The following is a 72,089-nucleotide window of genomic DNA, read 5'->3' as shown; positions in this document are numbered from 1 at the left end:
CTATTAATAGTTAAATTTTTGGGGACTCAAAAGAAATACATGGGTTTTCAACTTCATGGGGAGAGAGTCTGTCACCCCTGACCCTTGTGTTGTTCAAGGGTCAACTGTGTTAGCTTTCTAGGGTTGCTGTAACAAATTACCATGAACTGGGTAACTTAAGACAACAGAAATCTATGCTGTCATGGTTCTGAAAGCCAGAAGTCTGAAATCAAGGTGTCATCAAGGTTGTTCCTTTTCAGAGGCTCTAAGGGAGAATCTTTTTCCTGCTTCACTTCTAGCTCTATAGGGTGCTGGCAATCCTTGACATTCCTTAGCTGGTAGATGCACTCCAGCCGCTGCCCCCATCTTCACACTGCCTTCTTCTCTTACATCTCACTGTGTTCTCCTCTTCTATCTTTTATAAGGACATGTGTCATCGAAGTTAGGGCCCTCCCTAATACAGGTTGATCTATCTCATCTCAAAATCCTTAACATAATTACATCTGCAAAGAGGTTCTAAATAGATATACCTCTTAGGGAGTCTATTATTCAACACATTATAGTAGGTGTACATTTTATCATTAGTAGATGACAGTATGTAGATATTATGTATACATTCTTTGGATGTTTGAGATATATATATTTCAATAAAGATAAATTTGCTCAATTAAAATGTGAAAGAAAATAGAGAAAGAAGATTCTAATGTCAATTTTAAGATTAGATTGTTTCCTTAACTTCACTACCTAAAATAGAATTATCTCCATAAAAAGAAGTATTTTTCCTAATATTATGTAGTAAAATAATTTTGTTTATAGATTTCTATTTATATGCAAAGATATACATATTACATATTTCATTTTCAGCATAGCCTAATTAAGAAATACATTGAAGCTGAGTTTTCTATTCTTATGTTCTTAACAGAAACAACATTAAATCTGATTTTATACTTGAGTTTGTATCTAATGTTGATGGTTAGTTTTCTGGATTCAAATAATAAGGAATGAAGAATTTTAAGTTGATTTATAAGTAGTCTCTTTTGATATTATGGGACAGTTTACAAAAAAGGGGGGAAAAGGATGAGTAATCCTCTGAAACAAATAGGCTCATCTGGTCTCATCCAAGAAGTGCATGTTTCCATTTTTGGCCATCATGTTGACAACTAATTTTTAAAATATTAATTACTTATGTTGGAGAGGATGTAAATATATGGATATCCTTTTACATTTCTGATAGGAATGTAATTTGTCATAATCTTTCTAGAATGAAATTTGGCAGTACATATGAAGAATCTTTAAAGTATTTGTATTCTTCACCCTAGTAATTATATTTATAGAAATTTCAACTGAGTAATCAGATACTCATCTAGATTTACATGCAAATATGTTTAACCAGAATTATTAGCAAGAGTGTAAAATTGAAAATTACCTAATTTTCCAAAAATAGGGTAAATTAACTATCATTTTCAGGTTCCAATTATCTGTTGCTATGTAACAAACTACCCCATAACTTAGTGGCTTAAAATAAAAATTGATTATGACATCTCATGATTGTGTAAGAGTACAGTAAGGATGGACTATATTTCTGCTCCACAATGCCTGGGACCTTAAGTAGGTTAGCTCAAAAGCTAAGGCTGGTCTATACAGCTGGGGAATGGCCAGGCATCTGTCCTTCTCTCTACATGGTTTATTCATGTGGCTCGTTTGGGCTTCCTCAAAGCACGGTAGGCTCTGTGTGTAGTTGGAAATTCCACATAGCTACTCAGGAGTTCCAAAAGAAGAAATTGAAGCTGCCAGTTTCTTACAGCCTATCTGGCATCTGACAGTGTCTGTCACTTCCTCCATATTCTCTTGGTCGAAGTAGTCAGAGAATCCACTCAAATTCATGAGAGGGGACACAGTTCTAACTTTTGATGAAAAGAATACTGTATTAGTCCGTTTTCATGCTGCTAATAAAGACATACCTGGGACTGAGAAATTTACCAAAGAAAGATGTTTAATTGGATTCACAGTTCCACATGGCTGGGGAGGCCTCACCATCATGGTGGAAGGCAAGGAGGAGCAAGTCACATCTTACATAGATGGCAGCAGGCAAAGAGAGCTTGTGCAGAGAAACTCCCATTTTTAAAACCATCAGATCTCTAAAAATTCCTGTTTTTAAAATCAAAAACTCTTGTTTTTAATATCATCATTCGCTGTCATGAGAACAGCATGGGAAAGAACCACCCTCATGATTCAGTCATTTTCCACTGGGTCTCTCCTACAACACATGGGAATTATGGGAGCTACAAGATGAGATTTGGGTGGGGACATAGAGCCAAACCATATCAAGTACCAAAGAATCTGTAGCAATCTGCCACACATTATAATGTAATAGTGGCCTTTAAAAAGTATTATACTTTTTAATTATTGAATAGCAAAGAGAGTGATTATTTTGAGTAACATTATTTTGGTTGTGATTATAAGCAAAATAATCTGATTTTTAAGAAAATTCTAAAAGAAAAATATATTACATAATGGTAAATTGTTTAATAAGTAAAATAAAAATAAAAAGCTTCTATGGCAATTCTTTTGATGATCAGCAGGTATTTATGATGTTTTGAAAAGTTTATGCAAGCAGTTATTATTTTTATAGCTTTACTCTTGTGGGGATCAGAATAAATTGAACTTCACTAACTTCAAAGTAAAAGAGAAGTCAGTGACAGAAATTAGTTGAGGACAGAAGGGAATGCTGACACATTTCTAGGAAAATCTATAGCCTAAGGGGATGGGAAGGAATCCAGAGTGAGAAAAGAAAAATATATACAAAAATAATGAGTAAAGAAGACATAGGATAAAAATTTTAAAGCACATTCTAAGAAGGAAAAACTATGGTCATTTACAAGGAAATTAGTGAGACTTGTGGAATATTGGATTCTTCTAATCCCACTATTAGGAGCTTAAGTAAAATTTTAAGGTCATTGCTATTTCAGAAATGTCTATGGAAACAGAACTTTAAAGATAGAATGATCAAACAAAGTGATTAGAGTAATGATCAGGTAACCTATGAATATCAATTTACTGAAATATTATCTAATAATATATTTGAACATTTAAAGACTAAGCAAAACTGTTTATATGATAAAGCTAGTTGAAAGAGTAGAATATAAGTATAAGCTCACTAGAATTATCATTATATAGGCCAGGCATGGTGGCTCATACCTGTAATCCTAGCACTTTGGGAGGCTGAGGTGAGCGGATTGCTTGAGCTCAGGAGTTTGAGATCAGCCTGGGCAACATGGTGAAATTTAATCTCTACTAAAATACAAAAAAAAATTAACTGGGTGTGGTAGTGCATGCTTATAGTCCCAGCTACTTGGGAGGCTGAGGCATGAGAATCACTTGAACCCAGGAGGCAGAGGTTGTAGTGAGCCAGCCACTGTATTCCAGCCTGGGTAACAGAGCAAGACTCTATCAAAACAAACAAAACCAAAAACATTGTATAAAATATACAAATAATAAAAATTGTTAGACAATTTAGACATGAAAATACAATTGTTTTGGTAGTTTTGCTTAGTATTGCAAATTTTATATTATTACATAAGGAAGACTTAACCAGTTACTAAACATAGGACAGCAAACCCTGGAATTTAAATTTTAAAGGCTTTTTATGTTTTATTTTTATAGTCAAATGATTCATATTTTTCAAGATTATTTTAAAATATAAGGAGAAAAGAAAATACAAAATTATATATATCCAAAATGGTAAGATACCAATTTTATAAAATCATTCTCATCCTTGAGCAATCAGGGTTTTGCCAACTACAGTATTATAGTGGTAAAATAAAACTGACATCTTTTTAAGGACATACAGTTCAGTTCAGTACCCTTTAGTCACAAAGTACAACAACTGTTGCCCTTCCCTCACATAGAATGAGAAAGCATAATTATTCAAGACTACTTCCTTAATACATGGTAATAAAACTAGGTCTCTAAAAATTCACTTTAAATATGGTAATTTGTGAGTAGAAAAAAAACACTTTGAGAGCATTTGTTTTCTTTTATCTGGGAAGATCGACTAAGGGAGAATGCAAGTATTAGTTGTGTAATTTCAAGCCAGTAAAGCATTTAAGACACAGAATCTGAATATCATACATTTTGTAAGTATCTTCTTCAGTAGATCATGTTATCCAGTAGACAATGTAAAATCATGCTTCTCTTTTTTTGTTGTTGTTGTTTCTTTTTGTTTTTAAAGTGAAAGCAAGTTTATTAAGAAAGTAAAGGAATAAAAGAATGGCTACTCCATAGGCAGAGTAGCCAAAGGGCTACTTGTGGTCCATTTTTATGGTTATTTCTTGATCATATGCTAAACAAAGGTGGACTATTCATGCCTCCCCTTTTTAGACCATATGGGGTAACTTCCATGATGTTGCCATGACATGAAATTGTCATGGTGCTGGTGGGAGTGTAGCAGTGAGGATGAGCAGAGGTCACTCTCATCACCACCTTGGTTTTGATGGGTTACAGCTTTACTGCAACCTGTTTTATCAGCAGAGTCTTTATAACTTGTATCTTGTCCTGACACTATAGAATGTCTAACCATCTGGGAATGCAGCCCAGTAAGTCTCAGCCTTATTTTACCCAGTTCCTACTCAAGATAGAATTGCTCTGGATCAAACATCTCTAATATTTCTCCTTTCCCTTTTATAAGAGAACCCTTAATCCTAAGGGTTGCAGAGGGATGAAGATTCATCTATAAATTCTTCATGCTGAATAAGGGTGATAATATTCCTGCCTGTGAGGGTGTCTTATATTCAGGGTAGAGCTGAGCTCAATCAGAAAGCATCAGCATGGTGAGGGCCATTCATAACTCTTGAGTTCCAACAAAAGGTGTTATCTGGAAGATTAATAAATGTTAAAGAAAATGTAGAGTAAGCTTATTCTGCATTCCTACACAAAGAGTACAACAGCAAAGTATTCCATAAGAGTAAAACAAAATAAGTGAAATTATCTCAAGTGAGCTAAATAAGAGACTTTCCACGAATTGGACAACTGTTGGAACCATGCTGATATGGAGTTGCTAGCTGATTCCAATGTGTTCAGAATTAGAATACTGATTCAGATTTTTTACATTACCTATCCCTCTTGTTTCTTCTGAGCTGCAGTTGGAGATTACTGATTGTTTCACAGAAATAAGCAGTCAGTCTAAATTGCAGAAAAAAATTAAAAAACAAAAACCAGTGAAACTCAAGTTTAAAAACAAGTGTATCAAAGTTCTTGAAACATAATTTTTATCTCTCTAGTTTCCCATTTTTGCTAAAGACAAATCATGGAAAGACTGACTTGCTTTATTACACTTAGCCTGATTATATATATAGAGTACAGCAAGAATAATTATTTTTCACATAAGCTCTTTTAAAATCATCTTTGATGGAACTCTGTTCCATAGAAGGAATCTCAGATAAGACTTTTTTTCAAGGTCAAGCCCAGCCATGGGTTTGTATCCCCAAACACCATGAGTTAGGTGACTTCCTTTCCTCCTGAAGTCCCAAGATTACTTAGGGCTCCTGGACCTGTCAGAAAGTGACATTCTTCACTTACCACAGATCAGGAAACTTGTACAGAGACTGTGTAGACAAGGTATGAGGTGGGTTTTCCCAAGGGGCTTTCATTGGTTCTACAAGTCAAGTTTGATTCCTTAAAGGAAAACATGCTATTCCAGTCAAAGCCTTGGCAAGATAACTAGTTTCTCCAATTGTGTCCTATTACAAAAGAAAACAGATTCTTTTTGCACTTAATGCAAGTAACTATAAGTTAGGCACTTAATGCTGTAAGTTAAAAATGCTCACAAGTAGTTTCCAAATTTTGGAGAAATCAGAGAGAAACAAATACACTCCAAATTTTGTTTATAGGGATATACTTTATTCAATTTCCATAAGCTATAAATAGTTCAAAAGAAAAGTTTCCTTGACTCTGAAAAACAAAAAAGGATCAGCAACATTTTAACCAAAATCAAAGAGATTACTTCAGTTTTTCTATTAGTTTAGTCCATGCAGTTAACTCCTGTTCAATTTGATATTAATGAACATTTCAGCCCTCCATGTGAGCCCTGAAAGTTTTCCCTCCATTCTAATGTTACAATTTCCAAAGTTATCAGGAACCTGCATTTAAGAACACCTGTCGAAGTCCTATAGCTGATTACAATTTTGATCCTTATGACGAAGATCAAAACAAGACAATTGTCTAGATGACAAAAAATCTTAGGACAGCCGGGTGCGGTGGCTCAAGCCAGTAATCCCAGCACTTTGGGAGGCCGAGGCGGGTGGATCACGAGGTCAAGAGATCGAGACCACCCTGGTCAACATGGTGAAACCCTGTCTCTACTAAAAATACAAAAAATATTAGCTGGGCATGGTGGTGCGTGCCTGTAATCCCAGCTACTCAGGAGGCTGAGGCAGGAGAATTGCCTGAGCCCAGGAGGTGGAGGTTGTGGTGAGCTGAGATCGTGCTATTGCACTCCAGCCTGGGTAACAAGAGCAAAACTCCGTCTCAAAAAAAAAAAAAAAAAAAAAAAAAAAAATCTTAGGACAACACTATTAAAGCCATAATTGACTAGGAAATTTTGGTTACCTCCATGGCACACAATGATTTTATGTAATAATTTTAGTTATTAATAACCTACATTAAGCCATACCAAAATTATGAATTTCTCATAATTTGAAATACATACCAATAACATATTTATACAAATACAGCCCAAAGAAAAACAATTTAATATTTGACAATGCTTTCTTTATGACTTTTATACCAAATTAGCTGCTGCATTAGTGCATTATTAATGTCAAACCCAATTTCCTATAAAACCTTATAGATAAAGCTATTCTATTTTAATGTAAGATTCTCATAAACTGTTTATACCCCTTTACAATTTTTTGTTAAAGAGGAGATCAGTACTCTAAGAGAAACCTTTTGTACTTTTATTTCAATGTTCAATATAATAACCTTTTAGTTTAAGCCAATAAATTCACGCACATAATTTCTTTTACAAAATAAATTTCTCACATACCTTCCACAACTGGCTCAAATCTTCAGCTTTATCATATCTAAATTAAAACAATCCTTCAACTCTTTAAGCTAAAAAATTATTATCTTTTACCAAAAGTATATTATTCTTTCCTTACATGTATTGCATGTAAAACCATTTCTTCAGTAGTCTCAATTACATGTAATAATGTTAAGTCTTAGCAACTTTTACTTTTTGGTGAAAACCTTGGTAAGTAAGGGATTTTAATTATGTACTAGGTGTGGAGCCTAGGATATCAGACAGAAGTGCAGATAAGGGCTCTTTCCAGCCTAGCTAGGGGGCATGGCTCTCCACATGTCCCTAGGACTTATTTAAAATCGAATGCTCCAAAGTAGGTAAGTTCAACAATTTTTAAAAGTCAAAGAAGCAGCTTATGACCTTAAAGCATTTAGCAAACCTAATATCTGACCTGCATAATTTAGACTAAATGTTTATATTTTTGAAGATATTTTAATTTTATAAATAATCTTTAAAACTGTATTTACCAAAGAGTACTAAAGTCACATGAATTAAAAGATATTATGCTTTTTACTTTTCTGACAAATTATTTTATTTAAGCACTTATTTTTAAATAAAGCTTTTTTATCACACATACAAGACATGTAAATACACAGACAGACAGATGATTCAGTAGTTGTAAGATTTTTCATTTGCCAGTTTTAGTTTTTTAATTGGATTACTGGCTTCAGGGTGGAGCCCTTAGAGGAACAGGGCCAGGAGAGCATGCAGTTTTTACAGCCTAATAAGCAGGCGCAACTAGAAGGCAAAAACAGATCTCTAGAAATTAAGGGTCCCATTTTTATACTAGATGCTGGATCCCCTAAAAAAGAGGAAATCAGCTCATCCCCATGGGAGTCTTATCTCTCAGTGGGGAATGGGGACATCTCCATACTTCCTAGGTGGCCAAGAGCATGCTTCTCTGATCCAAATGTGCACAGAGCCATATATCCTCCAAAACTTCCATTAGCTATACTCAAAAGTATGTCTTCTACTTAGTTATTAGATGGGAGCTATTAGTTATTACACACCAAAGCTCTCTCATAACGCAAAGAAATTTCCGATATCCCCAAAAGTTAAAACCATCAGACAATGCAATGCAAAACAGAATAGAACCTTAGATTTTTCAGAGGGATCTATCTACTTCCAGTTCTTGGGGTTTCATGAGGGAAACAGATGTTTTCCCAAAATGGGATCTGTGGTGCCTCCTTCAAGGAGTCCCAAGCTGCTAGAGCTTGAATATCCACTTTTAATTAACCGTTGTGGTTTTTTTCTTTTCTTTCTTTCTTTTTTTTTTTTTTTTTTTTTTTTTTTGCTGGAATGCAGTGGCATGATCTTGGCTCACTGCAACCTCTGCCTCCTGGGGATTCAAGCAATTCTCCTGCCTCAGCCTCCCACATAGCTGGGATTACAGGCATGTGCCACCACACCCAGCTTATTTTTAATTTTTAGTTGAGATGGGGTTTATCCATGTTGGTCAGGCCGGTCTTGAATTCCTGACCTCAGGTGATCTGCCCACCTCAGCCCCCCAAAGTGCTGAGATTATAGGCATGAGCCACTGTGCTTAGCCCCATTGTGTTCTTCTTCTTCTTTTTTTTTTTTTCCTCTTGTTAACCAGGCTGGAGTGCAATGGCGCGATCTCAGCACAACGCAACCTCCGCCTCCTGGGTTCAGGCAATTCTCCTGCCTCAGCCTTCTGAGTAGCTGGGATTACAGGCACGCACCGCCATGCCCAGCTAATTTTTTGTATTTTTCGTAGAGACGGGGTTTCACCATGTTGACCAGGATGGTCTCGATCTCTTGACCGTGTGATCCACCCACCTCGGCCTCCCAAAGTGCTGGGATTACAGGCGTGAACCACCGCTCTGGGCCCCCATTGTGTTCTTTTTTTTTTTTTTTTGAGATGGAGTTTTGCTCTTGTTACCCAGGCTGGAGTGCAATGGCGCGATCTCGGCTTACCGCAACCTCCGCCTCCTGGGTTCAAGCAATTCTCCTGCCTCAGCCTCCTGAGTAGCTGGGATTACAGGCACACGCCACCATGCCCAGCTAATTTTTTGTATTTTTTAGTAGAGACGGGGTTTCACCATGTTGACCAGGATGGTCTCGATCTCTTGACCTAGTGATCCACCTGCCTCAGCCTCCCAAAGTGCTGCTATTACAGGCTTGAGCCACCGTGCGCAGCCTATGTTCTTAAAAAGTTATTTTAAATTTCTTATTACCCAACTTAGCCAGGACAAATGGCCAATATTTCTGTGCTCAGAGAAAGGAAAATGCAGAACAGTTCATGAAAGGGAAGAGAATCAACAAATGTAAAGGTCAAACAGATATGAAATCAGAAAGGAATCATTTCCTAAGCCAGGGATTGAACCCTGAACCCTGGCCACCATTGTGAAAAGAGAAAGCATGGTCACATGGTTACAAGGTCAAGCTTCCAAGGACATATAAGACAAGAGGGTGACCTCATCCAGTTTCTTTCTAGGGAGCTGCAACCAAGTTTGTATTAATAACTGACCAGTGTGCTGGGCCATCTTGAACAGTGGACTTACGGAGTCCTAGGCTCACATTCTATCCTAAGATGTCCCCATTTCTGATAGAAAACTACAGAAAGACAAATACATAGCACAAAGTAGAACAGATTTGCTACAGCTTAAGACTAGCCTCACAAATCGTTTTTTCTATAAATAGTAATTTTACCATTTATTCAACCAGTTTTCACACACAGAGAGAGAATGAGACAGAAAGATCAGAAATTTGACTGGTAAGAAATTCTTACCCTTTTGCTGGCATGCCAGGCTCCTGGGTTCCCTTTCCCTGAGCAGCCCTAGTGACCGGACTGGCTGCACCACAGCCCTGGATGCCAAGCCACAACACAAAGGAAAATTACCTTTTTCTGTTCTGGCCAGAGCAAAATGCATGTGACAAGACATAGACGTTAGCCACTCCACTTAGCACCCAATATCAAACTCAAAAGGCTCAAACTTGCCCCTCATTGGGCCCCATCATCATTAATCTAACCTCCAATAAGGATTTTCAACATGTGGTCTCTGGGTAAGATGGTTGCCTCAAAGTCAGCCGATTGATGCGTTCAGGTTATTTTCCTTTGGGTCAGGAGTCTCCTTGGTATTGTCCCTTCTGTGGTTTGCTAGAAAGATGTTATCAGACCTCACCACTTACCCAAAGTTAGCCTTTGGGTCAGGGGTTTCCTCAGTGTTCTCCTTTCAGTGATCACCAGAAAGATGTTACCAGAAAGGGGTCCCTATTCAGACCCCAAGAGAGGGTTCTTGGATCTCATGCAAGAGAGAATTTGAGGCAAGTCCATAAAGTGAAAATAAGTTTATTAAGAAAGTAAAGGAATAAAAGAATGGCTGCTCCATAGACAGAGCAGCCTTGTCTTTTCTTTGAATCTTGAAGGGTAGTTATGTCTCTAATAGTTATAGGGACAATGTTTGCTGGGCATAGACAAAAGAACTTCTACCAATAGTTCAATTTCTAGGAATCTAAGAGATACAGCCCTTGATGGTTAGTTTTATTTGTTCACACGACTTAGTTAAAGAATACTCAGGTAGTTGGTAATACGAGTGTGTTTGTGTGGGGCTTTCTAGAAGAGATTAGCATTTGAAACAGTACACTTGAAAAGATTACCTTCACCAATGTGATTAGGCATCATGCAATCCATTGAGGAGCCTCATAGAACAACAAGGTAGAGGAAAGACGAATTCCCTCTGTTCTTCAGCCAGGACAATCATCTTTCTGACTGGAACTCCTGGCTTTCTGACCACACTCAAGGACTTACAACTCCCACCCAACCCCTTGGGTTTCTTAGGCCTTTGGCGTTGCACCGAGTTACAACACGGCTCCCCTGGTTCCCAGGCCTTTGTGCTGAGACTTAATTAATTAATCCACCAGCTGTTCTGGTTCTCCAGCTTGTAGAACTCCTATTAGATGTAAGAGTTAGAGAAACTTGTTAGTCTATATTTCTAATTTCTTTTTTATTTCATTCAAAAATTTTTTTTTGCTTCTCATATTTCATTGTGGGTAAATTTCTCAATGTGACATTCCAGTTTTCTGTTTTTCATTTGATTGTGCCTGTAAGTAATTTACCCTATTTATTATGTTTTCAAAAATTCAGTGATCATATTTTTATCTTAAATATTTTAATTATTTTTTCCCCGTATTTGCCTATTATTATTTTTTTCTGTCTGGTTTTGTATCATGTAAGTTATGTGAATTTGTAAGTTTGTTAGTTTATGGTAGGCTCAACAATTTAACATATAGATTATGAAATGTGATTAATAAATCAGAATGATTCTGTTTCTCATTCACAACCTACTACAGTGTATTTGATCTAGGTCAGTGGGTACCTGTCTTTCCCACACAAATTTGGGAACTCAGTGACATTCTGTTTTGTGGCTGCCATCTCTTAGAGCCAAAGGTAAGGCTGAAATATAGATGTAGAAGGGAGAAGAAAGCAAGGAGGAGGCATAGAAGGGACAACCCTGTCTGCGACTAGCTTAAAATCCCTGGCTTGAAATTGGCCCACATCAGTTCTGCTCCATTCCATCAACCCAAACTTTCTTTCTCATGTTACCTCATCTGCAAGAGAAGCAGAGACATGTAATCTAACTAGGGATCCAGCCATAAGGGGAGAATGGATTTTTTTTTTTTTTTAATTGCTGGCAGTGTCTACCACAAGCGTGGCTATTCTTCTTCTTAAGTGGGTGTTATTCTTATATGTACATTTTGAGCATTTCTCATTATATATTATAAAAGTCTTTGTGAAGCTTTTCTACAAAATTAATTCCATCTGGAGTGAATTTGTATTATAATTTTTCTGGCTATTTTTCTCATTTTTTTTTTTCAGTGCTTTACGTATTAGATATCATGCTCATTTTTGAGGACAGGGTTTGTTTCATTTGTGTTTCTTTAGTTTTTTCCTTTGGCTTATCCTCCCTGTAAATTTATTTTTCAGGTGACTCTAACTCAGCCATTAAGTCTCTTATTCCAAATTCATTTTTATATTTCTAGAAGTCATGTGAGACCTTCTTCCTCACGGTAATATTGGCAATATTGCAGAGTAAGTTTCTAATTCAGTAGGTGGCTTGCTTTGCTTTCTTTTTCTGTATGCTGTGTCTCAATCTTTTCAGATCCCTTGGCCTACAGATTTGCATGAAGTTATGTGCTCTGTATGTAGATAATCTAAGTTGTTATTTCACAGTCGCCTTTTAAGAACCTATACAAATGCATCTGAAGCCAAAGGGCAATGCTCTGAATGCATTACACTCTCCTTTAAATGATATTAATCTGCATAAAGCAACTACTAATAAATATTAATTAATACTAATTATACATGCATGTCATAATAGTAGAGGAAGATTTAAGTGAAAATATGTACATTGATTATTAAAACATTTTACTCACTTATAGTGCATATTATAAACAATGTTGATTGAATCTTATGTATATTTGCCCCCTCGCTCAATTCAGATGATTGTTAAAAAATCTGCTGCTCTGGAAATTTAAGAAAAACTGTGCAAAGAATTCTAATAAGAAATGGCCCAAAAGCATGAACTGACATTTTTACATGCTGACATTCTGGTTTATTCCTTTTATTTTTTTCAACAAGTTCTCTAAACACCTTGCTTTGAAATGGGCAGTTCAATTTATAAAAATTTAATACTCAAATTCAAATTTATTTTTTTCCAAAAGTGTGAATTCTAAGTTTTAGAAATGATTTAATATCATTTAAAACATGAAACATAAAAGAGATGAGAAGAATTCTTTGCATGAATGAGTGAACTATTTGTTCATTCAATTTTTGTCATGATAGTCACAAAGTTGATGTAGAAAGAGAAGAAGGCAAAATTCCTACTTTTTCGAGAGCATCACAGTCTGGTGGGGAGAAAGCCATGTGAAGATTGACTTAGAACATGATTAGTTAAGTCTTGTAGTAGATCTATGATATGAACAATGTTCTGTAAGCCCAGTAGAGGAGGAAATGAACTATTTTAAAAAAAACTGTTGTGCTGAGAAAGTAATATTTAAACTAGGTCTTGAACACTGTGGAGAAATCTGTAAGCACACTTGAGATAAGTGCCACATTTGAAAAGGCACAGAGTCATCAAACAGAATGATCTCTTCTAGAAATGGCTATGTGAGAAGAAGATGGAGGGGCAGGAATTTGGGTTGAGCCCTCATGGTTATTTAGAATGAAATTGTGAAGATCAGTGTAAAAACCGTGCTCTTCATGATTAGATTTCATTCTGTCATAGAAAGAAAACAATGGAGATAATTAAGGAATATCACATAATTGAAAATGATCAGTGGTAGTATAGAGGATTGAATGAGAGAACTAGAAAGGAAATTTGTATCCTATCCATGTTCAACCTCTTTATTTTAAAGATGTAATCAGAGAAACAAAGAAGTTCAATAACTGCCAAAGCTCATACAGCTCACTGGTAGCAGGATTGGGATTAAACATCACGGCTCAGAATTAGTCAAATTTTATCGCCATTTACTAGGTTCATCTCTGATATGAGATTTCCTATTGGATTAAAAGAAAATAAAATTCAATATAGAGTTGATGATGGAAACGCAGTGCTGAACAAGTCAGATGGTTTCTATTCTGTACATAGAAAGAGTAAAGTCCTTCTTTTAGAGAAATTAACACTGGTAATCTCTGGGATTAGAATCCAAGTCTGAAATGGTCAATAATGTTCTCTTTTCATTTCATAACACTTCCTCTTGCTCTGACTAAAACCAAATGAGAATTCAGCACATACTGTGAATTTGACCATCAGAAAAAAGCTTTAGTCTAAGTTATAGCTTTGGGGAAGAGGTTTCTAATTAGTAGATTTTATAATTGGTTAATGTGAAAGCCACTTAATGAAATATCTTTATTTAAATGTGAATTAAATTATCACTATAATAATGTATTATGATACCAAATGATAAATTGCTAATAATAACATAAGAATATATTAACTACACATGAAGAGTGTAATATATTTTAAAAATTAATATTTCTCATCACATACTTTTTTATAGTAACAGCTTTATTGACATATAGTTCACATATCATAACATTCACTCTTTTCAAATATACAGTTTAATGGGTTTTAGTATATTTACAAAGTTGTGTGACCATCATCATTATCTAATTTTCACACATTTTTATCACTCCAAATTGGAACCCCATATCCATTAGCAGTCATTCACCATTCCCTTCTCTCCCTATCCCTGACAATGGCTCATCTACTTTCTGTTTCTATGGAATTGCCTCTCTTGGACATTTTATATTATGAATTTATACTACATGTGATTGGCTCCTTTTGTTTAGTATGACATTCTTGAGATCTATGTAGCACTGGCGTGTATTAGTTCATTCCTTTTTATTGCCAAAATAATATACCACTGTATGGGATACTACCTAACAATCAGTGGATCGACATATAGGTTATTTATTTCAGTTTTTGGCTATTAAGAATAATGCTGCTATTAACATTTATATGCAGGTTTTCTGTGGACATGTTCTTTCAATTCTCTTCAGTTTATACCTAGGAGTGTAACTGCTGGGTTATGTAGTAATTCTGTGTTTAACATTTTAAGAAACTGCCAAACTATTTTCCAAAGTGGCTATTCAATTTTACAACCTACAAGAAATGTATGAGTGCTCCAATTTTCTGCATCCTAGCTAATGCTAATATCATCTGTCTTTTTTATTTTAGCCATCCAAGTGGGTATGATATAGTAATCACATCATGGTTTTGATTTGCATTTCAGTAGTGACTAATGGTGTTAAGCATCTTTGCACGTGCTTATTAGCCATTTACATGTCTTCCTTGGAAAAATGCCTATTCAAATACTTTGCCCATTTTTAAATTGGGTTGTCTTTTTGTTGATGAGCTGTTAAGAGTTTTTTAAAATATATATTCTGAATCCAAGTCTGTTATCAGAGACATGAGTTGCAAAAATGTTCCCTGGATCTGTAGGTTGTCTTTTCACTTTCTGAATTGCACAAACTTTAAAAGTTCTGAAGTATAACTTATCTATTATTTTCTTTTGTTGTCTGTGATTTTGGTGCTATATGTAAGAAACCATTCCCTAACTCAAGGTTACAAATATTTACTCTTATTGTTTCTTTCAATAGTTGTATAGTTTTACTTCTTACATGAAAGTCTATGTTGCATTTTGAGTTGATTTTTTGTTTATAGTAGGAATTAAAAGTTAAAATTTATTCTTTTGCATGTGAATATTCTGTTGTTCCAGCACCATTTACTGAGAAACTATTCTTACCTCCGTTGAATTGTATTGGTACCCTTATGGAAAATCAGTTGACAAAAAAAATACAGTTTATTTCTGGACACTGAATTCTGTTACACTGTCCTATATGTCAAGTGTCATTCCAGTGCCAAATACTCCTGATTGCTGTGGGTTTGTAGTAAGTTTTTAAAATGGAGAGTGTTAATTATCAATATTTGTTTTCAAATACTTTGCCCATTTTTAAATTGGGTTGTCTTTTTGTTGATGAGCTGTTAAGAGTTTTTTAAAATATATATTCTGAATCCAAGTCTGTTATCAGAGACATGAGTTGCAAAAATGTTCCCTGAATCTGTAGGTTGTCTTTTCACTTTCTGAATGGTGAATACCCCTCCCCACACCAAGCTTGACCATCCCAGGTTGATTTCAGACTGTCATGCTGGCAGCAAGGATTTCAAGTCAGTGGATCGTACCTTGCTGGGCTCTGTGGCAGTGGGATCCGTTGAGCTAGACCTCTTGGCTCCCTGGCTTCAGCCCCCTTTCTAGGGGAGTGAATGGTTCTGTCTCACTGGTGTTCCAGGTTCCACCTGGTATGAAAAAAAAATTCCTGCAGCTAGCTTGGTGTCTGCCAAAATGGCCACCCTGTTTTGTGCTTGAAACCCTGGTGGTATAGGGACTTAAGGGAATCTCCTGGTCTATAGTTTGTGAAGACTGTGAGAAAAGCATAGTATCTGGGCTGGAATGCACCATTCCTTATGGCAAAGTCCCTTGCGGCTTCCCTTGGCTAGGGGAAGGAGTTTCCCAACACCTTGAGCCTCCTGGGTGAGGTGACACCGCCCCCCCCCCGCTTCTGCTCACCCTCCATGGGCTGCACTTACTCTCTAGCTTGACCCAATGAGATGAGCCGGGTACCTGGGTGGAAATGTGGAAGCCACCTGCTTTCTGTATTGATCTCACTAGAAGCTGCAGACCTGAGCTGTTCCTATTGGGTCATCTTGCCAGCCATCCAACATTGGATGTCTTTTAATTTATTTAGATGTTTAATTTTTTTTAAACCATGCTTTGCAGTTTCAGTGTACAAGTCTTATTATTATTTTTTTTTTTTGGTTAAATTTATTCCTGTCATCTTGCCAGCCATCCAACATTGGATGTCTTTTAATTTATTTAGATGTTTAATTTTTTTTTAACCATGCTTTGCAATTTCAGTGTACAAGTCTTATTATTTTTTTGGTTAAATTTATTCCTAAGTATTTTATTGTTTTTGTTCTATTGTACATGGAATTGTTTCATTACTATATTTTAAAATTGTTTATTGCTTGTGCCTAGAAATATAACTTATTACGTGTTGATCTTGCAAACTTGCTAAATTTGTTTAGTAGTTTCTAAAAGTTTTCTTTTTCATAGATTCTTCAGTGTTATCTATTTATTTGATTAGGCTATCTGTGAATAGAGAATCTTTTACTTCCTTCTTTCCAATCTTTATGCCTTTTATTTATTTATTTCTGTCTAATTTTTCTGGCTATCACCTCTAGCACAGTTTTGAATGGAAGTGATGAGAATGGACATCCTCATCCTATATTTAAATTATAATAAAGAAATACAGCATATGTATTTACTTGCTCTGTAGTTTATCAAAGTCATTTACAATTAATCTTAAGGCACTTAATCTTCTATTTTATGATGATGATAATCATGAACTGTTTTCTTAGTTTCTAGTTGTCTAAGATTCATACTGTTCTGGTTCCTAACAGTGGTTTTCAAACGTTCATTTATCTGAATGCTGTAATAGGTGAAATACCTGTACTCTGAAGCAGATGCACATAGTCTGAATCTCACCCCCTTGACTCATTCATTCAATGCTTTTTTTTTTTTTTTGCTTCAGAGGTATCTTTTTTTAATTGCATTTTAGGTTTTGGGGTACATGTGAAGAACATGCAAGATTGTTGCATAGGTACACAGGTGGCAGTGTGATTTGCTGCCTTCTTCCCCATCACCTCTATCTGGCATTTCTCCCCATGCTATCCCTCCCCAATTCCCCACCCCCCGCTGTCCCACCCCTATTTCTCCCCAACAGACCCCAGTGCGTAGTGCTCCCCTCCCTGTGTCCATGTGTTCTCATTGTTCAACACCCGCCTATGAGTGAGAACATGCGGTGTTTGATTTTCTGCTCTTGCGTCAGTTTGCTGAGAATGATGGTTTCCAGATTTATCCATATCCCTACAACAGACACAAACTCATCGTTTTTTATGGCTGCATAGTATTTCATGGTGTATATGTGCCATGTTTTCCCTGTCCAGTCTATCATCGATGGGCATTTGGGTTTGTTCCAGGTCTTTGCTATTGTAAACAGTGCTACAATGAACATTCGTGTGCATGTGTCCTTATAGTAGAACAATTTGTAATCCTTTGGATGTATACCCAGTAATGGGATTGCTGGATCAAATGGAATTTCTGTTTCTAGGTCCTGAGGAATTGCCACACTGTCTTCCACAGTGGTTGAACTAATTTACACTCCTACCAACAGTGTAAAAGTGTTCCTATTTCTCCACATCCTCTCCAGCATCTGTTGTCTCCGGATTTTTTAATGATTGCCATTCTAACTGGCATGAGATGGTATCTTAATGTAGTTTGATTTGCATTTATCTGATTACCAGTGATGATGAGCATTTTTTCATATGTTTATTGGCTTCATGTATGTCTTCTTTTGTAAAGTATCTGTTCATATCCTTTGCCCACTTTTGAATGGACTTGTTTGTTTTTTTCTTGTAAACCTGTTTAGTTATTTGTAACAGTCCCTGTATTCCAGGCTCTGTAGATACTGAAGATACAGAGGTAAACAAGACAAATATACTGACTGCTCTCATAGTAATCACTGTTTATTATATGTATTCTTATACTGTGCTTGGGAAGCACAACATACCATGTTAGTGTAAGTAGTTATCCAATTGTGTGTGTATGTATATCTGTGTGTGTGTAGGTGTGTGTGTGTAATTGTGGTCTGTAAATGTATGTATATTTTTATGGTGCTACATTTATAAGTGACTTATGTCCACAAGTTACAATGGCAAAAATCATTTTCTTTGAATATAAAGCTAATGCATACAGACTACTCCCGTGGTTTTTAGTTACTAACACAATTGTTCTGAACTTTGGAAACCATCAGAATCACCTTGAGAGCTTGGTAAAATACAGATTGCCAGACTCCACCATTGAAGGTTCTAATTCAGCACCTGTAAGCTGGAGATGAGAATTTTGCCTTTCTAACACGTTTTGGTTGATGCTGATGTTGCTGGATTGAAACCATACCTTGAGAAACAGGGTCATTATAAAACATTTTTTTGTGTCACTGTGTTTGAAGTGTATTTGGGGACACTTCTGGCATAGGAATTATGTATGTTTTCTAATTCCTCCATATCCTTTTTTCTGGATGTTCATTTACCTGGAGTGGTAGAGGGCTCAGTTTGCTAACTGAGCTAATAAATTCTGCTACTACAAACCAGAACCTTTTCTGTTTAGGCTGAAAATTGCTCTCCTCTAGAGATTACTTGGCCCAGTAGATTAGAAAATCCTTCACACAATGTCATGATCTAATGAGATTACTCTTTAACCTTCAATTTCCAGTAACATTCCAAATGCTAGTGAACTATTATAAACACAGTATAATCATAAACATTGTACTAATGATCTTTCAGTGATAAATGTATTTGAGGTAGGAACCATTAGATAGAACAAGAATTTTAGATACATATTTCTGATTAGTTCTAAGAATTTGTGGTTTATCCTTCACATGCATTTCTGCATTTGTGTTTTTATGCATCATTTTTTAATAAAAAAAATTAAAATACAAGAGCATTGTGTTTTCCAAAGAGTTTACAATTACAACCAGTAGTTAGATAATAATATCTCTAATGTTTGAGAATGGTAGAGGCCAGCCAAAGGGAAAAGGCACTAACTGCCATGTTAGCCAAGTAGGAGCCTCACCTGAGTTACCCACATCATCGTTTCTGTTCTTGTCTCTGCTTTGAGATGAGGTCTGGCTCTGGAAAAGTGTTAAGTTGTTTTGTGAATGTATTGTAACAATGTAAATAGGCATGTCTTAGCATTTATTAGAACTTCTGTATCTTTTCCTCCTGATATCCACATTATTCTCCTTTGTGTTTAATAAAGGCCCATGGCTAAGAGAAAAGTTATTCATACAGTCTACTTGGTCATATACTTCCCTGCTGCCTGGCTAGTCTGGAAAAGAGTCTAATTTGCTGATGATTACAATTAGAGGGGAATGATCCATTACATTAACTTTAATGAACTGCAGCAGATCACTTGGTTACGAATGGTACCATGCAAAGGTTGCAGTTCAGGGTGATATGGAATCCCTGACAGCATCTTTATGACATTTGTGTGGTGTCCATAACAAAGGAAGGCTTACTAGTTTGTAGTCATAGAAATGGCTGAACTACACTGCATCTTTCCATTTGGACAGGCTTTCGTGTTACTATCTAAAATGCTTAATAATTTATAAACAGAGCTTATGTAACTGGCAGTTATGATGCACAGCATTAACTTAGAAGTGGTCTTTTAGTTGAAGGGATGATAAAGGGTTTCTACATTTATTATATTTCCTCTTGCTTGATTTTAAGGGTACATTTAAACTTCAGCCAGTAAATTCAGGAGCTCTAAAAACCAATTAATGATTTAGTTAAAAAGTCTGAAGCAGCATGTAATAGACTGACTTGTCTCTTTGAGCACAAGCAGGACATTTCTATGTGGAAATTATCATTTTAAGATTTACTAATATTTTAAACAATAGATGAAATATAAGCCCTTCAAGAAGATGAAATGTTAGGAGGACAAAGTAAGAATATTTATTTTATCTTGTATTAAAAAGGGTACTTCTCTGTGATAGTAAGAATTTGGTCCAGTTACATTTTTTTAATTGACCAATAAGTAAACAGAATATTAAGCTTTATATAGCATTTAGTAAAATGTAAAAGAATATACTTAAAAGACTTGTTATTTTTCAAGAAGTCTTTTATCTCGTAAGAATAAAATAAAAACACAACCTCAAAAGCATGTCTTTTTTACTCAAAACTAACCTATGATTTAAGAAAGACTTTGGGATTAACTGTAGACATTTTCGAACTGGGGACTGAGAAAACGATCTTCTTTTGCCTAAGTAGAACATTCTGTATAATTTCAAAACGCGAATGGGTAAGGCACATCCCAAGGAACAAGCAAGGAGTTAAAAAGAAAATCAGAGTCTAGAAAGGGAGTTCATTTGGATGTCACTTAAGTGGAGGCACAAATCCCTAACGACCTCCCCATTCAAAAGGATAAACATATCACAGGTGAAGAATGCTCACCTAATGATTTCAAGCTCACAGCCATCTTCCCCGAACCATTATCATAAATTGCTAGCTTGGCAAGGGAGACATAAGCAAAGAATTCATTGTTTGAATCAAGTCTTTTGACAGAGTTTCTTTCCTGGTTTATATTTGTATGTGTGCTCCTGCCCTTATTTGTATCTTTGTCAACACAGTTTCATTTTCTCTCAATATGGAATTTTACCACCACATGCCCAATTATTTTGCTTCATTCCTCTCTGCCTTCAAAGGAAGAACAGAGAACTTGGAAGTGCATAGTACGAAAGTTTGACTAGTTTGAACAGAACTGTGAGAGGTGTTCAAACCAAAGTGACTTCATCTTGAATAGGGACTGGGTAAAATGAGGCTGGGACCTGCTGGTCTGCCTTCCCAGGGGGTTAGACATGCTTAGTCCCAGGATAAGATAGGAGGCTGGCAGGACTGGTATCACAAGATATAGGTCATAAAGACCGTGCTGATAAAACAGGATGTAGTAAAGAAGCTGGCCTAAACCTACCAAAGCCAAGGTGGTGATGAATGTGACCTCTAGTTGTCCTCACTGCTCATTATATGCTAATTATAATTCATTAGCATGCTAAAAGACACTCCCACTATGCATATGACAGTTTATAAATGCCCTGGCAACATCAGGAAGTTACCCTATATAGTTTAAAAGGGGGATGGACTCTCAGTTCCAGGAATTGCCTGCCTCTTTCCTGGAAAACTCATAAATAATCTATGTTTTGTTTAGCATATAATCGGAAATAACTGTAAGTATACTCAGTCGAGCAGACCATGTGGCCTCTCTGCCTCTGGAGTAGCCATTTTTTTGTTTCTTTACTTCTCTAATAAACTAGATTTCATTTTATGGACTTGCCCCAAATTCTTTCCTGCACAAGGTCCAAGAACCCTTTTTTGGGGTCTGGAATGGAACCCCTTTCTGGTAACAGGACTAGTTTGACTAGCTTGTACCCTTTAAGATGGCTACAACACTTTAGCTAGGGCTGCTTGTAGGCCAACATGTACATCCTCAAAATTAAGTGTCTAATTTTTCCCAAAATGGTCTAACCGTGGCTGCAATTAACTGCAGGTGCAGTGTTGGCACCTGCAGCTAATAGAAGGACTAAGCCACCCAAAACAAACTGCCTTGGGAGAGTCTTAGGCTATTCCCTTAAAGCTCCACAATTATTCGAAGCTCCCTGCTTTTAAATTAAATACACCACTTAACATGAACTTAACTTAGCCTATTTTTTTTTTTTTTTGTATTTGATGTTACAGTGTATCATTTCTACACACTAGAATAGAGTGAACCTGGACAGGTACATTTTTTTTGTAAACTTGAACGATATCTTTGTTAAACAGTTCCAGAAAAGAGCAGAAGCCACTATTTCTAAAAAGAAGGGGTAAAGAAATAAGGAAAAGGTTTTGTCTTTTGGCAAATAGCCATGATTTAGGGACCAGCTATCTCAGTCAGGTACCTCTTCCTTGTTGCTATATAGTTACATAAAGTTTCACAAGTGAAAACAAGGAATCATATAGGTATCTAGCTAACAACTACAGTATTTTTCAGAGCCCAACAATGTTTTCTAATTTGCAATTGTACTTCTAGTACTTAGCACAATGATTTGCACATATTACATACTTACCAAGCATGCTTAAAAGAAAAAAAAAAAAAAAAGAAACAGAGGATGTTGAAGTTACATGGTCACTTGTGAAAGACTGTGGGTTATTTATATAGTTATAACCAAGTAGATTTTACTTTTTTCTCATTTATCTGACACTTCCCACTCCTACTCTCGGCTTCATGTGCATGAAAAATATGCTAATATGCTATTTCGATTTCTCTCTGTCATGCATTTCTCCTAGGAGTGATAGAGTAGCTGGGTTGGGTTGGAGTTGTTACTGACATGGTGCCCTTTCTGATGAATCTAGCTGGTCCGTGGTATCATATGGCACTATTTTGAAATGGTGTAGCATGGAGTCAAAGGGAGAGACCCAGGGATCCCTTGAGTGCTGGGCTATGGGGGAGGTGTCTGTGCAGAATGGGAGATCAAGACATGACCTGATTATTAGCTGGCACTGGCTTTTCTGCTCATGGATCTGTTTCATTACTGCTGAAGCTTGTATCAACAGACTTTGAAAGCATGAAGACATGGATATTTCCCAATTGTTTGACTTTTGACCTTCCTGGATGACATACATTTCACTAAGAGCCGCAGGTTAACAGGTCACAGCACAGCATGGTTAGGGCTATACAGGTTAAGACCTAGCTGGGGTCTCACAGCTTCTTAGTGGATCACAAAGTAATGAGTAAGGAAACTTGATACAGACCCTGAGGTTAGAGGTCAACAGTCAGATTTCTCACAACTTTATTAGGTAATCATCTATTAAAGGCTTTATTAATTAGAGACCCATTTTTCCTACAACTCATAGTAAACAGAGAAAGAACTGTCTTTGACTTTGGAACTGTTGCCATTGGTGGCTTCAACAGAACTGTCAAAATGGTCAACAGGAGTAACACACACTTTTTTTTTTTTTTGTATATTTCCCGAACCTCTGTAATTGTGATTACTTTTAAGTCTTCTTGAGAAAATGAATGTCTTCAAAAATATAATGTCAAGTTAGGATAATAACATGGACATAGCTGATGCCGTATTTTTGATAAGAATCATCTTTGCTCATTTATTTCAAGGAAAAAATCAGTATCTTTTTATGGTGAGTGTCTTAGCTCTCGTTGAAAAATTACATTACATACATAACAGAAAACTTTATAGCATTCATAGACATTCTCAACAAATTCAGTGCCTTCACAGATGCATTATTATGCATTTCATGCATACATTCCAAAATCTGACCAGCTTAACCTAATAAAAACCCAGATGTTAAAATGCCTTATTCCTACAAATTTTATGAGCTCTGGGCTCCAATTCTGGCTTGCTATTATTGGATGAATAATTTTATTAAAAGGATTTTTGTGCTTATTAATAGAAGAACCTCTAGGGAATGTCGCTTCTTGATCTATGAGATGCATGTGCATAGGCTGATCGTTACTGAAAGGCTAACTGGAGTTGTTGAAAACATTTATGTTCCATTGTAGTTTATTTACACATACTTTTCTCAGTTTGAAGATACGTTGGGAAACTATAGATGATCATTATTAGTATCTAAACAATAAATAAAATTGCTTTATTTCTCCAGTGGTAGCTTGGTAGCTCATAAGTAGTTTGGGATTCTTTGCTTATATAAAAACTTTAGACTGGGTACGGTGGCTCATACTTGTAATCTCAGCACTTCCAGCACTTTGCGAAGTCAAAGTGGGAGGATCACTTGAGCCCAAGAGATTAAGACCAGCCTGGCCAATGTGGTGAGATCCTGTTTCTAAAATAAAAATAAAAAAAAAATAGCCAGCCTAGTAGTGCACCCCCATAGTGTCAGCTACTCAGAAGGCTGAGGTGAGATGGTTACTTGAGCCCGGAATGTGGAGCTGTGATTGAACTACTGCACTCCAGCCTGGGTGAGGTGACAGTGGGATCCTGTTCCAAAAAAAAAAAAAAAAAAAAAATTAAAAAGTTTAATATAGCTGTGACATCTTTAGTGATATCAGTTTTCTTTTAGTAATATTCTCCTCATGTCATACTTTGAAAAAAAATCATGATATTTAAAAACAAAGGTTATACTTTTCAACTGATTATTGTGTGCTCACATTTCAAACTCTAGCTCTGGCAGATGTAGTGGACACTGTGATATGCTGCACATTCCCCCTTCAGGAACAAGACACTCATTCCTTCAGCTGCCAGGAATGTTGACTGCTCAGGGCTCATAGCTGAGTCCCTTCCCAGCAGGCACTCTGCCAAAGGGAGCTGCCTTCCTCAAGGTTACACCCTCTCTCTACAGGCAGTACACATTTTGTGAGTAGGTAATGCAGGGATAAAATGGTCTGACTCCCTTGCCTTAGTATGGGACAAATCTGAAGGCTTATCCAGTTCTAGAATTCCTCAGAAGATTGGCTAAGATCTTGGCTACAAATCCTTTTCTATTCAACTTCTCCCTCTGTCAAAATTCTGCTTCAATTCCTATATAGTCCAAACAGCAGACTTGAAGCCAGGAGAACTTTGACTCCTTGAAGTTGATAACCTAACAATTCTCCCAGTAGAGATCCCCATTTGTATATTAATCTCATCTGAAGACATCCTGTACTCATGAACTATCCCCTCTTTGGGCCTCAAAACAGGTGCAATCCCGGGACGCTTAAATCAGACTACCTTAACTGCTACATGACCAGGTCTTTACTATGGACAGTGCTCAGAAATTTGTGGGTCTAACCACAGTTTTACTGTTCTAGAATTAATTTCCTCAAAATGCTTCAAAACCTGATCCACGTCCACACTATAATATCACTGCAAAGCTACCTGGCATTAATCTTTTAGGTTAAAGACTGAGGGAATCTATACTTACCTGTAGTGAATGCCCTAACTAGGTACTTACGCATGATCCATTGTCATCTTGTCAATAATCATAACTTTATTCTCCATTATTCAATTAAAATCCTCAAATTTCATTTATTATACACCCCTTACACCAAAATTCATCAAAACACGAACACATAAAGCCCCTTGAGAACTAAAATGAATGAAAATCTGTTCACCTCTTTTACTACCCTGACAATTCTAGGTCTGCCCGTAGTAGTATTAATCACTTTGTTTCCCACCAAACTATTTGTGACCCCCAGTCACCTAGTTAGTAACCGATTGATTTCTATTCAACAATGACTAATTCAAACACTTTTCTGTTCAGCTTCTGTCTCTATCAAAATTCTGCTTTCTTCAGTTCCTTGGCAATTCTGAGAGTACTCTCTAATAAAATACTGGCATTTCAATGTTTAACTCAAGGAACTCTGAGTTCAAGGAACTTTTCTGAGTTCCTTAGGAACTCTCTCTCTCTCTCTCTCTCTCTCTGTGTGTGTGTGTGTGTGTGTGTGTGTATTTTAAAGTCTGTACATTTAGGATCTGCAGATGGGCTACTTTAGTAGAACTTCTGTTAGTACACTCCTAAATCTTTTAGTGCAAAGCCAAGCACCTAATACTAATTCTACTAGGCTATTGCTAGGCCATGAGATTATCACCCAGAACAGACTCGGAAACAGCATGTGTTGAGAGTTGAGGAGTTAATGGGGAAGACCATCTTAGTGAGCACACACACTAAACCATCTGCAAGACTTCATGTCTCAGAATGCAAGTGACTGGGTGACTGCACTCTCTAAACAAAAAAGGAAATGTTTCAAAAGTCAGGCACCAAGAATGATTTGTTTTGCACTTAGTAAATCCCTTACAAAGCAGCCAGATATATGGATTGATCTTGTGGAAGGTTTGCCCCTCTGTCATGCATACATGGATATATGACGTGGAAGGATTCTTCCATTTCCTGGGAAGATAAATGGTATAGGGTATAATCAAGTTTGGCATTTACATGGTCTTGGGAGATAATTTGAGGTCTTCTGTATGGCAGCTTCAGGAATGTTATAAAGAGGTTATGAGGCAGAAATATGAAAAAGAGGTGGGCAGAGGGCAGGGAGAGCAATAGGAAGGAATCATGTTTTAGTTTTATTTCACATTGACTCTCTGATTACATCATTCATTCATTCATTCTTCCATCCATCCATCCATCCATCCATCCATCCATCCATCCATCCATCCAGTTATTCAATATATGCTTGGCTGGGCTAGAAATATTGGATGTTCAGACTGGCACTCGTTTATAGAAGCAGGTGCTGAAAGTGCCTAATTTCAAATTCTGACTGGCTCAACTTAACAAAAGACAAGATGTCTGAGTGTCTTATTCCTTCAAATTTCTATCATACTTCAATAAGATATTGAAATGATGGAGACAAAATATTCATTCTGTGACAACTTGTGATGCCCTGGCAAGCTATTTTACAGGGGCTACTCGACTTAGAGTGGGCCCTTAGTCAAGCAATATGGCATAGCAAGCAAGAGAGCAAGCAAGGAGAATAGTTTTCTAGATTTTGAACTGTGGGAAATCTACAGATTCAAGTGCTGCTTGGGAATTTTCCACCTGTGAACAACTAAATTGGTGTTCAAATAAAACAGGTATTACATTTACCCCAAATTAGAAGACATCGTGAATTACTTTGTTGCTCGACCTTCACTGTGCTTTCATTGTCATCTTTCAGATTCATTTCCACACTGGTAGTGGTGGTAGTAGAAGCTCTAGAACAATGAGAAACTTTGTCATTGATTGTATCCAATGTCTGCACTGATTTAAACAATGTGCATAGAGTGGTGAACAAACAGGTTAGATAAGGTTTCTCTCTAAAGTGGGGATGACATGCTACTTATTAAGAAAATTAAGTGGAACAAGACCAGAAGCCAGCGTATAACTACATACCTATTGTTCTGTAGAGTTTGTGTTAGATTTTGTGTGGACAGGCACGTTTTGACTACTTAAGGCAGTGTTCGGTAGTGTCATGGTATTGTATTTTTGTTAGGGTAATGTAGTAGCTTTATGTTACGTGTGAGATGCATGGCTGATGTTTGCATTTCTATATTCTAATTATAGAAAGAATGATGCATGTAGACTTCTTAACGCTTGAAGTTTAAAAGGGTGGTGTATGTTCAATTTCAAAACAGATTTTGAGGAGCAAGGGTCAAGAAATTATCTTTTTCTATGTGGTAGGTGTCTTGGCCCTTTGTGCAGGAAGTCACCTGAAGACTATAGGGACATGGACTATAGGCTACAGTAACTAGTAGATTCCTTGGCATATTCTGGAAGAAGGAGTGTTTCTGTTGGTGTTTGAGGAACTGCCAATAAACCATATTTCTACAAGAAGCCTAGTTTCTACTGGTTAACTTTAACTAGAAGAGTCACCAACACCCGAGAGATTCATCAAAAGACCTGGCCTTGCAGAATTCTGCAAGCTCCTTAACAGGCAAGGGTACTTCATAGGGCAAGGCATGTCCCATTTTTAGAAATTGCCCTTGGATTGGAGAGAGGTAATTGGAGTTTAAATGCCTACACCAATCTTCCAAGACAAAGGTGCTATTTTTGATAGCACTATGGAGCTCCAGAAAACTATATAAACAACATTATGACTCTGGCACTTTAAGCAGCAATATTTTAAACATATTTAAATTTTCTGTATGCAAGAGTTAATTTATTTTATTCACCATCTGCCTATCACTTATACCTGCACTTTAGGAGACTTGTATAAAGTGGTGTATAGGTTTATAAGGTCTTTTTAAAATACCGTATATTATTGGTTTTAGAATATAATCTCTGTGGAGCCTTGGTTTGTAAGCTTTTGGCTTACAGGAGACAGTGCATGCTATTTAAGCAGTCGATCTCTACTCTTTGATGAGGATGATTTTTGACTTTGATGGCCTGACATATAAATAGGAAGAGGTATTATTATTAATCCTTTCCCCATAAGGATTCTTCTATCTGATTGCATTCAATAATATTCCATAAAATTACCCATCCTAGTGCTCTGTGGAGAAAACTGAAAGAAGCAGATCATATGATAGGAAGCTAATCACTGATCTTCTTTGATAACCAGTTAAACTCTAAAGAGATGATATCATAAGAAATGAAAGGACATCTGGTAACTGGAAATCTAACGTTAGCCACTCCTTGGGAGAGTGACTCAATTTAACTGATAAGCCAAGGAGTCAGCTTGCATTTATACACTTAGTTTTTTCTTTGGTTCAATGTTACTTTTAGGAAATGAATGACAGCTCGCATACGTAAAAATCCTAGGAAAAACTAAAGAATCATCTTATAAAGATGTGTGATTTTTTTATATTATAATTTAGTTCTTTAGATTTTAAATGTTTTCCGAACCTACTCAAAGAATGGTCAATAAAGGGATACCTTAAAAGGAATACTAAATTAAATTGGGAACTAAATATGTATTTTTTCAGAGACCCTTACAAAATCTCAGTTATTATTGGAATTTTATTTTCCCCAAGGTAACTCCTTAAGTTAGTTTATTTGTTTGTTTGTTTTTTATTTATTTTGAGACCAGGTTTTGCTCTGTCACCCAGGCTGGAGTGCAGTGGTGCAGTCAAGGCTCATTACAGCCACAACTTCTTGGGCTCAAGTGATTGCCCCATCTCAGCTTCTGTATTAGACTGTTTTCTTGCTACTGATAAAGAAATACCTGAGACTGGGAAGAAACTGAGGTTTAATTGGACTTACAGTTCCACATGGGTAGGCCTCAGAATCGTGATGGGAAGTAAAATGAACTTCTTACATGGTGGTGGCAAGAGAAAATGAGGAAGATGCAAAAGTGGAAACCCCTGTTAAAACTATCAGCTCTTGTAAGACTTATTCAGTACCACACGAACAGTATGGGGGAAACCACCCCTATGATTCAAATTATCCCTACCATGTGGGAATTATGGGAGTACAATTCAAATGACATGTTGGAATTATGGGAGTATAATTCAAGATGAGATTTGGGTGGGGACACAGCCAAACCATATCATTCCACCCTTGGCCCCTCCAAATTTCATGTCTTCACATTTCAAAACCAATCATGCCTTCCAACAGTCCCCCAAAGTCTTAACTCATTTCATCAGTAACCCAAAAGTCCACAGTCCAAAGTCTCATCTGAGACAAGGCAAGTTCCTTCTGTGTATGAGCCTACAAAATCAAAAGCAAGCTAGTTACTTCCTAGATACTATGGGGTACAGGTATTAGGTAAATGCAGCCATTCCAAATGGGAGAAATTGTCCAAAACAAAGGGGTTACAGGCCCCATGCAAGTCTGAAATCCAGTGGGGCAGTCAAATTTTAAAGCCCCAAAATGATCTTTGACTCCAGGTCTCACATCCAGGTCATGCTGATGTAAGAGGTGTGTTCCCATGGTCTTGAGCAGCTCTGCCCTGTGACTTTGCAGGGTATGGTCACCCTCCCAGCTAATTTCACAGGCTGCTATTGAGTGTCTGTGTCTTTTGTAGGCAAACAGTGCAAGCTTCTGGTGGATCTACCATTCTGGAGTCTGGAAGATGGTGGCCCTCTTCTCACAGCTTTAGTAGGAGGTACAACAGTTGGGACTGTGTATTGGGGATCTGACACCACATTTCCCTTCCAAACTTCCCTAGCAGAAGTTCTCCATGATTTCCCCACCCCTGCAGCAAACTTCTGCCTGGGCATCCAGGTATTTCCATACATCTTCTGAAATCTAAGTGGAGGTTCTCAAATACCAGTTATTGTTATTATTATACTTTAAGTTCTGGGATACATGTACAGAATGTGTAGGTTTGTTACATAGGTATACATGTGCCATGGTAGTTTGCTGTACCCATCAACCTGTCATCTACATTAGGTATTTCTCCTAATACTATCCATCCTGTAGCCCCCCAACTCCCAACAGGCCCCAGTGTGTGTTTTTCCCATCCCTGTGTCCATGTTTTCTCATTGTTCAACCCCCACTAATGAGTGAGAACATGCAGTGTTGGGTTTTCTGTTCTTGTGTTAGTTTGCTGAGAATGATGGTTTCTAGCTTCATCCATGTTCCTGCAAAAAACATGAACTCATCGTTTTTTATGGCTGCATAGTATTCCATGGTGTATTGTGCCACATTTTCTTTAGCCAGTCTATCATTGATGGGCATTTTGGTTGGTTCTGAGTCTTTGTCATTGTCAAACACCAGTTCCTGACTTCTGTGCACTCAGAGGCTCAACACCACGTGGAAGCTGCCAAGGCTTGGGGCTTGCACTCTCTGAAGCCTTGGTTTGAGCTCTATATTGACGCCTTTCAGGCTACAGCAGCTGGGACACAGGGCACCAGGTCCCTTGGCTGCACACAGCTTGGGGACCCTGCACCTGGCCCATGAATCCATTTTCCTCTAGACCTCTGGGCCTGTAATAGGATGGGCTGCTGTGAAGACCTCTGATATGCCCTGGAAACATTTTTCCCATTGTCTTGGGGATTAACATTTAGCTCCTCATTACTTATGCAAATTTCTGCAGCTGGCTTGAGTTTCTCCTCAGAAATGTATTTTTTTCTTTTCTATCACATTGTCACATTTCCAAACTTTTATGCTCTGCTTCCTTTAACAGCACCCAAGTCACCTCTTGAATGTTTTGCTGCTTATAAATTTCTTCCTCCAGATACCCTAAATCATCTCTCTAAAGTTCAAAGTTCCACAAATCTCTAGGGCAAGAGAAAAATGCTGCCAGTCTCTTTTCTAAAACATAACAAGAATCACATTTGTTTTAATTCCCAAAAAGTTCCTCATCTCCATCTGAGACCACCTCAGCCTGGACCTTATTGTCCATATCACTATCAGGCTTTTGGTCAAAGCCACTCAACAAGTCTCTAGGAAGTTCCAAATTTTCCCACACTTTCCTGTCTTCTTTTGAGCCCTCAAACTGTTCCAACCTCTGCCTGTTACCTAATTCCAAAGTCACTTCTGTATTTTCAGGTATCTTTTTAGCAAAGTCCCACTCTACTGCTACCAATTTACTGTATTAGTTCATTTTCATGCTGCTGATAAAGACATACCCACGACTGAGAAGAAAAAGACATGTAACTGGGTTTATATTTCCACATTGCTGGGAAGGCCTCAGAATCATGTTGGAAGGCAAAATGCACTTCTCACATGGCTGTGGTAAGATAAAATGAGGAAGATGCAAAAGTGGAGACCCCTGATAAAACCATCAGATCTCATGAGACTTATTCACTACTATGAGAACAGTATGGGGGAAACTGCCCCCATTATTCAAATTATCTCCCACCGGGTCCCTCTGAAAATACCAGGAATTATGGGACTACAATTCAGGATGAGATTTGGGTGGGGACACAGCCAAACCATATCAGCTTCCTAAGTAGCTGGGACCACAGGTGTGCACCATAATGCCCAAATAATTTTTAAATAGTTTTTGTAGAGATAGGGTCTTGCTATGTTGCCCAGTTGGTCTTGAACTCCAGGGATCAAGAGATCCTCCTGTTTTGGCCTCCCAAAGTGCTGAGATTATAGGTGTGAGCCACCAAACCCCACCTACCCCTTGAATTTTTAATGTGTATGAATGTGATTTAGATCAATTTACTTGCATGGATCAGAATTCTCAGCCAAGTCAGCAGTGAAAACAAAGTGAATTATCTCTCTTCTTTGGCCAGAAGGTAATGTTTGCCACTTATTCCACTGGCCTAGAATGCTGAGCCAGATAACATTGCTCTTGAATAACACAGATTCTGTGTTTATGTTCAGTATATATCGGGCCTGACCTGCATAAATATTTATGCCACTTAGTAGGGCATGCTTGCCTGACTTACTTAAATATTTTAGCTAAATAGTGACCCAAATGTCAGTTTTGGCAGATCGTATAGTTCGATGATTAAGAGCATGAACTTTAAATTAGACACACTTAGACCTGAATCATGGCTCTACCCCTTACCAATTGGTTCTCTAAGGAGAAAATATTTCACACCTCTATCAGAGTTGTCAGCAGGATTGACTGAGATGTCTACATGTAACGTGACACAGTAGTTGGTGCACAAAAATGTTATCTACTGAATATACTTGGTTTGAATAATTCTTGTACAAAAATAAGATGGGCACAGTGGCTCATGCCTGTAATCGCAGCAAATTGGGTGGCAGACCAGCCTGGGCAATATAACCATGCCCTGTCTGTACCAAAAATAAATAAATAAAATAAAAATTAAAGAAAGAGATCCTCGTCAGGGCAGTGGCTCATGCTTATAATTCCAGCACTTTGGGAGGCCAAGGTGGGAGGATCAGTTGAGCCCAGGGGTTCGATACCAGCCTGGGCAACCTGGAGAAATCCCATATCTATAAAAAATGCAAAAATTAATTGGGCTTGGTGGTATGCATCTGAAGTCCCAGGTACTTGGAAGGGTGCATAGGAGGATTGCTTGAGCCTGGTGAGGTGGAGGCTGCAATGAGCTGTGATTGCTCCACTGCACTACAGCCTGGGAGATAGAGTGAGACTGTCTCCAAAAAAAGGGAGCGTTTCCAATTGCATCTTATCAGGACCACAAAATTATTATGATTATTTTTTTGAGACTTAGTTTCACTCTTGTTGTACAGGCTGGAGTGCAGTGGCACGATCTTGGTTCACTGCAACCTCCACCTCCCGGGTTCAAGCGATTCTCCTGCTTCAGCCTCCCAAGTAGCTAGGATTACAGGCATGCGCCACCATGCCCGGCTAATTCTTTTGTACTTTATTATTAGAGATGGGCTTCACCATGTTGGCCAGGCTGGTCTTGGACTCCTGACCTCAGGTGATTCTATTTTGTCGGCCTCCCAAAGTGGTGGGATTACAGGCATAAGCCACTGTACTCAGCCGTAATTTTTGCTAATGGAATGAAATTTAAATGTATTTTAGTTATTATCTGTTAAGAATAAATGTATTTAAATGACATACATATTATTACAAAGTAGCTCTTAAAATATATATCTGTTGATAAAGTTGAGTCCAAAGTTGTTTTTATTTTAGTTTGAATCTGTTTATTTTTCTGTAAACTAGTTCTATTTCTCCCATTTGCATTTCCCAGTTTGGCTTCTCACTGTGGTTTATTCCTGACTGATTGCTTACTGGTGTCAGTGCTGATCTTCTAACTGCATGGAGGTCTCAGAATTACTTAGAGTAGTAAGACTTCAAGAGACAGATAGATCTCTCCTTCAACCACATAGAGCTCATCAACTGATTTCTCTTTCTATTTGGTTTATCAAAAGTCTTGGTATCCCAAGAAAGAATGACATATACTCTAATCTATTAAGTTTTCTCTTTTATTTTGTTTATTTGTCCTTTCAGTATTAGTTGAATTACTACTATGTTCTAGGCACTGTTTTAAGCTCTGGGGAGGTAATGGTAAACCTGATGGAATCCTTCAAATTAGAGACGAACATAATTAGAATATAAGTAAATAAAAATACAGAATGTAAGTAATTTTCTTTCCCTAATGTTAAGGTGGGGTTAATTTTGTCCTAAAAAGTTTTCTGAATAATCTCAAAGATGAAACCTGCAAGATGAGTTAGTCTGACTCATAGGTATAGGGAGGGGTGGAAAAGGGTATTCCAGCACGTGCAAAGGTCAGGGAGCAAAGAGAGGGCTGTTTGCTCTGGGAATTATAAGTAGAAGAGGCTGGAGTGTAGTATGCAAGAATGGGACATGCAAGAAGGAGCCATATTGTGGTCTCCTATGCAAATAATTACATAAGAAACCCTTCATGAGTGATTCTAAAACAAGATCTGACTCCCTGGAAGTAAAAGGTCTATTTCTTTGCTCTTTGAAGCCCTATCCTGATTGCTTAGTCATGTGGGTGCTCTCTTTTGAGACAACATGCCTTCTTTTGTCATGTGTTTAGTGCCCACAAGGCAGATTCTATAAGCCTCATTGCAGCCCATGGAGGCCTGGATCAACTACGCATTTCTGTTCTTGTCACAAGGATCTCTCCAGTGAGCTTGGCACTGTCTACCCTGGAGTGACTGTCTTCTTGCCCAAACTGGTGGGAAATAGACACCAAAAGCATTTGCTAAAATGGTATCTGTTGATCAAAACACAATTGCCTATCTGCAGGGATGCAGGCATGAGAAACCAGAACCAAGCAATGCACTGGCTCAGAGCCCTCTGCTTTGGTAGATAAACCTCATCAGCTGCAAGATTTTCAGCCTATTTTGTACCCCTTTTGTGGTAGGGGCTGACATAATTATAGAAGTAATTGCATTCTTAGGTGTTTCTCCAGCCTTGATTTAATATTTAGAGTAAAACGAACCCTTGGCAATGTTCTCTTTCTAAAAGGTGAATCCTAGGTTTGTGATTATGAGAATGATTCCCAATTCCACCAGTTCAGCATCCAATCTACGACAAATCAGGCATTTCTTTCCTCCCTCCCTCCTTCCCTCCCTACCTTCCTTCCTCCCTTCCTTCCTCTTTCTTAGGGTCTCATCGTTGCCCAGGCTGGAATATGTAGTGGGGCCATCACAGCTCACTGCAGCCTTGAACTCTGGTGCTCAGGTGATCCTCCTCCCTCGGCCTCTAGGACTATAGGCACACATTACCATGCCCAGCTAAATTTATTGTGTGTGTGTATGTTTTGTAGATATGGGGTTTCAGCATGTTGTCTAGCCTGGTCTCAAACTCCTGCTCAAGTGATCTGCCCACCTTGGCCTCCCAAAGTGCTGAAATTGGCCACTGTGCTCAGTCAAAAATAGGGCATTTTCCACATCAAAAACATTTTCATAATCTTTTAAGTTAAAACAATAGGTATGAGGGCACTTGTAAAAAATACTAGCTAAAAAGTCTTAAGACAAAAGTGACTTTTTTTTCTTTTTAATCAGCCGTTGGTATAGCCCAAAGCTAACCTAGTGTAATGCAACAGAAAATTTCCTAATGAAATTGTAATTTTTCTAGTAGTTGGGAGGTGAATTGGACAGCAATGATTATGAAATGGCAAAAAAGCAGAGAGAAAATAAAGAGATTGGAGAAGTTTTCCAGTTGTTCCAAAAGGGTCTCTAGCCTCTGTGAGTCTAGACTGAAGAAGGAAAATGGTAGCCATGAGTTCAGTTGCAGTTTCTGTTTGGTCTGTGAAAGCCTCAGTTTGATGCTGCCTGCAAAGTCATTTTATGTGCATCTTAGTCTCTGGTTTAAGATAATGACTGCAGAAGTTGTTCAAATGGGGTGGGATAATGTGTGAGAGAAAGTTTTGTACATTTTTTAATGTTCTACAAATGTATGTTTTTTCCCAGCATCTGTATGAGGAGACATCAGGAAGTAGTGTAGTAAAGTATTAAAAGTGTGGGTTTTGGGTCTCAGCTCTTCCAGCTCCACAGTTTACTTCGTTGTACTGGGCAAATCATTCGAGCTTCACAGTGCTTGATTTCCCTCTGCAAAATGGGAAGAATAATAGACCTTAGCACTTGGGAACTGTAAGTAGTTGGGACTAATGTATTGAGATGAGGTATGGTTAAATTTCCAGCTCCAATCAGCCTCTCTAAACACTGGTTCTTCAGAGTGTTGTCAGAATTTAGTAAGACAGTATACATATGACACTTAGCACAGGGACACGTAAGTATAGATGCTTGCTATAATGATTATATTAGTTACTCAGACTCACTAGAGGACGAAACCCCTTCCCATGTTTGTTACCCTTGGGTCAGGGACACATAAGTTTTAAAAAATAAATCTTATAAAGTTGTATTTACACACATACAAAATCTCTATTAAATGCAAATAGTAAAATGTAGTCAGTCTGGGCCACAAAGCCAGAAAAGGGCTTTCTCTGCTTCATTCAGCAGAGTACAAAACTCCAGTTCATCTCAGTTTGCTTGGGGGCCAGCCTCATCTTCAGTTCGTGGTGATGATGTCTTCACCTGGTACATTTTCATGATCCCAGTGACTTTAGCAGGTAGTGTGGCAGCATGCTGACGGGTAAGCACGACGACATGAGACAGCCCCAACGCCTTTTGAAGGCAGCCATGGTCTTAAGCAATTGTAAGTAGCAATGCCTTTAGCCACGTGCATGGTCTGAATGTTTGCGTCCCCCCAGAATTCACATATTGAAACCTAATTTTCAAAGTGTTAGTATTAAGTGGTGGGGCCTTTGGGAAGTGATTAGGTCATGAGAGCTTCACCTTCATGAATTGAATTATTGTCATTAAAAAAGAGGCTTGGGAGAGCTTTTTTTTTTTCCCCCTTCCACAATGTTAGGGCACTTAGAAGGTGCTTTCTAGGAGGAGTGGGCCCTCACTAGACACCAAATCTCCTGGTTCCTTGATCTCGGACTTCCCAACCTGCAGAACTGTGAGCAATACATTCTATTGTTTTTAAGTGATCCAGTCCAAGATATTTGGTTATAGCAGCCCAAATGAAGCCAGACACTTGGAGAACAGTATAAGAAGCACTTTGGAATGGACATAAGTCCTTCATACCTGACATTGAAAGTGGTGGCAGTGGGAAGCCATGGCACCATCGTGAGCCTTCAGCATTGGGTGTGGACTTAGAAGCCCTTATTGAGATTTCTTTGCTTTCCCCATAGTCAATTATTTTATGCTAAGACAAATTGAAATGGGATCAAGAATAAGCAGACACTTACAGCTTCTGGAGACGTCTTTACCTTCTCCTATCTCCTTTTCTCAATACTCCTTGGCAGAGATTTAGGGAAGTAGAAAGGGGAAGAGTTCCCCATCAGTTCCCCAGTTGTGCAGGTTGTGATTTTGGCGAAAGCCCTTTGGTGACATCTGTGATATCATTGTGACCCAAGTAACTCTCTGGGTGCACAGGCATAGAAGTGGACAGACAGGAGGAGCTCTCATTTATTCACGTGACAATATTTATGCAGCACCTATGATGTGCTGCATCTGGTTCTGGGAGCTGGGTATGTGGCAGCATATGCAAATACAAAGATCCCTATACCCTGAAACTTACATTTTACAGGAAGAGATAAACTATGAACAAACAAAAAACGGAGTCAGATAGATGGTACAGCTGATGGTATTAGTGTTGTTGAGAAAATAAAGTAAGGAAGGTAGAGGGGAATGGGGAGTTGTACTCATCATTGAGCTTCAAGACAGAAGTGTGTGGCATGCTTGTTCTATGTCCACTTGTTTGGGCATAGTTTTGATGAAAGAAGCAAAGGACTGCAGTTGGTGCCGCTGGTCTGGTAGCTGGATCTTCCACTCAGTGTGACAATTCTGTATTCCACATCTGAGATGGAGACCAGGTGTCCTTCCTAGGATTCTGTCCTTGTAGTATGTATAATATGTTTCTTATTTGGTGTTAGAGATAATATTCCTCTGGGTTCTGTCCTAACATCTTTATGTGATTTCTTCTAGCCTATGCCACCTTCTTAAATGGTTTTGGAGACAAGCACAAATGTATATTGTGAGTAATCAAAAGCTTTTTCCTCTATAATCATATCACATAATAACTAACCAGCAAAGCTTAATTTCTAGTATTTGAGACAATAGGAACTGAGTCACTGCAAATAATGAAATCAACCTCAAATCTGTTTAGCACAATATTTCAACATCTCTTCTTATCCAACTTTTAATGAGAACTGCTATTAGATACTTTTACTGCTATGAATTTCCATTCCTTTACTTTTCTTTCCTGATCTGTCCATTAGGTACTCAGAAGCAGTAAAGTAACCTAGTTTGGGCTTTTAAATAAAAGAGGAGATTAAGGAAGGCAGGAATGTTTCACTAAGGAACTCTCAATTTTATATCATAAAGAGTTAACTGCTCTTTCTAACTTATAACTGACTCAGTCATGTGACTCATTGTATATTGTGCTTTTCTTTAACTATCTGAATGTTATGAAGCTGATGTAATCTTTGGTACTAATTGCCAGTACTTCCAGAAAAGGTTGTTGGTGTAAGAGAATGTCATCTTTTCATTTTTCCTGACTGTACCTCATGCCCCATATTATATACACATGTAACCCAGAATAAAAACACACACTGGAAACATTATGAAAAGTTTCCCACTAGAGGAAAGTAGCTAGGTGTAGGAGAAAAAAATACACTAAAAATGGAAATGATTTATGACCACGCCACACTGGATTTTGGGAGGGCCATAAAGGATTTGGTAATCCAAATAATGTCTAGAAAGTGTACACATTTGGGAAATATTATTGAGATTTTTATCATGCCCTTGTATTAGTGTGTCGAATAAATACTTCCTCCACTGAAGAAAATAAAAATTAGGGTTTGTTTAGATAGAATGAGTTCTTCACAAACTGCCTTTGGAAATAAGAAAACATTCATTCTGTTATCAAAATTCTATACTTCTATTGCTTGCTCAGTTTTAAAACAAATTTCATTTTCTGTATCAGTTATTTTTTACTTATTCAAAAATGAACATTATATCATTATCTTTTACAAGTTAAAGATTTAGTAGTAAAACCTTGCAGTCTTAGAGATTTTAGAGAAAAGGCAAAATCTATCTAATATATTTTTAGTTTTTGTCAACTTAATATGAAATAATAAGAGGTTAAATAGCTTTATAATTTTTGGCAAAGTAAAATATTCAATTGGCTTTAAGAATTATCTCCCTCTTAACTAGAATATTCTACCATTACACCCTTACATAGTTAATATAACAGCTCTTGAAAGAACATTAAAACACAGTTTTTGTTATGTTTTCTTGAGTTGTAGTATCCAAATTTTTTATCATTTATCCTAAAGTGTTAAGAATTTTAAGCATATGTTCCCAATAATAAGTATTGATACATACTATTTATGTAATTATGACCATTTATTTACATGTGTAAGTAATTACCTATCTTTTGAAACATAAGTGATAAATTAGAAAAGAATAGGACCAGGCATAATGACTCCCACCTGTAATCCTAGCACTTTGGGAGGCCGAGATGACAGGATCACTTGAGCTCAAGGGTTCAAGACTAGCCAGGGCAACATAGTGAGAACTTGTCTCTGCTTTAAAAAAGTGTTTTATTTTGTTGTTTTTGTCTAAATAGAAAAGAATACAGTAATGATGAAAGGATAGATAATATCTGGGGTACAATATAAACTTAGGACACACTTCTTAATTAGTAATACGAGTTAATGACATATATTAAATAATTTCGTCAATAATTTTGAATACCTAGCTTTTTCCTTGTCATATCTGGTCTGACAGCCATGATCTGTATCTTGCTGTGAAGCTGACTGTGAGATCATGTCGGGGTAAAAAGAGTATTAACTTTGTCAGTTTCTTGCTTTTGCTTGTTCTTGGCAAAATATCAAGTGTGCCAATATCTTTTGTGTTTTTTTTGTTTTGTTTTGTTTTGTTTTTTTGGTACTTTTAGGAAAAAGCCACTTGTCTATATATGTGAAGATTTGTTTAGCAAAGACTAAGTAATATGATCTGTAAACCACCCTATGACCAAGGCTGTCCTGTGTTGTAATATGTTTTAGAAACAACTACAGGCTCTCCCACTCTTCCTGAAGAGATCTTGTATAGGAAATGGAACTCTTGGCCTTTTGAGTCAAAGGACTAAAGATGGGTATCAAGGGAGAGCTCTGGCAATAATCACATGTGGGATACAGTAAAACTTAATAGACTATCATTTATGAATTAAAAACAAACATAAATAAGAGTCCTTTGGTATTTTATCCAGATCCAAGTGGTTTACATTGTGTACTCTTTTCAAAATATTCTATAATAACTTACTCCAATACATGTTTAGAAAAAATACACATATTATTGTGATAAAATATACACATTTATTACACACATGCAAATACAACATTTGAATTAAAGGAGCTGAGACAAAATATACATAAAGACTGCTTAATGTTTTTTTGTCTATCATTGCAGGTTGTTTGGTGTACTCTATTCTGGAAAACACTTTTTAGGGACTGAAAATCTATTGCTACAAATTTATGCTTTGTTATTAAGCAAAGGAGGGGAAATATGAATGATTCAGAGAAAAAGGGTTGACCACAATAGTTGACCATATTTAAGATGTTCTTCTTTTCCCACCTTTCAGAAACAATCCCTAAGAGATGTGAACTGTACTCTCCATTATCTTGGTTCTGCCCTTATCTTCTGAATTCTCAAGCCCCCCAGTGGGCTGTTATCATTACTCAGAACCTTAAATTTGATTGACAAATGCTCTATCTAAGAGAAACTATTTTATCTTCAAATCTGTCACTTGAGATGGAAAGCAGGTCCCTGAATCCATGAGCTATGGAATAGGGTCATTCTGTCAGGGTTGGATTGTGACATGGAGAGTATAAGTCATGTTGAGATATGATGCTCTGTCTCTTGAAGCATAAATTGTGGTTGCAACTTAATAGGTGGTACTGTGCTGCTTCTGAACTTAAATAATACTTCTGTTGTAAATAGCATCTATAGATTCATGTGTCCATTTAATAGCAAGCTTATTTTTGTTTAGGCTACTAAATGATACACCTATTTCTTTTCTTTCATAAATGTAATTTGTTGCAGTAATACCTATATTTGCTAGAAGTGATTATATTAATTCAAAAACTGAAAATTATTTTCTTTATTCTGTTGCATAAATAAATATTGAATGCTTATGGCTTTGGATAACCATGGTCAAATGATAATTGCATTCACATTTTTTGGTACCAATTTTTTATTGCTCTAATTTGTTCAAACACTTTTATATGTGTAATAATCTCTCATTAAATCAGGCATTCCTTAAATAGTATTAATTAGCATGTATAAAATCTACCTTGAAAACTTGTTTAATTTCACAAATTATACTGCTCCATGATAGTATCCCTAGAGCTTCATCAATCTCTGACTTCTAAATAATTTTGAAGTGAAAAGATTTTAATAAAAAATACTCTAAAATCCTCTTCACAATCATATTTATCAGGAAAACATTGTGTCACAGACTTCCAAGTATCTCTGGAATGGTTTCACAGAAATAGTTTTATCTGTCCCATCTGTATTATGCCTATTAAATGCCAAGTACTGTGTAAGACTTGGTTAGTAGGACAAGGTCCCATTTTTAGGGAGGAGATACTTCAGCAAGAGACACTAAGATCAAAGTAAATTTAATGTTGCCAACATCAAAAAGATTCAAGTCATCTGGGAGGGGTGGCTCACGCCTGTACTCCTGGCACTTTGGGAGGCCAAGGCAGGTGGATCTCCTGAGTTCAGGAGTTTGAGACCAGCCTAGCCAATATGGCAAAACGCTTCTCTACTAAAAATACAAAAATTAACTTGCGTGATGGTGCATGCCTGCAATCCCAGCTACTTGGGAGGCTGAGGCAGGAGAATCGCTTGAACCCAGGAGGTGGAGGTTGCAGTGAGCTTCGTGCCACTGTACTCCAGCCTGGGTAACAGAGTAAGACTCTGTCTTGGAAAAAAAAAAAAAAAAATTCAAGTCCTCTTTAAATCCAGAGGAGTAGAACCTTGGGACAGGAGTGGAAAATGATGTTAAAGAGATCTTCACAGAGGATGAAAGATTTTAGCTTGACTTTAAGGTCAAGAAGGCATGCCTGATAGAGAATATTTCATAATCATTACCATTAAGAGCAACAGCCTGTCTAAGAAATTCATTAGCTTAGTGTGGCTAATATGTAGGATTCAAAGGGGTAGAGAATGAATGACAGAAGGGAAGTCTGGGTAGACAGTTCGGGGTGGTAGTCTGAATTTGATGGCAGAGGTAAGTTTGGATGATGATAAATTATCTACCACAAAGGTAGGAACAAGACAGTTTGTACTGATGGGGAGTAACTGTTAACAACACTCATTATTAAGGCCATTTTTGGACTCAGTAAAAAAACTTGCATCTATGATCCATTAGGAGAAAGAGGAAGAATTTGTGGCTGTGAATTTGTAGATATTAATTTAAGGTTTACAAGCAAATAATATACATGATCAAGTCTATAATTTGGAGACCAACACAAACAAAACATCAGTTTCATGTTAGTGAAAAAGATGAATTAGAGAGGAAGGAAATTAAAGGCTGGTTTGAAGGTTATTATAACAGTTTGCAGGTGCTATAGTATGGCATGAATTAGAGTACTGATAGAGAAAATGGAAAGGAAGAAGCACTGCAGAAACATTGTAGGGATCCAGTGAACATTTGATGGCTGATTGAATTTGAGGGTGAAACAGAAAGAAAAGTCCAAGACTCTCAGCCGTTACCTAGTTTGGGGATTTAAGTGATTGTTGAGTCAGTCATTTACCACTGTGTAACAAACAACTCCAAAATCCAGAGACTGAAATAACAATCATTTAAAAGGCTTGTGAATCTGTGGGTGAAATGGAGCTCTCCTGATGTAGTTTGGGCTTCTCCATGTGACTCTGCTTCAGGCTAGGGTAGCTGAGGAAGCTTATCCCATCACTGCAAATCCTTGGGGCGACTGAGGCAATTCCTCTCTCTGTCTCTCATCCTCCTCATACCAGTGTGTAAGGCTAAGTGTATCCTTCTCATGGCAATGGCAGAGCTACAAGATTGCAAAAGGGGCAATCTTTTAAAGTTCTAAGTTCAGAGAAGGCATTTTGCCATTTCTTGCCACAGGCTGTTGATTAGGGGAGTCACAGGGCCAAACCCAAAGGCAAGGGATAAGAAAGTTCACTCTATCCACAATGAGGTCATGGCTAGAATGAAAATGCTAGAATGGTCAAGAATTGGGGACAAAAATATAATCTTCCACATTGCGGTATCAATATAATTTAAATTTAAAAATAGTTTTGGAAATAAATCTTTAAGAAGCATAAAATGCTTTATTTTTTAATACTGTATCTGTGGGTACTGAGAAATGAGTTTGGAGCCTGGAGGATCAGCCAAAGGATAATTAAACTTAAATAGTCTCTTTTAAATGAAGAACTATAGCTCTGTAGGTTGTTTCCACTGGACTGCTTCCAGGAAGCCCCTCTACAGATTATTCTCAGCCACTAAAATCAGTAGAGGAGGCATGGGAATTTAGTCTGGAGGGGAAAAGCGATCAAGAGGTAATTATCAAGTTTTCCAATTAAAAATTGTATGCATTTGGTGAAAATAACAGTAAAGTTATGGTTAATTTGGTAAGAGTTGCAAATTTGTGCTATTTTAAGGCAAAATCCAAATATCTTTTTTTTTTAAAAAAAAAAAAAACATTCAGAACATTTGGGGTTTCTAAAATAAAATGGGCTGGGCATGGTGGCTCACGTCTGTAATCCCAGCACTTTGGGAGGTCAAGGCAGGTAACTCATTGGAGCCCAGGAGTTCAAGACCAGCCTGGGTAACATAGCGAAACCCAATCTCTCCAAAGAAAAAAATTAGCCAGGCATGGTGGCCCACACTTGTAAGGCCCAGTTACTTGGGAGGCTGAGGTGGGAGGATCACCTGAACTGGGGTGGTAGAGGCTGCAGTGACCTCTGATTGCACTACAGCACTCCAGCCTGGGCTGGAGTGTAATTATCTTAACATCAATTAATAAAATTTTCATATTTTTCTGAGTTAATAGTTTCTATTAATTTTCCATATGTAATGTGGAGTCTATTTCTAAATTGTACAAGTAATATTCATTTATCTGTTTCTATGTATGAGACAATATATAAGATCTTAATTATAGAGGTTCTCTCTCTTTTTCTCTCTCTCTATACACACACACATGCACACATATATTACATGTTTATAATATATAATACATATATATAATGTTTTTCTTTTTCCCACTTTATCATTGTCTCTGTTTTTTTATTTACTCAAATTATTATATATAATATTACATAGAGGACATTATACATATCTAATATTACATAGAGAACATATATGTAAGACTAATGATAATTTGAGTAAGTAAATTATATATATATATACAGAATGATATATAATGATAATTTGAGTAAGAAACAGGGACAATGACAATAAAGTACATATAGTTTATGTTGTATCTCATTTTATTATAAATATACATCTTGACACTTTTTCTAAGAAGAACCAGAGAAAGTACTGAACTTTAAGAACTTTACATTTGCCACTGTGTTGCTGAACAATGTAGTTTCTACAGAGTTTGTTTTTATGGTTGGTTAATATGCTCCCTGAGTGAGAGATTTTTTATATACAGTACTTTTTATGTACTGTAAGACAGCAGGTAAAAAGAGATGGGGGAACATAAACATGTACTGCAGGTGAAAATATCATTAAATTCCTTAATATTTCATTATTTACCTATGTATCTATTATCTATTTATCATAATGATAAAGTAGAATACTTAACAAGCAATGTCCAAAACCTACATGAAGAAAACTATAAAACACAAAAGTAGATTACAAGTAACAAAAACAAACAAAAAAAAGGTTTATGGTTTTAGGTTGAAAGAATCATCATTAATAAATGTCATTTCTCTCAAGGTTAATTAATTCGATGCAACTTTTATAAAAACACCATCATATTATTTTATGGACCCAAACGATTTGATTACAAAATTTATTTGGAGCATAAAAAAGCAAGAACATTGAGGAAAATCCTGAGAAATAAGAGCAATGAGAGGGAACCAAACCTATCAGATTAAAATACATTGTAAAGCCTCTATAATTAAGATCATATATATTGTCTCATACATAGAAACAGATAAATGAATATTACTTGTACAATTTAGAAATAGACTCCACATTACATATGGAAAATTAATATAAACTATTAACTCAGAAAAATATGAAAATTTTATTAATTGATGTTAATTACATTGTCATACTAGAAAACAAGATTGTATATAATTTTTATACTATGAATTATGCTAAATCTTTATGAATTAAGAAATATAGAGGTAAACAATTCATATAATTATGAAAAGGGAACATGAGGAGTTTTTCTGTAATCTGAGATTAGGGTAAACTTTCCTAACCATGTTTTAAAATCTAAATTCAATTAAAAAAATTGATACATATTATTGTGCAAAATCAATGAAACAAAACTTTTGTGTGCATAGAAAATAAAACAAGTAATTTATAAAGACAAATGACAAACTGAAAAAAGTTGAAACTCACTTCACGGTCAAAAGGTTAATATTCCTACTATAATGAAAGTTTCTGAAAAAAGAAGAAACAATTGAAACTATGGAAAAACGGGTCAGAATCAGGGAAAACAGTTCACAGAAAAAAAGTGTGAATAATTCTTAAACGTATGAAAAGATGTTCATCTTTACTCATAATGAGAGAAATCCAAATTAAATCTTCACTGAGATCCATTTCTACATGCCAGTTAGAAAAAAATCCAAAAATCAACAATCTTAGCCTGTTTATAAGACTCTGGGAGAATAAAGCACTTCATATGTTATTGATGTAAAATTGACAACATCTAGAAAACTCTTATGTTTATTCATCATCTGTACTAGATATCTTCTAGAAATACATTCCAAAGATTCAACAGCAAACACATAGAGAACATATGCATAAGACTATCTATGATAGCACTGTTTGCAATATCAGTGGAAGTATTCTCATTGTCTATCACAATTGAGACCATTTGAATGATATATCATATATACACAATCATGTACCATGCGTCTATTTTTTAAAAAAGGATATCTCTATAAACTGTTAGTGATTTTCAAGATACAGTAAGTTTAAAAAAGCAAGATAAAGAAAAGTGTATGTAGTATTCTGCTCTTTATCTCAGAAAATTTATAAATATATAAATATTTAAAAATTAAAAACTGTAGGGATAAACCATAAAGAAAACACAAAGACAGAAGCTAGACTTTCCTGAATGTACCTTATTTGGTTGATTTAATGTTGGGACTGTGTTTTATGTAAATATGACAAAGTTAAATGAAAATGATAACATAAAGTTGTCTTTAAAATTTAAATTCAAGGTTAAATAAATGGACTAAACTATAGGCTGAGCTAGTGGCTTCATCCAAACTTCAGAAATTATTTCAAGTAACTTTAAAATTCAGTAATTTGCCTAAACACGCTTATCTTTGGTGGGATATATACCAACTATCCTCAGTGGGAAAAACAAAGCACAACAAAACAAAAACAGAAGAAAAAAGAGTTTCAGTAATCTTATATATAAAAAATGCTTGACATAAAGCAACTAAGCAATTAAAAAATTTTTTAAACTAAGTTTTTTAAACCTCTGTCTACTAAAAAGATCTAGAAACAATTTTCAGTGTAAAAACAATGTATATTCCTAGTCCTCAGACTGTGACCAATATATAGGGCTTCCACTTCTAAATAGACTTCTTGAACAAATAGCTGACTTCAGGTCTGGGTACTGGAAGCTATAAGATGAGCCTGAAATATCTTGTACCAGAAAACATGGAAGCTACCAAAGACAACTGGGGGTATGTCACAAGGCCCCCAGGAAGTGATTCATACTGGACATAGAAGGGACAAATTATGATATCTATAAGAATAATAATGGCAACGAAATATTCTTTTCTTATGAAATATGAAATATTACTACCCTTGAAAGAAAAAATCAAATTATCAGATCAACTCCCTAGATATGTCTGCCCATTAACAGGAAATACAAAGAATAGAAGAATATATTAATTGGCACTGTGGGGATACAAATATCTAACTCTACAAATTCTAACTCTACAGGACAAAAGACCAAGATTTCTCAAAACATAATTTACAAAAAAAAAAAAAAAAAAAAAAAAGCAACATATAGATTAAAAGAGATTTTATCGTGCTTGGGCTTGGTGGCTTAAGCCTGTAATCCTAACACTTTGGGAGGCTGAGGCAGGTAGATTGCTTGAGCCTAGGAGTTCAAGACCAGCCTGGGCAACATGGTGAAAGCTTGTCTCTACAAAGAATGGAAAACAGCCATGTGTGTTGACTAACACCTGTGGTCCCAGGTATTCGGGAAGCTGAGGTGGGAGGATTGCTTGAGGCAAGGAGGTAGAAGCTGCAGAAAGCCATCATTGCACCATTGCACTCCAGTCTGGGCAGTGACAGAATAACACTGTCTTAAAAATAAATAAAAATAAAAATAACAAAACCACAAAAAGGAGTCCATATCAAATGAGTGAAAATTTTGAACTTCGAACTCCAATTTGAACAAAGCAGGTGAAAAAAAAAAAAAAAAAAAAAAAAAACCAAAAAACCTATGAGGCAAACTTTGAAGAAATTTGAGCAATGCTTGGGTATTTAATGTCAATAAGGAATTAATGTTAATTTTTAAGGTGTAGATAATGGTATTTAAAGAAAGTCAATAATAAATTCTGAAATATGGATGAGTGACATATCTGAGATTTGCTTCAATGTAGTCAAGTAAGGGAGCAAAAAAATGGAAAGTCACAGTGGAACAGGAGCTGACAATTATTATAGCTGGGGATAGAAACATGGGGATTTACTGAGCTCTTTACTCATGTATGTTTGAAGTCATTCATAACAAAATGTTAAAAAAGAGAGAAAATGCCGTTAAAATGCCCTTCTTCCTCTTGCTGCTAGGTCAAATAAACCTAACCATCATATTTTATTTTTCCACTCAATATAATGAGTGGACAAGGCAACAAAAAAAGCTTTACACTCAAACTTCAATACCCTAAAATAGTGAGATTGTTTAAATGGCTGTGAAGCTCCAAATATTACTGCCTGGCTTTTGTGTAAGCATCTTAATTGTCTTATATGCACCCTGTTTAACATTAGCAGTCAGTGTAATATGATTTACAAGTTCTCAGAGTGTCTTTAGGTCTCTGTCATGAAGACAAAGGTGACAAGAGGTATTCACCCAGAAAGATGAATAACAATACAGCTACTAGTTAATTCATTTTTGATTCAGGGAAGCAGCATTACAGTATCATTAGGAGCAAAGGCTTTGGAGTTAGACTGTTCACTATGAGTCATTCACTCACAGTGAATAGTCTAACTCTAAAAGTGAATTTGCCATCAGTTTCCTCATCTGAAAATTAGAGCTACAATGTAGATCTAACAGGTTTCTTATGATTATTATAGAACTTATGTCTGGTACATGGGAAGCTACTTCATTGTCATAATAATTATTTGGTATTATTGGTTGGTCTGAGAAGTTGAAGCAGAATCCCAAGCTCAAAAGAGAAAAGCAGAAGAAAATCTAAAATTCTTTATGGAGGACATGACTTTTGGGTCATTGATAACAAAAGACACACTGTGTTTTGTGCCCTGCTGGAGAAATTCCAAATGTCTTCTCTTCTAAGGAGCTTATCCTTCCCAGGTAGAACACCTTGGAACCTGAGCAGATGACTGTCTGAGTAAGACTTAATTCTTTTATTTTTTATTTATCTATTTTTTTTAGAGATGAGGTCTCCCTATGTTGCCCAGGCTGGTCTGAACTTTTGAGTTCAAGTGATCTTCCCACCTCGGCCTCCCAAAATGCTAAGATTACAGGTGGGAGCCACCGCACCTAGCCAAAGAAGACTTAATTCTGATGAAAATTGACAGCTTGCAGTGCATTGGGTCTTAAATATTGGCTGAGAAAGACCTGTCCTATTGCCAAACCTTATCATGTATTCTTTGACTAAAATGGCACTGGTAAGAAAGTCTGGCAACCTTGTATTTGTGTCACTCCATTTACCTTAGAAACACTGAGACATTAAAAAAAAAGCCAGGAATGATGGCTCATGCTTATAATCTCAACACTTTAGGAGGCTGAGACAGAAGGATTGCTTGAGGACAAGAGTTCAAGATGAGTGTGGGCAACATAGTGAGACTCCCTTCTCTGCAAAAATAAAAAAAATCAGCCAGGCACAGTGGCACACCTGTAGTCCCAGCTGCTTGGGAGGGAGGCTAAGCTGGGAAGGTCCCTTGAACACAAGAGGTTGAGGCTTCAGTGCTACTGCACTCCAGCCTGGGTGACAGAGTGAGACCCTGTCTCAAAAAAAAAAAAAAAAAAAAAAGGATGGAAAGTGTGTATAAAGGAGGGAAAGCTATAATACTGTCAGATGTGATCAGGGGATATTTCACAAAGGAGGTGATATTTGAACATAATCTAAAAGGACATAGGATTTTGTTAGGAAGACAAAGTGGAGGACAATCCAGGCAGAAACAACCGAATGAGGAACAGGTATGCAGCTATAATCATTTGGGTATCATGTAGGGAAAACTTTCTGTGTTTTTTCTCTATTTTCACACTGCAACAATCATCAACACAGAAAAAGACTTCTATGACCAAATGTGTGTGGGATTTTTACTCACAGTCTACACAGCAGACACCAGCTGGGTGTCTTCTAATTCAGTATTGACAGTACCTTCAGGGACATGGTGTCAGATCCCAAAGGTTGAGGCTCAGTCTTCAGGACATCCCCCCTCCCTGACACACACACCAGATGGAAGTCTGGGCATCCTAAAATTCTGACTAACTGGCTTTAAGTCAGGGTTTCCACTACCGTCTCTTTGAGTTTGATTAATTTGCTGGAGCAGCTCACAAAACTCAGGGAACATGTTTGTGGGTTTACGATAAAGGATATCGCAAAGGATACAGATGAAGAGACATATAGAGTGAGGCATAGAGGATGGGGCATGGAGCTTCCATTCCCTCCCCTGGTGTGCCACCCTCCAGGAACCTCCACGTGTTTAGACCCTCTCTGAACCCTGTTGTCTTGGGTTTTTATTGGAACATTCCTTCTCTCAGAATCTAGGAGAAGGATCCTTTCTGGAAAGGGTCTTAAGAACCACTATCAGAGAGGCAGACAAAAAAAAAGGAGCGTCCTGCCTTGGGGCAGGTGAAAGGATGATAGGAGAAGATCAGAGACCTGCCCTTGGCCTAACACATCCAAATTAAAGCAAAAGACTGCAACAAGGAGTGTAGGAGTTATGAACCAGGAACCCTGGACAAAAAACAATATATTTCACAACACCACTGATACCCTCCTAAATTCTGAAGGCACACAGAGTAGTAATGAATGAGGCTAGGAAGGTGGGTATGTCTAGCTTTTAAATAACTTTTTCTACCTTAGAAATTGCCCTTTATTTTTTAGGCAACAGTGAATCTATTTTCAAGGTGGGGGCCAGTCTTGATTGTAATAGTGATTCAGAGAGAATCTTGATAGCTGTCTGAGGTAAAGGATAGATATGAATCCCAGGAGAGTAAAATCAGGGATGCAAGTTAGAAAATGTTTACAATATTCTAGAAGAGATTTTACATACATCTGGTGAGCTAATAGTAGAGGTGGTGATAAATTTGAATTCAAGATAGGCTTGAGAAAGAACTGAGAGAAGCTTCTGATTTGGAGAAGTGAGTGAAAATTATTTTCTTTATCAAGATAGACCAGAGTTGGGTAAACTTTGGTAGCGGATATGTTGAGTTTAGGGTACGTAGACTCCTTGATTCTCGTAAGTGTCATGATCTCACTCACTAGTGAGTCTGTTGGACATGAAGGGCAGTGTGGATGGGTTAGGTGGAAGACTGGTCTGTAGTTTTTGAATGGGGGTAATGAAAAACAAATCAGGAAAGAGCAAGAGGTGGCACATAACAGTGGGACTTGAAGTGCAGAGTGCCACAGCCAAGAGGACAGATCTTAGTTCTAGGAATCAAATTTATATCTAATCCAGGCGGCAGTATTAAGTATTCGGGGAAAAGCAGGTTCTCCATTATCAGGTACAATCTGAATTCATAGAGAGGATCTATGTGAAGAAATTTAAGAGATTCTTAGAAGAAAATCAAAGTCAATCTAGAGGAAATGATGTTCCTACTGGTATTATCTCCCCTGGGGATGCTGATGGAAGCATTGAATTCAAGAAGCTGGAAGATGGGCTAGTTTGTCACCTGCTCTCAACCAAAGGGAGCTCATAAGGGCACTGCAGAGCATTTACTCACCAGTTCCTAGGGCTTGCTCTACCTACAGGCTATCAGACATAGGTATTGATTATTTATCAACCTTATTAGTTAGTATAAGTGAGCCACTGACATACCATGCTAGGCTCAGGTTCCACTGATTTTTACTTTACTATTTTCACTTATAGGGAGTAAATAATTCAGATTGACTGAAGGAGAGAATTGGAGACATGAATATTTGAAGCCACAGCTGGGAAGAGAGGTGGTTTTGGTAGATTCTGGAGAATCTTAAATTCTAGGCTAAAAAGTACTGATGACATATTTTAATCAATTATCATTTTTGAAGGATTTTGATCCTGAATTGTTTTGCTATTACTTAGAACACATGCTTGGAAAATAAGGTTGCCTATAGGGTGAACAGAAACTCTCCAAAGAAGAATTTTTAGCAACGTAGCACACATGTAGACTGTTGAAAGATCTATAGCTGCAAATCAAACTGGCAACAAAAGATCTGAACAAAGCTGTTTGTGGAGGAAGGGCAGAGTCTCAATCAATGACAAACCCTGTGAACAGCGACCAAGGGGTGGAAATAATTACTGGTTGTAGACTGACATCTTCAACTCTTTGAAAGAAATTGCCTAGAGCCTCTACATACAACATGACCTGGGGACATGCACCATGAGACCATCTTTGGTGCCACTACATTATCTTGTGTAGTTGTGAAGATGAAATGAGATAATATATGTGACATGCTTTACAGTGACATGCCTTACTTTTCTTTTTTTTTCTTTTTTTTTTTTTTGAGGTGGAGTTTCGCTCTTGTTACCCAGGTTGGAGTGCAATGGGGCGATCTCGGCTCACCGCAACCTCCGCCTCTTGGGTTCAGGCAATTCTCCTGCCTCAGCCTCCTGAGTAGCTGGGATTACAGGCACGTGCCACCATGCCCAGCTAATTTTTTTGTATTTTTAGTAGAGATGGGGTTTCACCATGTTGACCAGGATGGTCTCGATCTCTTGACCTTGTGATCCACCCGCCTTGGCCTCCCAAAGTGCTGGGATTACAGGCTTGAGCCACCACACCCGGCCTGATGTGCCTTATTTTCTATTAATATTTTGAGCATTGTAAGATTACTAGACATTTAATACTCAGATGTTTGGTGACTTTCTCTTGGGATACTAAAAATCATAGAAAATGAGCAGTTAGGAGCCAAAACAAAGAATCCAAGGAGCTTATAAACTGTAGCATAAACCAAGTGACTAGTACCTTGCTCTATACTGAAAACACTGGAAGAAGATACTTTCATCTGAAACTCACTACACTCTGGTTACTTATTCTTTTATAGACTTGGTATCTGTCTATGCAACAGTCAAGTCCAATTGTAAACATGAGACAGTAATGAGCGAGGAGGTGGTTGCCGGCAAGTTCTAGACTGATACTGGTCACACTTTAGACTTAGATGGCTGAATCTCTGCATCAGAGTCTAATTGACTATTGATATCTAAATACATTTGTAGGCCATTTGGAGACAAATGACCTAATAATGAAACTCTGTAACCAAAACTGTGAGAAGAGCATACTCTAAGAAACCATTACTGAGAAAATGCAAGGGAGCAGCACAGCATTCATCCAATCCAATTCTAGTAAAGAAAGGATTAGAAGGTATTTATAGTTTTAAAAATTAGGGAATTACTGTTCATGAAGGAATATTAGGCAGCCAATAAATAATTGAAACTGCCGTTTCTTTCTGCTTCTGCTGGCCTTCAGTCAGGAAAATAGAAGTTTTAATTAAGCTTAAGATCTTCGTCAGTTTGTTTAATTCTTTTGAAAGAGCCACTTGGGATTAATGTGTCTAAAACCTTTGTCATTACTGGTGGGAGATCTGCCAGTTTCAGGACAGAAGGAATAGGATATGTAATTAGAGCTAACCTATCCTGTTGGAATTTATTCCAAAAGGTACAGTCATCTTCTTAAGATTTCTTCTACCATGATAGGCTTCTAAATTCGGACTGCCCAGGGCTCTAATGCATGCCCACCACTCTCTTAAATAGGACAAGTTACTTGATTTTTCAGTGCTTTGGCTTACCTGTAGAAGGGGGATGATGTTGCCTCATAGGATGGTTGTAAAGATTAAATGAGATAATAGGTGTGATATGCTTTATAGTGACATGTCTTATAGTGAGCTCCCAACATATATTAGCTATTATTATTACTGTATGATAACATTAATTCTAGGTTAGAGTGTACACAGGTTAGTTAATAGGTGAGAAGGGCATACTACAAGATGTTTCTGTAATATCCACTATGGGTGGCCAGTAAGTCATTTTTCTCCCATAGGTGATTAGCCAAACAGTGACATTTGATTTCACCAGATTCACTAAGCAGAGATTTTCCAATGCAGTGAAGACAAATAAATATTTGATTCTGAAATAAATTTAAGACAAAGGAGAGATGACTAGGCAGGATTAGATACTCCTTAAAAAGATTACTGTGGTTTTGACTAAAGGAACACCCAGTAGGAGTCAGAAAACTTTCATCTATCCCCCCAAGTAGACTACAAGCCTCTGGTATTGGGCACCATGTCTTATCCTAAGTAGAATACCTCATGCCTGCTGCACAGTCTAGTTTACAGTAGGCACTTAGTAACTGCTGAACAAATAAATGAATGAACCAGATATTTAATCTCATACAAATTGTAATGCATATGAATCCTAGTTTGAATTTGCTTTATGTTACTCTTAAAATGATGGTGTTGTGTTAGTTATTTTTAAAATATAACAGATCTTTATATTTTAAATCTCTTCATTAGAAAAAAACCCAATTTCCTGAGAATCAAAGTTATCTAGATTGGCAAGCTTGTCCAACCTGCAGCCCACAGGCAGCATGTGGCCCAGGATAGCTTTGAATGCAGACCAACACAAATTTGTAAACTTTCTTAAAACATTATGAGATTTGTTTGTGACTTTTTTTTTTTTTTCTCTCGTCAGCTCTTGTAAGTGTATTTTATGTGTGGCCCAATACAATTCTTTTTCCAATGTGGCCCAGTGTATTAGTCTGTTCTTACACTGCTATGAAGAAATACCCCAAACTGGGTAATTTAGAAAGGAAAGACGTTTAATTGAATCACATTTCCCTATTGTTGGGGAGGCCTCAGGAAACTTACAATCATGGCAAAAGGCAAAGAAGAAGCTGGCACCTTCTTCACAGGGTGGCAGGACAGAGTGAGTGCAAGCAGGGGAAATGCCAGACCCTTATAAAACCATCAAATCTCAGGAGACTCACTCACTATCATGAGAAAAGCTTGGGGGAACCACCCTCATGATCCAATTACCTCCAACTGGTCGCACCCCTTGGAGGATTATGGGGATTACAATTCAAGATGAGATTTTTGGGTGGGGACATAACCAAACCCCATATCACCTGGGGAAGCCAAAAGATTGGACACCCTTAGTTGTGTATCTCAAACTTTATTGTTTATACAAATCACCTGACAATCTTGTTAAATACAGAGTCTGTCTCAATAGGCCTAGGAGGGACCCAAAATTCTGAATTTCTAAACAGCTCCCATGGGATACTGATACTGCAGTTCCATGAACCACACTTTGCATAATAAGGATTCAGGGGGTTGTGGAAATCCTTTCTTAGATTATAAACATAAGGAAGGATGTCTTTTTTTCTTTTTTTTTTTTTTAGATGGAGTCTTGCTCTGTCTCCCTCCCAGACTGGAGTACAGTGACTCGATATCAGCTCACTAGCTCGCTGCAACCTCTGCCTTCCGGGTTCAAGCAATTCTCTTGCTTTGTCCTCCCGAGTAGAGTGGTTGGAATTTCAGGTGTGCACCACCATGCCCAGCTGATTTTTGTATTTTCAATAGGTATGGGGTTTCACCACGTTGGTCAGGCTGGTCTCCATCTCCTGACCTCAAGTAATCTGCCAGCCTCAGCCTCCCAAAGTGCTGGAATTGCAGGCATGAGCCACCATGCCCTGCCTAAGAAGGTCTTAAGACAGATACAAATACATTACTATTTAAGTTCAGAGGAGGTATGGAGGATTATTTGTGAAAGACATGATGTATGACCTTCAATTGAAGGGTAAGTAGGCTTTGTGACAGGACATTACAATTTGCAAACTGTTTTTCACTTCCTTTCCAATGGTTATTTACAAATTTTATAGACTCTTTAATCTCACACTAAACCAAAGAAGTGGACATACATTTTAAATACCATTATACAGAACAGCAAAAAGGACTCCGACTGGTGATGTTCCCAGCCAGTGAACAGCAGTTCTGAGACCAGCATACAGGTCTTCTGAATCACAGTCACTGTTTTTGTTCAGATATATTACACTTCCTCTGACTAGATGAAGATTTAAACCTATAGTGCTGTGAACTTATCACTCATGAAGTTTGACGTTACTCACCAAGACCCAAATAGTGAGGAAGCCCTAATGAAATACATTACCATATGGTGTAATGAAGCCACCATAGCTATTTTTCTTATTACTTGACAGCTATTTTTTGAGATTCAACGTCCTTGCTTGGAAATTCTCAAGTTATGATTAAATGGGACAGAATCAACAGGCTCTGAAATATCCATTTCCCATGGAAAAAGGTATTCACAGAAATATCAAACAGTTTCTCAAAGATCTATACAACCAAAAGTTTGGCAACAGATTTGGTCTCCAGTCCTTCCTCTGTTAATACACACTCATACCCAAGCAATTGTTTTAAAATTTTCAAGAGGTTTTGAATGCACTATGATATGTTTTTCTCTCTCAGTGTTCATGAAGTTCAAAGGTTCAGGGATAAATATGTCTGAGAAAACGTCAAACATTAACAATGTATTAGTAAACCAGCAGAGCTCAAGTATTTAGGCATTACTTATATTTTAATAAATGCTGTCTTCAAGACCCTTTATTCAGCTGATTGATCTTAAACAGCTTTGTCTCCCTAGAGACTTACCAGTAGAGTGGGTAAAATGTAAATTTATGTTCTAATGTTTCCCTGTGGTCCCAGGTAAAATTTTCACAGAAAATGAGGACAATTGCATTAATTCTCACAGACATAAAACAATTCCCTTGTCCTTTGCTAAGTTCTAATTTTGGTTTGTTAGGTTGCCCATAGAAAGGATCTCTGAAAAATAGCATATTCAGCAAGACCTACATATTAAAAATAGTGAGGGCAGAAGTTACAAGACTTTGAACACATGGTTTAGTGACCTATAACACTCAAAAACACATTAAATTCAAACTTCTAATTATCTGGTATTTTTTATTTGTACCAATTCTACTTTTGTGGGCTTTCATGTAAAAAATAATCCGAGCAGCTTCTTTAGAAGTTGAGAAAAATCTTCTATCCTTACAAATGCTTTCTCAAGCAACAGGGATGGTACCACAGGCTTTGAGACAGATGGTAGCCAATCCAAATTCAGTATGGTAAGCAGGCACCACTCAATAAAACTTTAATTGCTGCATATGGTATCTGCTAACTTGTTTAGAAAATGGATATGCAGCATTAGCTCAAAGCATTTAAATGGCCTGATAGCACTGGACAGCATGTTGGGCTGCCACCTGGAAGACCCAAATTTCATAGCAGATGTAACACTAGAAGAATAAAGCTGGTGGTTGATAGTCCTGGAATGGAGATGACATAGTAAGCACCCAGCTGTTCCCCCCACCCGCACTGACTCCTATTGCTTTGGTGTCACTTCCACCAAGTCCTGAAATCACTCATGTATTGTTTTCTCCTCCCAAGGAGAGAGAGAAAAAAAATAACTAAGCTATGCCATAAGGTTGAAATGGGAAGGGGTTCATGTCCCTACTATAGCCTGGGAAATGTGGAAGATGCTTTTGAATGCAGTTCAGGGAGGAAAAAAAAGGATAAAGATCTGGATGGAGAATGCCCGACATATGTGCAAATTTGTGCCAAAAGATGAGAGCCAAGACAGAAGAGAAGGTTCCTTCTGAGAGTGCTGAAGAGATCCTTGCAATTTATCATTTGCATTTGTCTTGTCCTGGCAAACAATAAATAACACTCTACACATGCTGAGGAGGTCAGCTTAATCAGCCTCCTGATTTCAGAGTCTGATGGAGAGTGAAGCTTGCCATTTCTTAAAACACGGACTCTTTAACCCCTTCCTGCCGAGTTAGGTAGCATAATGAGTAAAAAGAGAAAGAGAATTTCAAGATCTCAGTCTATTTAAAGGCAGAGGAACAAAACTAATTGTTTTTCAGAAAGATTGCAGGGGAATACTCACTTTTGAACATTACTGCTATGCTCCACCCCACCCCAAATCTAAATTAAGAAAACCCACAAATGCACTTTCCAGGCACACTATTGATTTCTGACCTGTAAATTATTCTCCATCAAAAAGGTTCTGGTGCAGACTAGGGGTTTGGAGTAGCCTGGGTACTTCTCAGCTGCAATCTGCATAATGTTTAGTATTCAGTGAGTTAAAACAGGCAATGAAAGGGAACTGTCAACGCAATCTAGAAGATATAAAGAAATGAAGGGGGGGGGAGCCGTATGCTAATAATCCACTCAGTAATTAAGTGAAGATCGCTGCCAAGCGCCACTGCCACTTTCAAAGGGTAATTTGTACAGGAAATCATAGAGTCATTGTCAAATCATTTCAGGATAAAAGGAAAGTCATCAACTGAGATAAGATAAATGCTGGGTGTCTGGCAGCATGTGCCCTAGGAAATGCCTTTGCTTTTAATTTTTTTTTTCTTAAAAAAAAAAAAAAAAAAACCTTGCAAAAGTGGGGCTAGAAAAACTTGACAGGTTGAAATGTACATTTACTATTAATAATAGAGGCATTCTATGCATGGATGCGTTTTTAAATAGGTTACTTGAACAAAAAAATGGTAAAATAGATCAGTAAAGAGGACTTAACTTGTAACCAGTATATTGTATGTGATTTTTCCGTTTCTGCCCTCCACCCTTCGTTTTGAGACATAAAGAAATTTTCAGTTATTTTCCTTCTGCTTCTCTATTTTAGCTAAATTATAATATTTTAAAAGTATTACTAAACATCCTGTTCATATAGGAAGACAATAATTCCATCTCTGAAAATTTTTCTTTTAAAGAAAATCAAAGGGGGAACAAAGTCATCTTTTTTCTTTACTTTCCCCTTTTATGCTCTTGAATTAATATTTTAATGTTGAGTTTGCTTTATCTCACAGGAAATACTGCAAAATTAATGAGTGAAGTTTGTGAGGTAGCTATAGTATTTTTCTGGAGAAGTAGAGGATAATCGTTTTAAAAAGTGTTATTGTTACGGAAAAATTTCACCATAGATGTATATTCTATGTTTGTTATTCAAATTTACGTACTCCTTCACTGACTTATTCTAACTTGACTTGTGTTAGACAAATGTCTCCAAAAAGAATCCATTGATTTATATGCATTTGTGAGTAGCTATTTTTACATGCTTAAATTGTTTTGTTGGATGAAATGTTTTACCCAAATACCTTAAAACTGATGTCTTCTATCATAGTGAAACAAAAGTTTGTTTGCTCTAGGGAGCAAAATGTCACAATTTTTGAGACTCATTGTTAAAGGACTTTCCCTATGATGACACTGATCCCTCCAAAATTGCATATATAGTGGCTCACGCCTGTAATCTCAGCATTTTGAGAAGCCAAGGTGGGTGCATCACTTGAGGTCAGGAGTTCCAGACCAGCCTGGCCAACATGGTGAAACCCTGTCTCTACTAAAAATTAAAAAAATGGCAATGTGTGGTGGTGCACGCCTATAACCCCAGCTACTCGGGAGGTTGAGGCATGAGAATACCTTGAACCCAGGAGGCAGAGATTGCAGTGAACCAAGATGGCACCACTGCATTCCAGCATGGGTGGCAGAGTGAGATTTTATTTCAAAAACAAACAAACAAAAAGGCATGGATAGTGAAATCAAGATAATGGGTCTTCCTGGGATGCCTAAACATAGGAGATATGTAATCTTTGTTTGCTTGAAGTGTTTTCTGTTTTGTTTTTTCTATTGCTTGACAAAGTCATTTTGGGATGAAACCACATATTTTATAATAAGTAACTAATGATGTTATTCATTTAACCAACATTAAAGAGTACCTGCCTTCCTGCCAGGCACTGTTAAGATGCTGACCCTACTAAACTCTTTGCTAAAGAGTTTCTTTCTAATGTTAGAAGCAAATAAATAATTGACATATTCGAACATTTTCATTCTGTAGACATTGTCCTTATGCATATCTGTTTGCACTGCACAATTTATTATTTAGTTCTTAAAAGGACATTTGACTAATTTAGTGTTGACTTCCAATGAATTCTTCACAACAGTTGTGAACCTGTAAGTTTGTTGTTTCTATCATCCTTCTTTCTCTTTCTCTTCCTTTCTTTCCTTTGCCCTCCTTCACTTCCTTCCTTTATCTATCCTCCAGTGAGCTACCGATTTATCCATCTTTCATTAAATTCTACAGAGCAAGTTATGTAATGGATATTGTGATGTCAGAATACAAACCATTTGTGCCTTGGAAGTTATAACCTGAATGGTGGGAAAGAGGATAAGAAATTGAGGGAAAAAATATCATAAAACATGTTTTTTTTTTTTTATTCTAAGCTGCCAGGCAACTATTTTCTGGGCAGAGTTTACAGAATTCATTTAGCATATATAATTCAAGTTATTGACTTAACAAGATTGGTTGACTGATTCTCCTGGAAATCTTTTCTCTTTCATTAAATTTTAGTAACATCAGGAAGTAGTGGAGGTGGGAAACTGTAAAGCAGACATACTAGGAAGGCTGAGGTGACCATAAGAGATGTTTAAAAAATCAACTATTAAAGCATAGTTGTCTGGTTTAAAAAAATCAAATATTAAAGCGTAGTTGTCTGGAAGTGTTTAGTCTAAGGGGAAACAATCTTGTGGATGTGTTAACATTTATTAGGAGAATACAAAAACTGATGTTCTTAATGATGGCCTGAATTTTCATCAGCCTTTTAAAATATATAAAGTTATTGGCTAGTCTGCGTAAGATAAAGTTTTTATTTATTTTAATTGTACTTTAGGTTCTGGGGTACATGGGCAGATGGTACAGGATTGTTGCATAGGTACACATATGGCAATGTGGTTTGCTGCCTCCATCCCCCATCACCTGCATCTGGCATTTCTCCCCATGTTATCCCTCCCCGACCTCCCCAACCCTCCGCTGTCCCACACTTGGTCCCCTACAACAGACCCCAGTGTATGATGCTCCCCTCCCTGTGTCTGTGTATTCTCATTGTTCATCACAAGCCTATGAGTGAGAACATGCAGTGTTTGATTTTCTGTTCTTGTGTCAGTTTGCTGAGAATTATGGTTTCCAGATTCATCCATGTCCCTACATGTAAGATAAAGTCTATTGAGAGTTCTCATATTTAAATTTAACTGTCTCTTCCGTAAAGTTAAAAAAAATTAAAAACAATAAGAAAAGGTCTCATACATATGGATTATATAGTGGGTTGATTATTTTTGGTCTCATGATTCAGTTTGACTATTATATGCATTTAGATTTATTAACGCTTATAAAATGTTAGTTTAATATTTAAAAATTTTATACATAATATTTTATAACCTTTAATATACATTATAGTTTTCTGTGAGTATATATATCACTATATAATATTTTGCAAATATTTTCCAAATGTGCTTCACCATAATACCCCTTTTTTAAGGAAGAGTTTGGGAAACTAGTCATTCATGAGTATAACTCTTCTAATGAAAAAGAATATTAATGAAACTTTCTATTTTATTGATATTGAATAAAATTGAAATAGTTACTGTTTTATATTAACACTTGTCAAGCAAAAAATATAGTTCATTTATTCAAAACCCTTGACTTAAAAGCTTAATATTAGAAGCTACCATTCATTGATGGTTATGTCCCATTTAACATTTATTTAATTTTTCAACAACCCTATATACAGATGAACTTATTCTCACTCTATAAATGAGTACCCTGTGACTTACTCTTAAGTATCTTGTTAAAGGCCATAAACCTTATAACCTATGAGCAGAATTTTAAAACCAGGGGATCTGTGTGGTGCCAGATAAATATTCTGTTATATGACTTTCTTCTTTAGAGGAAGCATTAAAAATTGTTTCAGAGATTAAGCTGAAAACAAACCATATATTTATTTAGACATGACTTTGAGCCTAACTTGTATAAAAGGCTCTGAGATTCCAATGGAAAGATCTCAATCTAAAATAATAACTTTTAAATCCTTGTATTGTTGAGAATAATGAGAGCAGAGTAAGACCAAAATGTTTTTATAAACAAATGAATTCTGGTTTTATCAACCTACACAGTGAACAATCTTAAAGAATAATGTGTTTCACAATATGATAAAGTTGCTATGAATGCTGATCTTGAAAAAGACCTGAGGGGAAAGACTTAACAGTATTAGCTCTTTAGCTTCTTAGAAATATAGACTAACCTTTCTAAAACCCCAAGTTGCACTAACTTTTCAGAACATTTGTCAGTATTCTTGCTTCCAGTTAGTTCTTTTGGAAAACACTGTTAAGAAATCATTCTTCAGAGATGAATTTTACTTTACATTTAAAAAAGTATAAACATTTTGTAAGGCTGAGAGCAAAAATTAAGAAATATAGATAGATTCAGTGACTAATTTACAAATGGGCCAAAAGTTTACTGTACTAAGCAAATATTTGTGTAGTTCACCATTCTCCATGACGATAACCAATGAAATTAAGATAGTTAATGCCATTTTGTCTGGCTGAAATGTTTGCTCATCTTGGGCAAGGAGGCAAATAATTTCTTAGAAGGTGAGGAGACAATTTCTAAAGTTGGCTGCCATCAAGTCCCCCCCTCCTGGTATGTATAGGTCCCTCCTTCCATCAGTGATAGACTCTATTTTCTCTCCTCTCGGATTAGGAATGATCTTTAGATTTACTTCAATCAACAGAACAACACAAGTAACACTGTACCAGTTCCAGGCCTAATTTTTAAGAGGACTGGACAGTTCCCTCTTTCTGGGGAATTTAGCCATCATGCTATAAAGAAACTTTGGCAAGTCTGCTGCATAAGGAAAAATCACAAGGAGAAAGAACATAGAGAGAGAGGGGGGGGGGAGAGAGGGGAGAGAGGAGAGAGAGGGGAGAGAGAGGAGAGAGAGGAGAGAGAGGAGAGAGAGGAGAGAGAGGAGACAGAGAGGAGAGACCCCATTAAAAGGAGTTACTGAATTTCCAAATACGTGTGTGAAGCTTTCTTGGATGTTTCGGCTTGGCCCAGTGGCAGCTTAAACCAGCTGAGTGAGTGACCTCAGTCAAACCAGATGGGGCAGAAGAATCATCCATCTGAGCCCTGCACAAATTCTGGAGCCACAGAATCATAAGAAATAATACAATGTTATTGTTTAAAGCCACTAGGTTTTAGTATGAATTATAATGTAATAAGTGATAAAGGCAAAGTTAAAGAACAGAGAACATATTCTTTACTATACTCTATAAATTTGTGTATATTTCAATGTCCTCAAAAGAGACTAAAATATATTAATAAAAATTCAGAAGGTTACCAAAGGTGCTGTAAGTTTCCCCAAATTAGTTTTTTCCCCCATTTCAAAAAATGGGAGGTTTAAATAAAAAATATTTATTAGAAAAGAAAATGGGCACTATTAATCCAAGTATTTCAAATCCAAATGCCTACAAGGAATAGGTAATTTCAGTTACCAATTTGTTCAGGTATAAGAAAATAGAGAGTGAAGAGAGAACTCTGATAAGATATTGGCAACATTTTTCAAAATGTTAACACTTTTTGTACCATTAAAAAAAATAAACTATGAAATTAGACTCTCTCAACTGGCTTTAATGTCCAAGACAAAATGTCAGCTTTTACAATCAGCAAATTCATAAAGTGTTATTTTCCTTGGTATGAAAATGTTTAGTTCATAATTTATTTAGGGAAATTTCACTTGGTTAAAAAAACTCAGGACTATATTATGGCTAAAAAAATTTCAGAGTCAGAAAGGAATACGTTTAATTTAAATTAATTATGAATAATTTGCTTATTCAACTAAATGTGTAAGCAGTCAGCTCTTTGAAGCACTGATGTGTTTAGAGGATGACAACATATCTGGGAACAGTAATTTTTAGAAACCCCAAATCCTAACTAATCATGCTATTTAGAACCAATTGCCACAGTGTTCCTGAATAACTGCCAGTTTTTTTTTTTTTTTTTTTTTTCAACAGAGAATTTTATTTAGTATGAATGATTTGTAATAGCTGGAAGGTCAACTTGCTATGTGACTTGCATTTCTTCATCACCAGGTCATGACCCAAATCAATGAGGAAAAAGGCCGCCTATTTTTCTAAACTTCCCTGGTTTCATAGATTTCTTACATGGAAATACTTTCTAAAGCCTGCTGGTGAAAGAGGCCCAATCATAGCCTTTCTCATTTACTCATTTGAAAATGAAGGTGTTACGCAGAACCCTACTGAAAATTCTAGGACCCTAGGCTCAAACATATTCAAAAATATTAGTTAGTCCAGCACTTTCCTTTGTTTAAACAAAAATTGGTGAACATTATCTTGCTTAACACTAATTAATATGAAATAAGAGTAGGCTTAAAATAGCACCTTTTATTCTCAAGGTATTGCAAAAGAGGTTTACAAAGTAATGAGTTAAAATAATGGGAACAGTTTGACTATGCTGGCAAATGGATCAGCCATTATGTGTCCAACAATAGCTCACACACATGTAAGTAATTAATGTCCTTCAGATGTACTTTATCATACTTACTTTTCACAGTGTTAAATTATTACCCTAATTTTTATTCCAAAGACTTTCCTATTTATCTGCTATTGAATTATTTTATTGAGCATATTACCATTTATTTTAAAAAATCACTATCATTTCAATTATTCTTGAAGGAGATTTCTAGTTCATTGCCCTGCATATAATCTCATGGGCCACTTCTTGAGTATTAGAAAAAATTCAAAATAGGAATGGCATAAAAATTAAAAGCCCAACTAGAATGAAATCTATTAGTTACTTTCTCTACCCATTGCTACCAAGCTAAAGTAAACAGGTCTTTTCTAGTTTGTTTAAGGCAAATGGGGTGTGCATGTGTGTGTGTGTGTGTGTGTGAAATATATTTGGGATTATTTTTATTATTCTCTCCTCAAGCAGTAACAGACAAAGCTCCATCTCATGTTAAATATTAGACATATGATATTTTATGAAAGATACATACATTGAATAAACTGTTTTGGTAAAGTATTTTTCATGAATGAAACATCAGACTAGTTGGAAGATAAGCCACCAAATGTTACTGATTCTTCTTTCAAAATGAATGCAATAGTTTTAGGCAATCAGTGAATAGCCAATGTTTCACAAAGGATCACTGAACCCACAAAGTTGAAAACAAACCCCAGTACACAGAACAATAAATGCTGTGGCAATGAATAATTATTGGTCTTAACAAATCCTAATCATTTTATGGTTTATCTTAATAGCAGTTAAATATGTTTTTTGAATTACTTTATCTGTAACAATATTTAGATTTTTTTTTTCCTGAGGCTTCTGTTGGTGATATTTTCCAAATCAAGTGAAGGGAAAGAAAACTCAACCATTATAAAACATAAAGCAATCTGTAAAATTATAAAGCTTTTCCCTTCTTCTCCCCCGACTCTCCTTCCCACATCAAATGTAGACCATATGCCAAGGCTACTCCTTAACCATAACTGACTGTTGTTACTGTAGTAATCAGTCTCTGTCAGAGCAATTACTTAAAATCATCCGTCCTGGTTGTTTTTCACAATCCACAGCACACTGAGCTGAACAATGCAGCTGACAATCCGAATGGCGCAGATGGAATTATCATACCTCACACTTCTCCTGACTGACAGTTACCTGCAGAAAGGGGGGAAGGACCCTATCATCTGGAGGGACAGCTTTCTTGTTGCCAAAGAGCGGGAGAGAAAGCCCTTGCTGCACTTTTGTCATCTAGGGAATCAGCAGAGACTTCTTCCTGTCGTGTGCAAAACAAACAATGACATTATTCTTCTGGATAGGCAGCTGGGTGGGTATCATCCATGTGGAGGCATTAGTTTTAAGATATTAAACAGGTTAATCAATAGGTGTTCCAGCCTTTGCAAGACCCTCATTAGCAGGCCATATGGATTGAAATTCATTAGCTTCCCTTGCCTCTAACCAGATCAATATTCTAGGAACTGTCCCAAAGTACCTTGTTTAGAAAAATGTTTGTTTCTCACATTTCCTAACCAATAGTTGCTGGAGCATGTGGGGTGTGGGGTGTGTGTGTGTGTGTGTGTGTGTGTGTGTGTGTGTGAGAGAGAGAGAGAGAGAGAGAGAGAGAGAGAGAGACAGAGAGACAGAGAGACACAGAGAAAGAGACAGTTTTGGGTGAGGAATTAGGAGGTTGATAGTGTGACCCAATTGCATCAATCAGTACAGTCACCATTACACATGAAGGTTCAAGTTTTTGGACAGGAGTCTTTTTAACTAAGCAAATAATATCTTTCCTCATCCTGCCTCTTATTAAACAACAAACAAAAAAACCAGACAAATAAAAAAATAACGAATGTCTTTGGGGAAGGCAAAATTTTACTAGGGTGGAAAACAGAATCAAACAAAACAGTATTTTTCCTGAACTGATGATGTTCCCAAAAAGACCTATCTCTCTCCAAGTGGTGTCGGCTTCAATCAGTCTGCCTGCAACCTGCGGAGTCAAGCCGCTCGGGCGAGAGCATCTGTTTTAATGAAAGTCACTGCAGGCTTTAGGCGTCTCCATAATCCTAAAAGCTGGAAATGTATTCATATTCATTTTCAGTGATTTCAGCTCAAAATAATTAGAGAAAGGAAAGGGAGGGGATAACTTCAACTTCTGGGTTCCATCTTTTGCTCTTGAACTATCTATGCCAAACGAAGCACGGGGCACATGAGCTTAATGGGGATGAGTTTATAGCTTATAGACGTTTTGAAATATAGCACCTCTACACATGTATATTCTTTTTATAAATTTCTTTGACTGGCAAAATTCAAAACACTAAGAGAAGAGGAATTCATTTGTTTCAGTAAGGAAAAAAAGCAAATTAGCAGAGCTGAATTCTTATGACATGCTGATGATTAAACCTACATTAATCATAAACATTGATGGGCCACCAAGAGGGCTTTTTAAATCATTTTCAACCAATTGTGTGACTATACTACCCTTCTGCTAGACTTCTTAAAAATGTTTTCTTAGTGGGAGCTGAGATATTAAACTTATAGGATACTCTTGGGTAATAAAATTTATTGCATCGCTATTCAGAAAATTGCCCAGTATAGAGGTTGTTAAAGAGGCACCACAAAATATAGTTCTTCTGGCTGTATTTGTTTGTTGAACATCAGGGGATTTTAATATGGAGAAGGTACAGTTATTTTAATTTCACATTCAGTTAAATTTGGGCAGTGCAGCCTAAGAAGTGCTTCATAATGAAAACCTGGAAGGTGCTCTAAGACCCTTTCTGCAAGGATTGGGGTCATTCTTCATCTTCAGTCTTGGAAAAAGGGTATGACAAGTTATGATGTCCCACATTCACTAGGAGTCAGTGGCCTGTTGTGAAGTGAAGGAATGAGAAGAACATAATGTTAGCTTATATCTACACCTGTGCTACTAGCTACATGTGGCTGTTGAGTGTCTAAAATGTGGCTGATTCAAATTGGGATGTGCTGTCAGTATGAAATGCACATCAGATTTTGGAAACTTAGAAGAAAAGAATGCAAAACATATTGTTAATGATTTCTGATATTTTTTAATGTTGAAGTGATAGTAATTTTGATATATCCAGGTTAGGTGCAGTATTAAAGTAATTTTACCCGTTTGTTTCTTTGTACCTTTTTTTGGTTTGTGTGGCTAGTAGATATTTAAGATTATACTTCTGACTCACATGATATTTCTTTTAGACAGCATAGGACTACATAAGCTATGCCCCATGCTAGTCATTTCACATATATCTTCTTAAATCTTTATAGTAACTTGGTGGAGAAGTTATGATTATTCTCTACTTATCAATAGGAGATAGACTCAGAAACATAGGGACCTTTCTTAAGACACACAGCTACTTGGTAGGAAAACTAGTCATAGAAGATGGTTGTTATTTCAAAAGGGCCTTCTCTTTCCAGAAAGCCTTCCTCTTTTCACATCCTATTACTGATTGTTGTGAGTTACAAATGAGAATGAAGGTTTTGATTTTTAATGCATATGTTGTCTAATTTGCCTAATTCAGTGTTTCCCAGTGGGGATGCTATCTTCATTTAAGGTGGGGAAATTCTAGCTTAAATATGACTGTCCCAGGATCTTTGCAGATTTTCAGCATTTCTGGCCAGAATCCATTAAATATGTTTCCTTAACTCCCACGAGGGTAGTCATCAAAAAAGCTCCCTCTTTATTTCTAAACAACTCCTGAGGGGATGGTATCACATTGTGTTTGGAAACATTGGTCTAGATTACGGAGCCTGCGAACTGTGGCCCCAAAACCAGACCCATGTCTGTAAGTAAAATTTTCTTGGAACATAGCTATGCCCTTTTGTTGACAAATGTGGCTACTTTTGCACTGTGAGCCCAGAGTTGAATAGTTTAGAAAAAGACTATATAGTCTGCAAAACTCTTTCTGTCTCTTTGGCTCTTTAAAGAGACAGAAAAAAAGCTCTAGGTCTATCTAGATCTATTTTTATTGAGGACTTGCACTTTGAGGCTTGTTTCTCTTTGATTCTGACTCTTGCATGTTATACCTCTGGATACACTATTTCCACTTCCTTATACACAGTAATCTATACAATTTTATTACCTCTCTTTCTATAGTGGTATTGTGGTCAGATAGCCTGAATTCCAGTCTGGGTACTCCCACTTACTACCTGCGTTTTCTTTAATAGGCCCTTATTTACTGTCTCTGAGACTCTCTTTGCCTGCCATGGAAGGCAAGTAATTTTTACTTCTCAAAATTGGCATGATGATGAAAGAATCCAGTGATACTAAAGCACCTAAAATAATACCTGGGACATTTTAGGTTTCTCTTCCTTCCATAAGCTGGATCTAAAACCAAAACTATAAGATGATCTCTTTGGACTCATGAATAAACACACCTCTATAACCGCTTTTCATCTGTTCCCCTCATTTGTTTCTGTGTTACTTCCAGTATTACTCCTGTAGCCTTCAAGAGTGTCATAATGTGAGTATTTGTCTCATCACAAGCAATTTTTTTCCTATCAGTTAGACCAGTGACCACTAATATCAATGATCAAGTGAGAAGGGTCACCGAAATAGACTGCTCAGCCAAAGAAGAGGGCATTGAATTCAATTTGTAGTTGACCAGATGCTTAGAAATCAAAGAGGTGCCATGTTGTCTTATTGCTTAAAGCAAGTAAATAACCTTGCAAAGAAGTTCAGAATTAATTGGAGTTGAAATAATTATAGACGATGATAAGCCAGCCACCAGAGAAATGCAATAGTCAAGCTGTGTGGTAACAAATGCATTGATTAACATATGTCAGGACAGCACAGAATGTAGCCGAGAAACACAGAATTATGAAAGTGAAAAAATTACCGGCTTCAATAACAGTTTTTAGTTATAGCTCAGTTCTCTATTTCTGAGATCGGAGAGACTTAATTCTTAAAAAAAAAAAATCTGTTTTAGTGAGAGAGAATATAAGTCTGAAAGGTCAGTGTGCCACATGACGAGCTGAGACACCGATTTAGAATAAACAAATGTATTTTAACATCCCAAGAGATACACTTCCGTCTTGTGACCAGCTGATTAGTGAGTCATCCCAAGCTCTTGTAGTTGAACAAGGGTAATCTCCCTGCAAATGAGGGTCTCTGTACCACTCAAAGTGTAAAGGGAACTATTGAAGCTGAAACTTTAGCTTTAGAACTTAAGAAAACCACTTCACCTAAAATGAGTCCGGAGAGTATGAAAGGAGTGACATGGGACCCATCCGTAGCCCACAGCTGAATAGAATCCTGGAATAATAGTATTTGTATTACACTAAAGTTTTTCAAGCACTTTCACCTGTATTAACTTGCATGTGAAATGACCAAGTTGATTAACTTATTGAGAGAAAACAAGATCACTCTTTCAAGATCGCTCTTTGCAGATCTAAGCCTCCTCCCACCCTCTTGAGTTTTTCTACAGAATTTAGGACATGACTCAGTTTCTTAACACATTGGGGGAAAATTTCTTCAAAGAAAGGAGTGATGTGTGAAATTAAGAAACAGAAGGAGCATAAGGAAGACAATATGGTAACACACAGTTAAGTTTCCAAGACTTGAGAATATATCTCTTGCAAAATATCCCTGTATGCTAAAGTGCATTCTGTTTATTCTAGCTCGGTGGCTCAGCTGGTCATGTAATATGTTAGCAAATGGCAGACTGAAAATGTAGAGCAAGGTTGGACTATCAGGGCTTTCATCAAAAGGAAACTCTGGGGCTCAGTGTTAGTTTGTACAGTCTAGGGGGCTTCAGAGAATGACTAAAAATGCAAGATGGGAGAAAGGGAGATGAAAATGAAGAGTCCTTCAGACTTGATCAATGGTTAGCATCCATAGCCCCTCTCAGAATCGTCCATAGTAGTAAAACATAAATAAATTTGCAGAGAATTTCAGCTTAATTGGGACTCTTATTATCGTAGCCTGTATGGGCTCACCTTAGAAGAGAAATGTCATAGTAATTGAACACTCGTTTGGTTTCAGACTCTGCTATTTGAAGGGAGGATGCTGTTCAGCATACAATTCAGGTAAAAGAATGCCACTTGGCCTGAACAGTTTCTAAAGAACGAGCAAGCCACATAATTTTACAGCAAGTGAACTCTTGCTAGATAAGTGATTATCAACATCTTATGTTTTGCAAAAAGCCTTATAAGCATTTAATGGAATATGCCCTCATCACTTTCCTGCTGTTTTTACCTTCTTTTATAGATTAGGAAACTGAGGTTCAGTGACTTGCAGAGAATTTCCAGGGTCAATAGTAATTCAGCAGCAAAGTTTCATAATATCACACAATCACAAAAACAGAAGGATTTAAAAATAGCCTTCCAATACATTTGCAGAATGAATTATACCCACAAGGCTTCTTTTTGGCCTGAAAATAGACACATCTCTCTACCTCCTTTATGCTGATCTTATTATGCTCTTAAGGTAATAGACTTTTCCATGAAAAAATATTTCATATCACTCACAAAGAGAAAATTCCATTAAACAAAAACCTATAAAAACAAGCACAGCATATTGCATAGTGCATATATTTTCATTTCCTCATGTCCATAATTATCCTGATTTTTTTTTTTTTTTTTTTTTTTACATTTAGGTACATTGGCTAGTGTTTATTTTTTGGAAGTATTTTAAAGGATCACCTCTAACTAGCAAATCTTCTTTGTTAGAAAAAGGACAGTTGACTTCTAATGGTTTCCTCAAATTTTACAAAGATAAATGTTCTGTAGTCTCTCCTAGAAGTATTTCTCAATTGTGTTTAAACATCATGAGCCATTTTTCAAATTTCCCAAGAACATCTGAAAACTCATAATCAACCTTCAAGATCTTAGCACTGTGGGTTTTCTGCTAACCCAATAATCAGCTCTCTGTTTATAAAAAATAAAAACCAACAACCCACTAATTTGTATAAGCCTACGAATCACTCCTATGTTTCATGATATTTGTGCTGATAGCCACTGAACTACAAATGAGACCTTATTAAATATCTGAGTTTTCAAATTGTGTATATCAAGTCCCTTAAATTCTTATTCTCTCTATGTTTGGTAAGGGGTACAGGTTTGAGAAAGAAGTTAACATACTTGTTAGAGTTCTACTCTCAAAAAAGAACATGAAATGTAATGCCAACAGAGGTTGGACAAGGCTTTTTTCCTAAGTGATAGTTCACAAAGAGTAAAGACTTACTAGGGAGCAAGACTATGAATTACTAGGTTGAACAAAACTAAGTGCAGTTTTGCCATTCAAATTAGTGATGTCTCCTCACAACTAGTTTTTAATTTTTGTCTGTGATATCCCCAATCTAACTCACCTTTTAAAATTAACAACATATTAATCCCTTTCATGTTTTGCTCTGGTTTGTCATTGATCTCAGACCATTCAGTGGCTCCCAGATACTTACAGGCAATCAATTCCTGGGTGGTTTACCACGTAAGGGTCTTCACTTTCTGAGTGCTTTCTAAATGAACCATTTTTGTGATAGCACAGCTGGCTGATTCATTTCACCCAGAGTATATCAAATGTTTCTCATCACTTTCATTGCCTAAAATGCTCTTCCACTTTTGTTCCAAGTCTCTTTTTTTCAAAGTTCTGCTAAGCCCCGCCCTTTCTGTGAGAGGACCAACCAGGGAGTGCCATCCTTCAGTAATTGTTTCCTCCATGGCAGTTTTGTAATTTCTTTTACCCGTAACATTCACTTAGTACCTAATACATGCTATGCCGTATTATCATATAGCTTATTTTCTGTCCATTCAGGTTCTGTATACCTTACAAGTGTGTGTTCCTGGGAACCTACAGTTAATGATGTCTGGTGTCATTGATGGTGGTTGACACTCAATACCATGTGCCAGGTAAGTCAGGTGGTTCAAGCATTTTGCTAACATAACTCACTTAGTTCAAATAGGTGTCCCAAGAGATAGTTACCATTATTGTCTCCATTTTTAAAACTACAAAAGTGAGGCACAGAGCAAATGACTTTTCTTGTGCCATCCAGCTGGTAAATGGTGGAGTTGAGATTTGAGCCTGGGTGGTTCAATTTCAGATTTCCATCCAGTTAGGTAATATGCAGTACTGATAATTATTGAAGAAAAAAGTATGTAATTTTATAGTTAAAAGCTAAAACTTTTCATAGTATGATAACAGAAAATCTAAAATGCCATATTTAAATTTAAAAGGGTCAAAAGTCTAAAGTTTTAGGGACTTGGACTTTTAAATGGATAAAGATTTATGTTTGTGTAAAATAATGTTAGCACATGAATCAATATCCAGGTAAATCAGGTTCCTGAACACTACCGCTTCCCTTAGCTGCCTACTTTTTCGTGAAGGTGCACTCTTCCTTTCTTTTTCCTTTGTGTTTATGTTACTGCTTGAGGAGAAACACAGAAAAACTAATTTTTTAAAAAGACCCTGAAATAATTGACTTAATATTAAGTATGTCTGATATATATCTTTTTCAAAATGATGAGCATAGCTACATAAAAACACAGCAGGTTGAAGATGAGAAATAAGCAAGATTTTGCTTTTTATTTGTTCTCTTTTTTCAAGGAA

This window comes from Saimiri boliviensis, chromosome 15 (genome assembly GCF_048565385.1).
Source record: "Saimiri boliviensis isolate mSaiBol1 chromosome 15, mSaiBol1.pri, whole genome shotgun sequence".
NCBI lineage: Eukaryota > Metazoa > Chordata > Mammalia > Primates > Cebidae > Saimiri > Saimiri boliviensis.
The sequence above is the reverse complement of the archived record's forward strand: the minus strand, read 5'-3'. Positions refer to the sequence as shown.